Here is a 72,089-nt window from a genome sequence, read left to right as displayed (position 1 = left end):
ACCACTGTTGTAATATTTTTCATTTTATATACATTCCAATTTTAGTCTTTTTCTTGCTGCAGGCAGATACTAATTTCATCTTTACTGCCTGTTTATATCTGGGTTGAAGATAATTTAAAAACAGTGCATTTTAATTGAAGGATAAAAATGGCACAATAGACAATATTTTCTTAAGGGAATGTGCATGTGCTCTAAACTGTATTGTTAGACAGTATGATTCGTTGCAAGGCTCCTGTGGAAATAGCTTGAAAAACAACATAAACCTGAATCCCAGGCGTCAGAGTTTGACTCTGCCACTCGTCCGCTGGTCAACTCGTCTTTAGTCAACCCGTCTCCATTTGGCCTAACTAAGTAAAGGAGCGTGGGAGCCATCTGGTATAGTCGCGTAAAGGAAGACGGATTTTTGAACACTGATTTTTCACTTGGCATGGCGAGAGAGGTCTAAATTAAAGCTGGTTTTATTTAAATTTCATTGTGGGTGTATGTTTGGCATTTTGGTGGAAAAACTGAGAGAGGAGTTTGTAATTGGTGAAGTGAAACTCAATTTTAGTATGAGTAGTACTTTCAGGTCACAGCAGTGTGATTTTGATATGATTTCGCAGTTAACAAATGTGACAAGAGGAATCTCTCTTAGAAGATATATGACCCCTACTTTTTTCTTCATTTTATGTCAGTTTTATCATAACTCTTTAAAAAGAAGTAAGAATTTGTTCTCTAAAATGGGTCTAGCTATGTTTGGTAGCTCATTAAAAATGTCAGTTTTATATAAAATATAAAGGGAATAGTATTTATACTATTGTGACCATTTTGGTCATTTAGTATCCCACGACGATTTCAAAAATGGTCATTTTGCTCCCACACCCCTACTCACTTTTCGGTTCCTTCTTTTTAGTCTTATTTTTGTCAAAGTTCATTAGATTATAATTGATATAGATATGATATAAAATATATGTTCTGTAAAGTATGTTCTACATTCCTTGCTTTTTTGGTACCAGTATTGAAGAGTTTGTTATAAAGTATTTATATATAAATGCCACTTTTTAATGGAGGTGGGGTATAGTTAGTTAATAAGAATATTTGCATATTTCTTATTATTTTAATTTTGTTCGGTTTTTTTATTTGTCAAATTACTACGGCCAGATTTACGAGTTTGGAAATCAGATGCACGGGAATTTATACAAAATTGTGTTAATCCGAATGTTTAAACATCAGGCATCTGAACGACGATGAAAATTCACCAGGCTCATAGAGATGTTATGATCAGTCTTGCATTTATTTGATTCGTCATACATATTGGCCGTCAAATTGAGACACGTTATAGCGATTTCCTATTTAAACTTTGATTTGTTAATTGTTGTTTGTAAAACTTTTGTTGTGCTTTTCATATTTGAGCCGCGCCATGAGAAAACCAACATATTGGGTTTACAACCAGCATGGATCCAGGATCCATGGTGTTCGCTAACGTTTTCTCTAATTGAAATAGGCTTTGAAAGCGAACAGCATGGATCCTGACCAGACTGCACGTATGCGCAGGCAGGTTTGGATCCATGCTGGTCGCAAACCCACTATGCTGGTTTTCTCATTGCACGGCTCATTTGTTAAATTTATCATGTTCATTCAAAATGTCTTGTTAATGATCCAAGATAAAAAAAATGGTAATACTTTCTTTCTTTGAAACCTTATAAAACTGTGATATATTTCTTTCGCAATTAAAACAAAATTATAGATTTAATGAAATGGTTTCAATTTCGTTTCGATTCTAATATGTTCTTTATTGTAAAATTTATATCAAATATGATGGAACTGTTTCTTCGCGCAAGCATGACGCCAATAGTAGGTATTTGTTAAACACACCAGGACCGGAAACGGTAATACATCTTGCGGCAGAATTCAGTTCGAGCGAAAATTTTTGCGAATTATTCAGCAAAGCGAATAACTAATTCAGTATGTGTATAAATTAATCAAAACATTTATGCAATGTGAAATTTCGTTAAAAAAACGTGTTATTAAGTAAAATATTTCATAAAATTTGAAAGCGCTATTTCTTGGTGCGTACATGGCGCTAAATATCACGTTGACGTGACGTCAACATAACATTGTTGTGATGATTAAAGCATTGTTAGCCATATTAGAATTCAGGTTAAGTTCCATTTTCAAGTTTATTTATTTCACTCTGGTCATATAAATGACAGCATGAGGTTATGTCTATTCAGTACAACATATCAAACGAGGTCATAATCTAACATAATGATAAGAATAGTATTTCTACTTTTATGCGTGAGAATATTAAATGATAAGATGGTAGTTTTAACAAAAAAAAAATTCTTATACTCTAATCAACTACAATTCATATTCATTAGCATATCAAATTTTAATACATTTCGTCTGTTATAAAATAGAGGACATCTGTTTCTTTTATAGTGTGAGATCGAAATATATTTCACCGAGTGAACACTATAATGCAATATTTTCAGGAGTGTCGCAGCCACGAGTGAAAATGTAAATTCTGGCGTTCACGAGTGAAATATATTTCGATCTTACACTGAAACAAACAAATTGTCTTTTTATTTTATGCATTTTTAATGTTTTAAACCAAATTATAATCAGTTTGTCCGCGCAACGTCGCGTGCATCGCATCATAACGTCATAATGTCGTGAAGTCAGGATGTCTTTGTAGAAAAAACTATAAATAGTTCTATTATGTTTCCTGATTTGTTTTACATTTCATTATGATAAAATGTAACTATTTATGATACTTTTATTATTTTTATACATCTTTTTACCTTTACTGAAGAATATTTTGCAAAGAAATCCTATCATTTATAGTTAATATCATTTCGCATTCAAATGTAGTTCCGTATCAGTGAAAAATAAAAATGATATTTTCTCTGTTTGAAACAGTGAAAACATCAATTTGATTTCACTGATAAATTTCAGTATTTCACTGAAGAGCATAAAATAAATATTTTCCTAGCATGAGAAAAAGGAAGAACATTCTAATAAATAGCTGTGAGCAAACATCTGTATTATTTAGTAGCAAGGGCTTGTGCCATTCCCTGAAAGACTAACAATGTCTATGTTTTGGGATTTCCTGTTGAATACGTTTCTAAGATGAGCTAGATTATTGTACGACATTCGATGATATAATATTGCCCCATCAATTAATTTTGTTGTAGAAAATGGCATTTGTCACTAAATTTTATTGGGATAGGCCATGCTTAACATTGTATATATGCTGCAATATATGTAGAAGTTATTTGTTTTGTATTACATTATAGTTGTTAGTAGATAGTAGTTATATCTGAGTTTATATTGTGTGAATAATGTTTTAATAGTTGATATAAAATTTTTGTGTTAGGATTAATGAAAGAAGACATGCATGTTTATTTTCAAAAGTTTAAAATTTCTGAACTTAGTGAATAGGATAAACTAGTTTTCTTCTCGAGTCAGAAAATCTGACATTAACCAAGTTTTCTATGAATTACGACTTATTTATTCATTGACAAACGAAAACGAAAACAAGATGAGTAACACCTGAACTTTTTGCTAAAGATACGAATAAGCAATAAATGATATGGTGTGTATATAGCATTGATTCAATAAATACTTTCAATATGTGCTTGTTTTGTTTATTTTTATGTTAACAGGACAATCCCACAGTTTATCGTTTCATCGAAATTTATAAACGAAGGTAAAGTAGCTGATTTGTGCCATTTCTTATGTCATTCTACCGCAGCGACGCAACGACATATATTTGTATGGCGTCCTAAAAAAAGGCGCTTCGACAAACGTTGCCTCGCTAAAAGTCGCTCTGCAAAATGTCGCCCCACAAAACTTCGCCCGTCAAACGTCTTAGAGTGAAATGTCGCACCGCCAAAAGAGATACCTGCTGTTCCGCCAAATATTGTTGTGGCGCTTAGCCGAACATCGTGCCACCAAACGTTCCTCTCTGAATGTCGTCTTTCTCCTTCCGGAAAGACATAAGAACACCAGTTCTATGTGCTCGTCCCTCAATCTGTCAGTCAGTCTGCCAGTCACATAATGTAATATTTTAAGAGTACAAAATATGATTTCATGTAACTTGTATATAGAGAAAATACGAACGCCCTTTATGCCACAGTTAGACGGCTACTGTATAGTACCAAACTAGACCGATGCACCTACTCAAAGGCCAACGATTTCACTCTTATCTCATACGGATGTCACTGAGGGATTGAGTGGGGACGACATAAGTACAGTCAAGATTTGATTATTGCGGAAAGATGACCGACACAAGATAACCCAAATTGCACAAGATAACCCAAATTTAAGGACATTGGCAACAGATACCGCGAAAGTAATTGTTCCAGTTTTATGGCAAGGTTCTTAATTTCGATTAATCCTGCAAGTCCCCTACCTTTGAACACTGGAGGGGACTTTTGGTTTGCCGCTTCCTCTACCCGCACCCCTGGTCAATATATATGATATTTTTTCATGCAAAGATAGAAATATGGAGAATAAACACGCCCGATTGATTTCTTGATGTAGCTAACAGTGTCGTCGTATGTCAACAAATAGTCAAAGAAGAAGACAAAAAGTGGATTCTTCAATAACTTACAGGGTACAAAATATTCATACCCCTAAATATTTATGTCGGGGTCATATAGCGTTGCTGTAGTCCCTACTCTAGGACGTCCGTCCGTCCACAGATTTGATTTGTTTCTGAACACCAAGCATTTCTATGAAATGCTGGAAATATTCCAAGTTTGCTCCCTGTACATGTAAATGGCATTGATCTTTTAAGTTAATCTAACAGATGTCAAATCTAGATTTAATAGATTTTAAGTATCTCCAGGTATTGGTTTACACAGTGATTTCCCTTGGTACCTATTATCAGTTAAGGTATGAAATAGTGTACCTTCCTTTGAAGAGTATTCAATTCCTACAATAAACCTTCTTTGACTGGAATTTTTTCAGGGGGCGTATGTTCAAGTCCCACTGGAACCAGTTCTTTTCCTTATTTTTCTTCTCTTTTTTTTCTAGTAAGTGTTTACTTTTTTCAAGACTAATTATTGGTTTATTGTAAAAGATTGAAAATGTTCTTTTTATAAGTGATTTCCGGCCAGTCAAATGAATTTATCTCTGAAACAAACGGGGGCAGACTTAGACACGTTTAAAAATACCGAGTCACATGCGGTTAAATTTCTTTATTTTGCCTTTACTCTTACGATTACATATTGTGGAAGAAATGTAAGTAGGTTTTAATTTTGCCCCAAGTTTATTTCTGAATGAAGTGAGAAAAATTTGAAACAGTCCCACAGGACTCGAACATAATTTTTCAATGTTGGAGTTAGAATTCTGTTTCTCATTAAATCCTTTTACTTGAGGCACCCTAGTAAAACTTATATTCACAGTTTTGTTTTGTGTTTTATATTTGTTTATCAATAGTTAGAAGTTTCTTTTATCAAAATTGATGGTATAATGAATTCTTGAATTCTCTGCAAACGTTTTTCATCACTTTGAAACTTGTCCCTGCTTGAGCTTGCGGATATATCATGGATTATGCAAAATTAATAAAAAGAAACGACAGGGTAAACGTTGTTTAAATTTTGCATACAAGTCTCTCACTGGATACATATTGCTGTAACATTGTTTTAAACATTTGAAAAAAAAAACACCATTATGTGGGTCATACCTTAAACCTAATGTAAAATGGTAAAAAATGTTATTTCAATGAAAACGATTCTTTTTCGGTTATCAGATCCATATACCAGGCCCCGTGTTCACATAACATTTTCAGCCTCAGCTGAGTTTGTAACGAAAGTTTGTTTGTCATTTATATCTAAATAGCATAATTATTTAAAACTAAATTTTCTGTAAATAACTATTTTCAACGTGTCCTCAGTTGCAATCTAATCTTGAAGTTTTAGAAAAAACTGATATAAAAAATTCTAACTCAAACTGAGCTGAGATCGAAAAATGTTTTGTTTATACATTTCAACTTTACTTTGTGTCAACAGTGTCACTTTATTCTTATTATAGTAATGAACAAGGTTTTACTAGATCAGTTTTGTTTCTGCGATCGCTACTGTACGTTCTATGGAATAAACTCATTAATTTGGTTCCATGGTGAAGCTGAATGAAGAGCAAAGAAAATAGGTCCGAATGTCAGAATAATTTGTATAATTGATGTATTGCTAACGTAACACATAAGCACAGGTAGTGCTCGACTCCCTTTTCATGCTATCTTTGTTATAATTATTGTTGAATTGCTGTTAATAATAGACTTTGGGTCATTTGTGGCTGATTTGGGTTCATTATGTCGATAGCTGGATCCCAGCATCACACATTGAGTCATATACAATAGTTAAAGGAAACCAGACATCTGATAGAGCAGGTACTCGTTGTAAGACGTTATGTTTAAATTTGGACCAATCAGAAACAAGTTCTTAAAATAGCACGTCTGCTGGGGTATAAATATGTAGATGGATGACAGAGAGCTCATTCGGTATCCAGCAGTCGAAGAAGACACATCGAGGATACAACTAATAATTTATCCCAGTACCTTGATAAGGAGACTATTGCAGTTACCCTGTCAGGGCGGATAAATTATTAAAAAAGAAGACGTTTGAAGTTCATAGACTAAAGAAGAGTTGCAGAATTTCAACAAGGTTTCGAGCTATAGGGCCAGCGCATAGGAGTCTTACCTTAAAGGTAATTGAATGCTATAGACGATAGCAAATATAGGCTGAGCATCGGAAAGCTGAGACAGAGACCAAGAGTTTGGTAATCTACTGAGATAGTAGGAGAGTTCTAGATTATAGACGGTTCAGCGTTATTGGCGAAGTACAGCCAAGGCATCGGGGATATATCTTTATGGTAGCTGAATGCTACATGTGATAGCATATAGGCGCTGAGCATCCAGGAGTCAGGGCAATAATATAGAGTTTGAGAGGACAGAGGCCGAGCATCTATGTGACAGGACTCGTATGTTGTTGATTCAAAGACATTGTCTGACGGGAACTTCAACAAAAAGACCAGTCAAGTATAGAGTCTCCAGCCTATAGGAGTTTAATAAGCTAATCATTTTTAATTGAAGATTGTTAGTTTGAAACATTTAGTGATTTGTCTGATCCCTGAAATTGTCTAGCTCATGATAGAAATCATTTACGACTAATTGGTACAGGAATCATTTAGGCAAGGTAGCCAGAGGAAAATTCTATATATGAGATATTTGGTCTCTTAACAAAGGCCATTCTACATCGTTTGTCAGCTAGTCTAAGACATAGTCACCTTAGCGATTGGACCCAAACCATTGTTCAAGATACTAAAGGCGTAGGCACTTCCCTGGGTCATATAATTCGTATCCTGACACCGAATATTTGCATTTTTGAACGAGTTTTAAGTCATTTCTTCCTTCGCTACTAGAATGCATTTTGCACAAAATGAGACTCTTCTCATTTTAGATTCCAACGATTGCAAGTATTGCAGATCGAAACCAGAAGTAGGGTTCAAATATACGGGCAGGAGTAAATATACGTGTTTTTAAGCTTGAAGCAGACCGCCACTGATTGGCATGTTACCAGGTATTATTCATCCACCTTTTTGTCCATTTTTCCGTCAATTTTTTTCCGAACTTTTAGAAAAGCAGGTGTTTTCAAGCATACATATATAACATCTAAGTGGTCGGGGTTTTTTATGTGAACAAAAGAAGGATTTGAAACAGGGACATTTAAAGGCTCAGACTGCCTTTGTTTATAATATGGCTGTATTTGTTATGAATGTATTAATTTCCTGTTATTTCCTGTTTCAATAGGTATTTTCTGCAATAAGTGTCAAATGATTAAATATTGATTATATTGTTAAAAGTATTAATGAATCCATTAGTTTTAAGTACCTATCTTAACGGCTCTTATTGTATTATCTGATATGCTGTACTGAAATTAAAGGCTTTTCTAACCATGTAATAATGTATAACCTTTTAGTCTGTTCCTTATCATAAGATATAAAGCCTTATATATCTATTGCAATACGAAATTTCATCATCACTGCTCCTACCATCTCAATTCCTAGAAAAATGTTCGTATTTGATAATCGTAATTAATTGTTTGTAATTAATTGTTAAAAATGAGATATTTATAACTGATTGTTTATAATCAACAATATAACTTATTATCCCCAGCCAAAATATAACGGAAATGTGAACAACGATGGAGAAATGCCACTATCCAAGTACATGAGTATCTTACACAGAGATCAATGTACTGATTCATTTTGGTTTGCGTAGGTCAAGATTATTGTTACACATATAAAGAGTTTTGAACTCTATAATGTTTTTTCTTATCAAGTGTACTTGTTTATTATTTTACGTGCTTTATTTATTTATTTTATTTTCTTGGGTTTAACGTCGTACCGACACATTTTTAGATCATATGGCGACTTTCCAGCTTTGATAGTGGAGGAAGACCCCAGGTGCCCCTCCGTTCATTATTTCATCACGAGTGGTAGAACCACCGACCTTCCGTAAGCCAGCTGGATAGCTTCATCACATGAAGAATTCAACACCCCGAGTGAGGCTTGAACCCACATCGATGAGGGGCAGGTGATTTGGAGTCAGGAACCTTTACATGCATTATGCTAGAATAGCGTTTGCGCATATTCCCTCGGGCTACGAACGAAGCGGAAAAGATATCCGATTCGTGATAACGTTAATATACAATAAATATTTTCAGTAGCAAGAAACAGTTTATTTCAAAGTTGTTTTATCAGTATTTCACGCACTAATTTATAATAATCATAATAAATACGCTGAATCTACGACTTCCGATGTATTTACTATCTTGACCATTGTATAGTGGACACAACTTGACCCCGATGGTTGATCTTTGTATTATAATACAAAATTAGTCACAACCTGAAAAGGAATGTATGTAAAAGCATGAGATGCACGAGAAAATGGAAATATGAATTTGTGTAAATATAAATTAATGTACTGGAAAGTTTTAACTGATCAAATTTAAGCACCCTTTATTCTTACAATGAAATAATCGATATGAATAACCAGCCTAAGGTCAACCATCGCGGTAAAATTGCGACTACTAAACTACTACATCCAACAGCAAATAATAAATTTGGTGAGGTCGTTTATTGAAGATCGGCCGATATTTCTGAATCATATCAATAATATGAATGGATGAAAATTCGCAGATACGACCATTTTTAATGACCAAATATTATTTTTGCTACAATAAACAGGGTCCTCTACATCTACATCTTTATGATTTACTTTTATAGAAAACATCCCCATCGGAATTCATTTCCTTCGAAAATATTTCCTATGGAAAATACTTCTAATGGCAATAATTAAAAAGTTTTCCAGTCTAGGAAATGGATGCCATGGGAAATACTGCCCATGACCAAAATATGGGTATGGCTTCCCATGGGAAAATATAAAAATGATAACTTACTTTTGTGGTATGTCTGGTGTTAGCATAAGTCAAGCAAATAATTATTTATCATTTTAAGAAATACAAAAAGAATTCACATTTTTAAGGAAAAAATACCACATTTCTTTCACATGCGAAAGTTAAGTTTTCTATTTCGATTTCTGGTTTGTTAGTGGCATTAATAGAGGATATTACATGAGTGTCTTTTCATACTGAATTTATTAAACGAGTTGAATGAAATAATAAAATGCGAGGCTCTGCCGAGCATTTTATCAATTTTATTGAACTCGTTTAATAATTATTTGCCGTTTGATAATTTCATTTATTATAAGATTGATTTTTTTGTTGATTGCGATTGGTTTAAACACGGTCACATGACCTGTGATAAATTATCATACTGACTGGTGTGCTGGGCCTAAAGTACATATTGACCGCACCGAAAACCGTGACGTGCGAAATCGCTTTGGTACGAATAAATGTGACGTCAAACGTAACCAACAATGGTTTGACGTCAAGACAATGCGTACACAATTTATCACGAAAAATTACCAAAGGCTGCATATATTTGTATTTAATTTTTATAGTTATGATTAGGCTGGATTTAATAATAAAACAATTGTTGCCTTTTAGGTTCGGTCGATATGTGGATTTATCGACACGATAAAAGTGATATCGCCCTCGGGCGCATATCGACCTTACTAAAAGGTAACAATTGTATAATATTTCTAGGTCACAGTTTCAAATCATTGACGTCTAGACACTGAAAAGTGTTTCGGTAGCATTTTTTGAGAAGCCTTCAAACTTAGTAGGCTGATTAGCCAAATGGAGTAGAAATACCCTCTTGCTTTTAAGATCAGCATGTTTAGAGTCAAAGATGCAGCAGCCGGAATGATTCAACTCTGACAAAGTATTATTAAGATTAAGTAGAAAATGTGTCCTCTAGAGTTTAAACAAGTTGTTCCTATGTTTTAATCTAATGACCTCGGTTTTCTTCTCGAGTAATCCAGTTTTGAACTTGACCTAAACGGATCTGGTACAACGGTCATGGACATGAGTAAGGAACAAAATGCTCCTTTAGGTATTCTGCCGTTGTGTCTGATTTAATTTTATGCACATTACAGAGAGTTATCCCTTCTACTTTTTTGATACAGGTAACCAGTTAAGAGTCTTGAATTGATCCAACCCAACATTAGACCTTTTATCCATATTCAAGGCAAATCGAAGCAATTGATTCTGGGTTGTCTGAAGCCCATTATTCCAATACTGGGTCAACTAGGGTACCAAAACACAAACATAGTCAAAATGTCCGCTTAAATACTTTGGAAATAGCGGACTTGACATTTTTAGGCAGTAGAAAACAACATACTCGTAGATCTTTTTCAAAATTTTAGTGTTTTTTTTCTTTTTTGTTTTATATTTTGGTACAGAAATAAACTCATCCTTGGTACAAAATGTTTACAACGCCCCAAGGGCGCTTAATCGGGAGGGGGGATAGTGCTTTAGGGTATAACGGATTTTAGGGTATAGAAGATAGGTTGATAAATTTTGTATTTAGACTTGAATTATTGTAAAAAATTTCATATTATTCTTTTACTTGCATGCAGACAGACATTCTGACATACATTTTAAATGTTTGCTTATTGTGTTATTTTTCATGTCATGAAATGAAAATCGAGGTTATCCTTTACTGACTAAATGAGTCTGTATGTAAAAATCATCAGTAAATTAAAAGTCTTTCATAGAAATTTTAAAAAATGAATGTTTTTTGAAAAGAGAATATGTAATATCTTTTGAACAAATGAAAGAAGCCAGCAATCTTATATGGTCACTTTAATAATGTTAAGTAACTATCATCTAACCGTCTGCTGTCAGAGAGACTGCTTCCGTCCGCCAGGAATTCCGTCTAATTGTTTCAGTAAGTGTGCAAGAAATGGATAATGCAACAGCTTGAACCTGTTTGATGAAACTTCATTTATCTAATAAAAACATCAGGTGATAATTCCTGCCATTTTGTTTTTTGCAAATTTTGAGCCTACTTATGTGAATGTAAGAAACTATATCCTGAAATGGCTTACAAAGTATTTGGCAGGTTATTGTAACTTGCTATACTGATAGGGACACGTCTTTTAATTTTTGCAATTTTTTGCCTTGTCGTGAGAAAACTTTGATAAAACAGCTCTTGCAATAAATTGAAAAGCATTTGAGGTAGATCAATTAAGGAACCTTTATTTACAGATGGGTACACACATAAGACATTTGACCATTCTTGTGGGAAAATTATGAAATTTTGATAAAAGATCATGCGATAGTTTTAAAAGTATTTTGGTTGTTTATAGATAGGGGATATTGAGAAGATAGTGTCATTTGACGCTCCACTTTTCAAAAAATAAGGAGAGCTTTCCTACTCATCCGAGCGTCGGCATCGCATATCACTGTTATGTTTTGGTTAAAGTTTTACGTGCAAATTTATATCAAATTTGCACACATAAGAAACATACAAGAGTTTAAATGCATTTCCAACTTTAAGACTTTCCTATCTTCTGCAGAAATATCAATTTTGATGTAAATAAATGTGCCTTCATATATTAACATACAGACTTTTAAAGCTGAAAATTCCTCCAATGAATGTGACACCTGCCCTAGATTCAGAAAAGCCATAGACATTGTTACTAACAACAAAAATTGTACTTTTGTTTCGTTCCACTGTCCTTCATATACACCATTTTAATATGCATTTATTCAGCCCCTGAACCACGACATTCATTAATGCACCAAGAAGTAATACCACTATTACACTGTCATTTTTCGTTCGAGGCTTTAAAACAAAAACCGCAAAGCTAACTTTCCCACTACCAGTTCAGGAAAACGTATCTTTTCTACACCTTTATTTTTCAATTACAATTTAAGTCCTGATGTCCATTTTATGACAAGCCATGGGAAATGTGTATCTTTCAGATTCTATATTCTATTACAGAGAAATGAAACTTATTTCTGATAAAAATTTCAACTCAACTAACCCCTGCAGCTGTGAAATCCCAACTATCAGATGGTCTAAATGAGTTGCATAAACATGTGGCAGTAAACCACCAGGCTGTTGTGATCAGTTTATGACACTGATTGATAACAAAATTTAATGTGATTTTTTTTTTGGTTGTACCAGACTATGATATTGGACATAGGATATAGTCTGGCTCAGTCCACTACATTCAGTCGTAAAAATGTAAAAAGATATATCATAGTCTATGAGCTAGTCTAGGTTTAGAGCCCATTGACATTTGTCTTAAGACCCATTTTATCAATCAAAGTATTATTTAGAGACCACTATTTAGTGACTCCGCGCCAAAACTGACTGCATTACAGAGACTCAACTCCAGTAACTCCACTTTAAAAATGACTCCAAAACTGACTCCAACTTTGACTCCAAAATTGTCTCCAAAACTGACTCCAGCTTTGACTCCAAAATTGACTCCAAAATAGACTCCACTCCAAATTTGACCCCAAAACTGACTCCAAAATTGACTCCAGACTCCACTCCACCATTCCACTCCACGACTCCACTTCATATTTTACACGGTGCCCAAATGGTTGCAAGAGCGGGTCATTAAATTTCTAAATGCTAAACCGAAGAAGACAGAGGCTGCCACAAAAAATTATACAAGCTCTTCGTGTGCCAAAAAAAATCTTTAAACAACCAGTTGTACAAATTACAGCGTGAAGGTCGAGTAATCAAGGCTGAGGAGTCCCCGCCTGTTTGGGCTGTACATCAGTGACTGCATTGGCCGCAAGAACAACCAGATCAAGACGTAAAATTGAAAACGCTGAGAAAAAAATACAGAGGTCACTGTCAAGTTTGTTCATGTGTTTAAGTGTCTACATTGTGGCATTTATGAGTATTTAATCAAAGGCACTTTCTGTTTCACAAATTGCTGCAATATCAGCAAAAAAATCAGGGTATTCTTTGGCTTATAGCGGAAACCTGGTGAAACATGGACATCTGTAAAATACGGACGAATATTTTATGATCATCTCTATACATTTACTCGCGATAGATGGGCTTCCCTACCTAAAACTCTATGTTCAAAGTGTAACAGTATGCCCCTGATGATGTTACCTCCTCAAAATAGCAACTTGCTCATGCTCCGATCAGGGGTCTCGCGGGGGAGCAATTTAGTTGAGCGAAATAGTTACTTCGAAGCTTCAAACTTTTGCTCAAATCTTACCTCAAAGCGAAATTTAAGTCGCCTGATTTTTTATTTCAATCTGCCCTTGCTAATCTGTGGACATTTTGCTCCATGTCAAAATACATGTGCACATACACAAACTCCGATGGCATAATTTGAGCTCTGCCTACTTCAGGTACTTGTCAGACTTACATTTTGATGCAAACGTGATCAGGGGTCGTTTTGTACAAGATTTTACCATTTCTAATAGAAATTCTACAAAAACGGCAGTCCCTCGTCAAACTGTACAGAAGTGTTTACATTAATGACAAAGAATTGCACTGAACAAGTGTTTGTGGCTGGAAGAATACATATGTGGGCTCCTGTCTCACTGGCTGTTTTCTGTCAAACGTGAAACACTCGTTAGAAAAAGTACCGATGAGAGCGTAAATATAGTCAGTCGGCCATATTTCTCCACCGCTTCTGCGACGAATCCTCCACCGCCGCGGCGTTGGAACCACCGCTTCTGCGAAAGCTATGGCCAGTGTGATAGTGCATAACATTGATTTGTGTCTGAAGGATATATGAAAACAACACTAAATAACCATGAAGTTGATGTGTGTCTAAATGATATATTTATAGGTTATTTGCTTTGTATGTGGATATATGCACGGGTTCTGCAGCGGTAATATTGTGCGACTTTAGGAGCGCAATATTATCCGTGAATGAACGAGTGCGTATATCCACGTACAGTATTGATAACCTTTTTATTACATATCCACTATCAAATAATTAATTTATGTCTAAATTATCGTTCTGCAACGAAAGACAGGAAAATTACAAAAAAAAATCTCCGAAAATGTATTAAACAAGTCAAACTGACGCGCATTAATATTTTCCGTGAAAATGACGTCAACTTGTTGTCGCAACGTGCGCGTGGACGCCATGAACGTCACGCGATTCTTTCCATTACAACGTTAAGGTAGTTCTGCACGTTTGGATCGAATTTTTTTCTACAATGTAGAATTTGATTAAACTCTGATTTTTCAAAACTTCAGAATATACCTAGAAAATTCAGCAAATAAAAAGGATAGTGTGCTTGATTTTTTGCTAGACTTATTTGAAAATTTTAGACCTCACGCATTTTTTCATAATGGGAGTCTATGGGAAAATAGCAACTTTCATAACATTTTCGCGAATAGAACTTCTTCCACAATGTAGATTTTAATGAAACTTCTCAAAGTCGTAAATAAACATATGGCCTATAATATAGTGAAATAAAATGAATAGGTCCGTGTGCTTATTTATGAGATATTTGGCCATGATTAAAGTGAACCGCCTATTTGAACCTAATTTAAGACATTATTTTGAACTATTTAACGTATCAGATGTTTTAATATCATATTTTAACTTTAGAAAGATAGAGACTGGAACAATCTGATAAGTTTATTCACAGGTTGCCTTTAATTCATAAACTGATTTTCATTTCCGTACGCCGAATCAAGGCTTTATTCTACGTTTTTCGGATAAATGACGGTACGCCATCACTTCCGGTTCATCAAACGTGCAGAACTACCTTAAGAAAACATTCCGCATCCGATATGAAAGCGTTCCACGTCAATATGGAAAAATATTGCACGATCACGGTCCATTGAAACTCAATGGAAAATGACTTTAGGTACGTAATAAGAAAGTAAATAGTAAATATAGAAAATAAGTTTAAATGTGGACAGAATAAACCACTACATACTTCCAACCGAAAATGAGATGGCCAAGGGAAAAAAGATGACTACTTAAAGGTAAGAACTGAATTCAAAGTAAATACAATTTTATAGATATAAACAACATAGCATTAATAATCTGATAGTGAAATAAGGTAGCATATTCGAGACACAAAGTATGTAAGTTTCTAATGTAAATCAACTGCAAAGACTTAATAACAAAATATGGTAGTACACAACATTTGAAAATTTTATGTAAAATACCGCTGAAATATTGATGATCATTCTAGAGTAACGTCGTCTGATATAATGTATAATTAAAACATTAAACACTATAGATAGCTCACCCCAATGTATTTCAAAATATAATTTCAGTTACAACTATACAATTAGCGGAAAAAAAGGTTAATAATGCACGTATCTGGAAATGTCAAACAGAAAGGTTTCCATTTCACTCGTCTTCATAATACCAAAACAGTTAACGGTCTTATATTTAGAGTACACCTCCCAATGTGGTCACTTTTTTTACAACGTTAATACATCTGAATAAATGTAGACTAAAGCGTGCCTATACAACAAGTGTATAATATTTAAAAGATGCGCATTAACTGGTATATAAAAGTTGCAAATTACAATGACTTTCAGAATGTAGTATACTATACTTCTTTTTCTTACCAACAATAACAGCCCCCGTCACCCTCTCCCATCCCATTTCCTTCCAAATGTGTCAGCTTTAACATTGATGGAATTTGATAAGACTGAAAAGACATTTTTCACACCCACTTGTGAAATGTAAACAGTGCTTACTTATACAGACAAATATGGTCAGCGAATGTATTGACGAAAGGTAGCAGACCTCCAGCGTATTTTCATAACTTTCTCTTTGGTAAAAAAAGCTATTACAATTGCCTGTGTACAGTACAGACCCGGTTTTACACCGCGATAATACTGATAAATTTCTGTTTTTTACTGTAGGGATAATACACGTTTTTTTGTGTATTTACGTCTGCAGAAGCCCGCGGGATTGTTTGTGACCGAGACCGAAGGTCGAGGTCACAAACATATCCCAAGGGCTTCTGCAGACGTTAATACACAAAACAAAAAAAACAAACGTGTATTGTCGCTATTCTTGCATAAAAATATATTGTAAATATATTGTTTTCATATGTGATGACTTGACGATTCCGGTACATTTTTATTTACCATTCCAGTTGTTCTTGGAAACGGTAAACATGTTTTAAATATCCGTATCCAGGGCCCGGAAATAAACAACACTATCAAAAGCACATCCTGAAGGGTTTTAAGCGATTTTTTATCTCTCATTATTACAAACATTAAGTTACCAATAATTGTTCATATCATTTCACAATTTGGTGGACTCGATCACAATTTCAAGAATAATAACTTTACATTCGAGTTATATTGAGTACGGACACGCAGTTGGAGTACGGATGAGTACGAACGTAGTGTCAAGTTTCCAAGCTGTTTATATAAATTCTTCGAGAAATTAGATAAAAACATACTGACAGATACTTACCAAAATCATAAATATGACACCTAAAAACAAAGAATCGCACAGGTAAACACGCGATTCTTTAACATTCACGGTTGTCTACAAAATCTGAATTGACGCAGAGTTCTAAAAGGGGAGTAAACAAGGGAAAAACCAGTACGAACAATGTTGGGGGCAGCGCATTTAGCGTTAGTTACTGATACAGTATAACATTCTATGGTTTAGATTGCATCTTTAATGCTTCAAGAAGAGGTTTTTATGAAAGAAAAAAGACGCAGATACCAGATGTCAATCTGCGCAGAATTACATATACGCCCCTGGGAAAGCATTTCAAAAATAAAAATCGGGTATTAACAGCACGTGAATTGCCTTGTTTGCACACGATTTTTCTCCCGTTAATACATGGGCGGGTCCAGTGAAAAAAGTAGTTTTTATGCAAGAATATTAGTAAATAAATAATAAAATCTGTTAGAAGTTCCTCTAGAAGCACAGAATGCAACCAAGTAAAATAATAGTAATATTTCTGATTTAGTATGTTCATGAGACGTAATGGGAAGTGCAACATCCCGCATGCCCCTAGCAGAACTCTATTACCCAGGTGCTGAATTGGCTTCATGTTTCCAAAGGACCAGAAAATATAACAACGCTGAATCCAAGTACGGAGAGACTTTTACAGCCGCCATGCGGCACTTAAGGATGTGATAGGTAATGAAATCTGTAGCCATTTTTCTAAGTATGTACAACCAAATGCCTTAGACCTCTTGTCATCAGTAAAAAATGTTAATGCACCTTGGACATAAACCGGTCCACAGTGCAAGCATATCGTACTGACTGATAAAAAGTTGAGAAAAGAGCAAGGTCAACTCTTGATTCCTTACATAATTCTATGAAGTTGTCCGAGTTTGAAGACGCTGTTGTTAGGTTGCGCAGTCGTCTCAGAAAGCACCGTCCTGATTTTATGACCCTGCAGGCAAAATCAGTCAGTGTCAGATAATTGACTGAATTCGCATGAGTTATTGTTTCCTTGTACGTTTTAACTTCATGTTTTGACCTTCTCAGGCGGAAGTCGAGCCAGCATCAATGTTGTGTCAATCTTAATACCATGTACGGTGACGCATATTGCAGGCAATATCGTTTTCTCATGTTGACTATTATATTAAGGTCTATGCAGTTTTAGAACTGCATCGGGAGTCAGCTCTACTCTAGTAACAAAAATGAAATCATCAACGACATGAGATATCTTTGAGAGAGACAATGTAAAAGAATGTTTGAACATTTGACCTGAACTAGAAAACACTACTATCAACAAAACCCTGTCAATTTTTTTTTCGAATATAAAGCAAAGTTTATGTGATAGTCTAACGGTGAAATAGGAAATTTCTTAAAATGATTCTTCCAAATCTGCTTTTGCAATCAGGCTGCATTTTCCCGCTTTTACGAAGAGGTTCCGACATGGTCAGACGTTTCTAAAGTTACTGTAGAATTTTTTTTGAACTGACTTACAGATTGACCATACCTATAGAAAGAAAGATCATGTATGATTCCAAAACTACTTGATGATTTATTGGTTATAACTCTAAGCTAGTAAAATGAAAATTATGTAGAGGGAGGGAACCATGTTGTCATTTTACTCGTCCTTTAGTAACCTCCTAACTAATTTTATTTTTCTAGAATTATTGTAGAGATATATTCGGAACATTTTCACCTAACTCGCCTAATGTAAAGCATTGAGCGAAGCCATAAAGTAAGAAGTTTGTTTTAAAATATTGCGGGAGTAATTCAATGTATATGTCAAATCCTTATCAATATCAATTTGAGTTGTTAGCTTTAGATTGTGGTATGCGGCGTTTGGTAGAATGTAATAAATTGAATATGGAGTTTTGTTTAAGTTCTGACAATGGGCGTGTCTAGAAGGAACTTTGTCATTTTTTTTTTGTCCTATATTAACCGTCAAATGCTGATGTGCGACGGTATATGTCTGTTTTAAATACTTTCCATACTGTTGGAAGTCCAAACAGTGCCCCGTCTTGAATAAGATATTTCTCGGATGATCTAATGAGTCGTTGGATTGAAATGACTGTATGGAAGGAAGATAAAGTTCTTTATTCTCGTTTCTATTCCCCGTTAAGTTACACTAGTACCGGAAACGTCAATATTTTTCCATACACTGACGCCTGAATTTCATATCGGGTGCGTGACGTAATTCAGTGTTGTTGTTGCACTTTTTTTTATATTTAGTTCAGTATTGTCAATCATATTCAGGCTATTGAACATATTTATGATATTTACATAATACTTATACGTGTAGATGCGTATGTAATAAAAAGGTTATTATCTTTGTATCGGGAAATATGCACTCGTTCTTCAGCGGAAAAATATTGCGCTCCTAAAGTCGCGCAATATTTCCGCTGAAGACCTCGTGCATATTTCCCGATACAAAGCTAATAACCTATAAATATAGATATGTCTCTGTATGTAGGGATTCACATGGGAGAGGCTATCAATGAACAAAATTTGATATCGTATGATTGCCAACTCTTCATAGAGATAACAAAGGTCTGAATCAAGCCGATGTAAATCATGACTAGGTCCTTTTCAAGATACTTTGAGGTGTAAATGCAAGCATAAAGTAGAAATGCACGATACCAGTATACAATGTTTTCTATGGTACATATATGGAAGAAGCAGTACCTGATTATGTCTTTTGAATGATTGGTGCGTGCACCAACACGCCAAAAAGAAACCTTTGTTAATGCCGTACACGACAACACGATGTAAATTGTTTCATTCTGTTGCTTCAATGTTTCGTTCTGTCGCGTTGTAAGTTTTGTTTTGTCGCATTGGCGCGCACAAAAAAGAACGACACATAAAACTTCGTTATGGTGCGTCGGCGCACGCACCAGTACGACACAACGAACAGTTCTACAAACGCAGTGCACACGCTAAACCACGCAACAGGACAGTATTTTTAAGTTCCATAAAAATCGAGGGAAAAAAGCGCGACATCGCAAATTTAGAAAACGTACATTCAATCTGGCGTTTCGCAGAGACCGAACATTTTTCCGTTTTTGTATTGGTTCTGGGTCAAACCCGATTGTTCCGGGTTAAACTCTAAACTCACCGTATACGACTTAATCTAGAGCTGTCAGAGTCTGCTATTAGTCTTCCTACGCCAACAGGCATCTTACATACAGATACGATATAACTCAAACCTGGCAAACATCGCAATTTAACCAATTATAACAGGTGGACAACATAAGGCCCCTATTAGTCATCAATTGGGACCATTTTAGTGCCCAACAGGGAGGTCAGGTAGAGCCTACATTCAGATAGTTGCACTAGTTAGGTCAATTATTTTCGGTTTATGATCCATGCGGAGCCCTGTAGACAGACTATCCTGCTACGTAGGTATAGGTCCTGACTAGAGATGCGCACTGGAGATGATTTCTGAAGTCAGGAGATGTTATATGTGAAGTCAAATACAGACAAGGACAGATGAATATGACAACGCAAAACATGGAAATGATTGCCTAATACTTACAAAGGTTATATTTGAATTGGTGTGTTCAAGTGTAAACTCAGCTTTGTGTGTATTTTGTGAGGAAAACGTTGCTTTGGACACACTATGTTACAATAACAGCAACAAGCATATCATGTACATTGCTACTGAGTGCAGTAATTAAAACATGCAGACCTTTCTTTTAAATTTAAACAAACCCAATCTGTACTATATATTCTTTGCAGTCATCGGTCTCCTGTACATAACGCCTTCTCTGTCAGATTGTGTCGTTGTTCATCCTGTTATTACGTGAACAAGTTTATCTGGAACATTGATACAAAATCACTTTTTCGTCTTGTACTACAGTAAAAACGCCTATACAACAAACAGACGAAGACATTGATGTCTTCCCACTTTATTAGATCCCGAAATCCACGGTTAAAAGCAAAGACTTTGCGTCAATCGTTGATCAAAATAAATACAACAGAAACAGCGTTAATTCTACTATACTTCTTTCTACAAACGGGTACAGTAGTACTAAGCCCTCTTATTGCATTCGGTCTAACATATGCACGTAAAATCGATGACAATGATAACAATTCACAAACATATTAAGCGGAACGATATAAAAATGACTGAAAACAAAGAACACATCACAAGTGTAAACGCAGACAGACATCTAACGAAAATAATGGGGGTCAACACAAACTGTTCAAAAAAGAAAAGAATTTAGCATAACCACTTTCAAGTCTTTGAAGTTGTCCTGTTAAGACCTTTTACACCATGCTTTCAAGTTTAAATGGTATAGTGGCCTTTTGTAAGCAGAACATATAATGTGTTGTGAAAGATTACATAAAAACATTTATGCAGGCTGTGTCATGTCTGATTAACTTGTCAATAAAAAGATATATGAAAAGTCATCAACTTTGAGATAACGGTCTCTACTGTGCTAAACGTTGCAGATTCTCAGTTTTCGAGCTTCAATTTTTTCATCTCGACTTGCACATCATTTCGTTTGTCAATCAGATTATGCATGAAATCCTCGGTAAAATGCAGCATCTTACGAAGAGCCAACAAAGCTAAAATGTCAATGTTGTCGTCCAACTCAGCCTCGTCCTCGTAATTCTTCACAGGAAGTACGTGAGCTCGTGGAAGACCAAGAATTTGCGATGCTTTCTCTACAGCTTGCTTGACAGTTGGGCTGTGATATACGCAAGATACGTTTTTCTCTACTTCTTTACAGAGCTTGTCTATCTTTGTTAAAAGAATAATCTGTGGTATTCCTGAAAAAGTATATATGTACATATAGAAATATGAGTCCTCATACCTGAACACATCTTGTAAAATTACTTTATTTGAACCAATGATAAACAGCAGAAGTATTCTTGAGACATTAAAATTTCTCCTGAAATTATCCTTCTAATGAATATTTCTCTTAAAAAAGACACTCGTACAAAGTCGATATACTCGATTAAATATACAAGACAATAAAAATGTACATAATTCTTATTTAATTAATAGCTTTACATGAACCATTTGGACCTTCGATTCAAACAATTGCAATTTTAAATTTTTCATACGTTTTTGATTCATTAGTCCACGAAGTCCCTTCATTTTCTCAACAACCTTTGAAGACAGCACTTCGAGCGTTGTTGAATCTAACACGAATACTGCACAATGGACAATGTCATTAGTGCTGGGATCAGACTTGAATCCTGGAGACGCTGGACTGATTGGCGATGTAGGATTAAACTAGAAAGATAAAAATATTTAAACTTAACTTATTACCATTTTCAAAGAGAAAAAGACGCATATCGCTTCTGATTCGAAAATTAACAAACGCAACAAACAAGAGGATCATGATGGCCCTAAATTGCTCAACTAAAATTTCAGAGCTTAAACAAGTTAGAGAGAGTGAAATGTTCCATTGCCAGTGGAAGTCTATTACACAAATTAGTGTTTCAGATGACAAACAGTTCAATCACTATTTGGCTCTTACAATTTGGTGGAAATACCACACACACAAATTTGATTTGTAACAGAGATACCAACGTCCCCCGCCTAGGGATATTTTGACAAAACATATTGCATGCCAATACAACATATTCTAAGTAACAGGGCAAAATACTAACAGTTTACATAAGTCATAACTATATTAAAGGGAGGTAAGTAATAAGCAAATAAAAAGCATGACTCTAATATGGTACTAAAATTAATTGTTTTCAATTGCACATTAGGAAAAAAAGTTAATTCTGCTGTTGATACAGTGTTGCGCTACATATCAGTCTAATGTATTACAACCATAGTAATGCTGCATTTACCTAAATATACCAGTAACTTATTACTTGTGCCTCAGCTTGCATTCTGCAAGTCCGTAGGCTACAATTGTTAACATCTTTTTATATATGTATCAATACCAATCATCTTATTTAAAAAATATTTTCATTTTTGAAACAGAGGAAACACTGATATAAACACATGTATTGTACTTTAACATATAAGGGAGGGGGAATCTCGTGTACATACTAAAACAGAAAGTTAACAAGAGTGCCTGTAACATTGACCTTTTACACACGACAGAATGTCTTGTAATGGTTAAAATATATGCCTAGTTATTTGCACCAGTGCACAAAAAAGTTACAGACCAAACAAAAATATTCTATCTCCACAGGTAACCTTGACCGTGGAGCTAGGGGTCTGAGTCTTGCGCAAGACACATCAGCTCGTTATTGGGAACATTTGTGCCAAGTAATTTCAAAAATCCCTTGATGAATGGTGGCGTTACTGACCGAAAAAGAAACAGACCAATGTTAATCTTTAACTTCTAGATGTGACCTTGACCTTAGAGCTGATATCTTGGTCTTGCGCATGACATGTTGTCTTATTACGGGGAATATTTATTCCAAGTACTTTCAAAATCCTTTGATCAATGGTAGAATTATTGACCGGACACGAAACAGTCCCTCCTAACCTTTGACCTCTACGGTTGACCTTGACCTTGGAGCTATAGGTCTGGGTCTTGCGCACGACAGGTCGCCTTATAATGGGGAACATTTATGCCAAGTTATTTCAAATCCCTTCATGTTTGGCAGAGTTATGTACCGCACACGAAGTTTGACGGACGGAAGGGTGCAGCCTATTTCTGTGTCCCTTCTCTTCTTCCAAAAATGCGGGGGACAATAACTGGAGCAGGCTGAAAGTTTTTTCTTTTTTACCTATAGCAGCCCCTAAAATTGGCAAAGTGTCCAAACTGCACTAAATTTGGAGCCGACCTAACATTATGCTACAGACCAAGTTTGATGAATATGCAATACGAGAAGAAGTTGTTGAAAGGTTTTTCTATGCTTAACTACTGGCCCTTAAAGGAAGGGTTTGGTGTTTCATTTGAACACGTTTGAGAGAGGACCTTACAATGATGCTACAGACCACGTTTGGAGAAGATCTACCGGCCTGTTCATGCGAAGAAATTATTTAAAATATTTATATTTCAAGCTCTAGCGGCCCGGACAAAGGAAGCGGTTGTCCAAATTTTATTTAATTTGACATTGGAACAAAAAGGCTGCAATAACCCCTAATAAGGGCTAATCTTACCTAGTTGAAAAAGGTTTTGTAGAGACCTTAAAATAATTTCAAAGATAAGTCTGATGAAGATGCATCAAGAAGCTTTTTAAAGGAATTTCAATTTTAAGCTCTAACAGGCCCTAAATGGGGCTTCAATTGACCACATGTTAAGTGTGGGAGGGGACTTTAAATTGTTGTTACTGACCAAGTTTGTTGGAGGCCCATCTAGCGGTTTATTAGAAGTTATTTAAAAGTGTTTGTCTGTTTCAAAGAAAGCGGTGATGCTGAAAATTTTGAAAAAAAAAACATGCCAGGATGCTATTGACCAAGTTACTTGTTCAATTCTGACTAGTATTTTCAGTGCAGATGTCATCTGAAGAAAAGTTTGTCCGGACGGACGGACGACAAAAGGACGGCAGGACAGTGCTCCGTGCTCAGCTGAGCTAAACACGTTATAAGCTGTATTTATATTGTATGACTGAAACGCTTAACTTCACCTATTACGGGAGTTTTATTTAGTTGATAACTGTATACGTCTGTAGCATTTTACTGAATACAGTTTTGAGGAAGCAGGGCCCATATCAAATACCTCGTAATAAGCTGGTACGTTTCCATCAAGAAGATAGTTACACTCTAGCACATCGATACCCATGGATTCTTCCAGACCACGTGTATCACATAGACGGAAGTTCAAGGAGGCACCTGACCCTACTTTCACCGTATATGGTATGTACTGCAATTTCATATTTCAACAATCAAATAGGTGATAAATGATACTTAATCATTTTCCGGTGAAACATTAAATCATTATTCCAGTGAAAAAAATAAACAGATCTGTATCCTAATAAAAGGTATCCACTCTTTTTCTAATAGGGGTCCTCCGTGGCCAAGTAGTTACGGTCGCTGACCTCAAATCACTTGCCCCTCATCGATTTGTATTCGAGACTCACGGGACGTTGAATTCTTCATGTGAGGAATAACTTTGTTCAATAATTTAAAAAAAAAGTAGTTTCAGTAATATTTATGACATTGGCAAATAGCAAATGGCGGGTAAGTTGTTTTCTTCATAATATTTATTACTGACTATGTGATAGATTCTCAACAGTTTAGTGGGAACATACAGTATAGTAAAAATACTGTAGTCCAATACCTGAAGCTACTATATGATACAAATTTTATGTCTTTATATAATATTTCTTCAGACCTCTAAAATAAAATGCATAGTATTTATCAAGAAAATTTCAAATTAGAACTAAATTTAACTTACAGCAGTGGAAAGGCTCTGTTCTGCGCTACCACTGCAAGCTCGCTGTGTAATTCGACCACGGTATATTGAATCTATAGTGTTGTAGAAACTGGATTTGCCAGCACCCACCGGACCTAGCATCAAAATTCGGGCCTCGCTGATCTGTAGGTCTTGGACTGGTTTAAATGTAACAATCTCCTCTTTGAGTTCATCTAAGTACTGAAACAATGAACACACGGTCTTCTCTGCAGTAAGAATTTTTTCAACAAACACGAGCTCCTAAACAAACAATATTATGAGGGATATGCATACGTCATTGAAATTACTCAAGCTGCTGCCTCTATGTCGTTTTGCACGAACATGGGTTTTATCTTGCAAGAACACTATCTTTTAAAGGCTTGTGGGGGTAGTAGAAGGAACTTTATGATATATTCATTAATGTAAATTTTACAGCCAAAAATATATTTTTTCGCTGAGTTAGCTCTTTCAAAATTGAACAAATTTGTAAATTTGCGTTTCTGCTAACTACGACATATCCTTTTAAGTCATAAAACAATTTATCAACAGATAAAGTCAAATTTAACTATAAAAAAACTTGTCCAAAATGGCTGAAATTTTTGTATGGAAGATATGCATTTGTAGTAGCAAAAAAACATACTTCAAATTATTTTGACAATTTAAAAAGTTCTTGTTACTACCCATGGAATTCTTAAGAATGATGTGTATTATGGATAGTGTTTTATACAATCTAACGAGAAATCATACGGAAAAGGTAGTCATATTATAATAAAAAAAAAACTCAAAAAGTAAATTTAGAGGGATTCTCCTTGGTATTTTCATTTAACTTCTGCGCTGTAATCAAACCTTTTCGTTCCAGTCTTTAGTTTTTCGCCATGGTGTTTTTTCTTCCTGTAAGGTTTTTCTTCTTTGGCCATCTAAAATTGAAAAGCATTGAACACTACTTAATTGCTTTATGTACAAAGAGATAATGAAGCTATTCTATAGAAATCAGCTTCGAATAACCGTCATGCAACATCACTAGAACTTAATAAATGAATAGCTTTACGTTAATTATGTTAGATGATAAAAAATAAATAATAAATCAAACTTAATTTCATTGTTATATTTTTTTGCCCCATAACGATATGTAGTTAACTTCAATATGAAGAGAATTACTACAATATAAAGAGAAATAAAGTACTAGATACTAAAGACTATTCCCTTTTCTAGGGTAAGCATTTTTGTTTCTAATTCGACGTCATAACTTGTCTTTTGTTGTTGTTTTTTTATTTCAACAGATTCGTTGATGTGTTACAAGTGAAGATGAGTTTAAGATAGGAAGCCATGCACTTGTATCAAAATGACAGGTGTTCTTTGATCAGCATTATTGTATATACAGTATATATCTTTTTGAAGATGTGTGAATTATCCATCGTAAAAGTAAAGACTGATACCTGCTACACTGTATACTTCTAGTTCAGTGACGTCCATCGAACCGTTGTTTACTCGGTCAGGTCTCACTCCGTTGTTGTTGTATACGGTTCCGAAACTGCCCATGGTTCCATTGAGAGGAAAGACAGTACCGGATTTGTTTATCTTAACGTTAAATGTTTGAAGGTCATAAGACGAACCGAATATTGGTGCACACGAGCTACTGTGTATAACAGCTCTATCGGGGATTTTAACATGAAATATATTTTGCCTGTCACTTCCATTATATCTCAGCTGATATAAAAAAGCTTTATCATCTCTGACGTAAATGCCGCTCATTGACTGCCAACTGACGCTTGTATAACCACCGTACACGGAGCCTTGTTGATTATATAGCACTGTTACAGTAGGACCCTGGTTGTCACATTTCTTATGGAAGACTGTAGGATCACATCCATCTCGTGTGATAGCATACCGAAGCGTAAATATTTTAGGACCCGTTCCAATCCATTTTTCCAGCTGATCCATATCTTTCTCCGAGAGTTTTCCTTCCGTCATTGTTCACTGCTTGACCCCTTAAATGAGTAAAAGAAAACCATCACCTCTCTCAAAAGGTAGATTTTATTTAATATTATACTAGTAGAACAGAAACCATCTGTTCAAGAAAGGTGATACATTTTTGTTGTCATTTTCAACTCTTACCATTTGAACTTCTTGGGCGCCAAGCAAGGGAGATACTGGTACCATTTTTCACGTATTTGGTATTATGCAGCCCACTTTTCGGCCCTCCTTTTTCGTGTGTTTTTTTCTTCTTCAAAATTAACTAGATTATGATTAATATAATTGTGATGTAAAATATGTGTTATGAAAAAATGTTCTCCATTAAAATCATAAACATTTTACTTTAAAAAATACATTTAGTTTGCTTCACATGTGAAAGTGCAGAGTGCATGCACGTTTCGTATCTTAAAGATTTGTTTGTTTGTTTGTTTGTTTGGAGTTAAACGCTGTTTTTCAACAGTATTTCAGTTATATAACGGCGGGCAGTTACCTGGATTCTGTACCAGTACAAACCTGTTCTCTGCAAGTAAATGCCAACTTCTCAACATGAATCAGCGGCAAAGAACGAATAATTTCAGACACATTGTCTTTTATCAAATCGTCGAGGAGAACATATGCCCTGCCCGGGGATCGAATTCACGACCCCACGATACGTAGGTCTGCGTTTTCTGTATTGCGCTAAGCGTGTGGGATTTATTAACGGAAGTAAAATTTCGCACCTGCAAACTCTACGTAGGGCAAAAAGGACTGTTTACACCACATAGGAATTTCACAGAGTTAAATGTGAAAAAGTCCAAAATGTAATTGTTTTGATGAAATATGGTATGATTAGCCACATAAAGATGTGGCAGTTATTTGTTTTGGCTTAGTTTCATTGCTTATGATCTCAAGAAAAGATCTAGACTACATTTTGTTCTTTCATTGTGAAGTTCCAGGGTTTAGATTTATTTCTACATACGCGTAACTGATAAACAGCTAAATTCATAGAAGCATTTTCAGAGGGTGATGTTTTCAGAATAGATTATTTTTCCTTGATGTAACATAACATCTCAATATCTTTTCAACCAATTTAGTCAATATCAGTCTGTATTATAACAGATTACCAGTGGAGAACAAGGAAAAATATATGTAATCCTTTGCACATGCGCAACTGCCTTGCTCAAAATGAGGAACTTTGACTAATGCGCTTTATATCTGATAATAAGGGATTCATAATGAACAGTCGATCTTTCATTTCAAGTGAACAAATTTAGGTTAAAGAAAAATGGGAAACCGATATTATTCATCAATTTAAAGATAATGTTCTTATGGACATTTTAAATCACGATGTGTCAGATCTTAACTTGTCGCAATGTAAGTCGAACTTTGGTAAAGGGTCACTCAAGGAACATTTTTTTAATAAGGCCAGCAGTTTCTGGGGAGAAGATTTTTTAAAGTTTTCTTCTTGGTTGCCTTGGAATTCTACATGGATGACTATATTTGAAAGAATCTGAAAGAACATTTCTGTGAAGTTTGGTTGAAATTGGCATTCAATATGTTTAGGAGGTTTTCTTAATTAAGAAATTGTGGACGACGGACGTACATCTAACGATCCTAAAAGCTCACCATGATCACCACTTTGTGCTCTGGTGAGCTTAAACGGATACTCCTTATATACGTATAAGACTAAAGAACCTATAAAAGAGGTATCGGACTATACAACCTAAAAGGGAGCTAGTTACTCTATATACATAGGACTACAAAACATCAAAAGGAGTTAGCTAGTGAATACTGTATTATTAAAAGAGCATGCCTCCATTCTTACTAATAAATAAAATAACGCGAATGACTCCTGTTTGCTTTTCGTGAATTTATTACTGGAGTTTGAAAACGAAAGTAGGTTTGTGATCTAACACAAGCTGACGTATCGAAATATATCTTTTAATTTGCAACAACAAACTGAAACGGTCTACATATTTAAAACGATAAAACTTGAAAAAAATGTATAATAAAGATATGATTGCAATCTAAACGAAGTCAACATACCTTTATTCTCTATTCCGAAAACGAAAGTACCAACCTACAAACGTCCCGCGATATCTGTTGAATATCAAAGGGCACACGTGCGCACTAAAACGTGACCCTGTGAAAGTTAAAGCAACTTACCCCTTCGCGTGAGGAAACAGATGAATAGACATGGATTTGACATTAGCGCCGCCATATTGACGGGAAGCTCACCATGGCCTTAGATCATCTCTTTAGGGCATAAAAATGGTCAACACGTAGGGCTAGTTAGGTTTGAGTATGATCCCTGTTAGGTGCGATTTGAACACCCAGTGCTTCTTACTGGTTTGTGCAGTTTGACAACTTTATTCCATTTTTTACGTGTTTGTTTGACCTCATTTGTTACACAGGTACCTAGTCCAATTGGGACAGCGTGGTAACTTTTGACTGTCACTGTCCCGTTATAGGGATGACAACTATAAAATAACAGATCCCGATCAGCCAAATAAGTATGGCTAACAGGTACCTAAAAAACTTCTCTCTTCTTTAGCATGTGTGCGAGGTGATTATTGTTTAGCAACATAGGTGAAACAACAGCTTACCATTCATTTTACTAAGCAGAGCAGGGCGGAAAAGACTTTTTTGTGGAAGAACTTTGCACTTTACCAGACTCTCGTAGTCCTCTAATTTTTTAAGGTTTTCTGTGATAATTTCATGATGACCTAATGGAATTTTCCCCGTTTCATTTACTCATGGATAGGGCGATGTCACGTCATACTAATGTCTTCATCGACAGAAGCATCAGGCCTCTGTTCGACCTCCGAAAAATGCGCCACGTGGTTCTAAAGGCGTAACCAATTCCAGTTTGCCAACATACGACTTCATAACAGATTGTCATTACACTGTTTGTCAATTTGTTTTGGGTTGAACACCGTATTTTATCAGTATTTCAGTTATGAAACGGCGGACAGTTAAGCTAACCAGTGTTCCTATATTCTGCACCAGTATAACATGTTCTCCGAAAGTAACGGTCAGCTTCCCCACATGAATCAGAGGTCGAGGATGCATGCTTTCAGGCACATTGTCTTTTATCAAATCGTCACGGAGAACATATGGCCCTTCCGGGGATCGGACTTACGACCCTCCAATCCGTATATCAAAACGCCCTAATGAGCTCGGCGGGCGGGTTTTGTTTGTGAATGAAGTCCTTTAGATTGGGCCAAAATTGTGACCTCTAGAGTGTTAACAGTCAGATTGTTGACGACTGACGACGGACGGATGACGGACGGACGACGGACACAGGGCGATCACAAAAGCTCACATTTGAGCACTTCGTGCTCAGATGAGTTAAAAATGCAGACATTTCTTTGCAGTATTAAATTTAAACAAAACCAATCTGCACTACATATTCTTTGCAGACATCGGTCTCCTGTACATGCTTCTCTGTCAAATTGTGTCTTTGTACATCCTGTTATTACGTGAATAAGTTTATCTGGAACATGGATACAAAATCATCTTTTCGCCTTGTACTACAGTTAAAACGACTATACAACAAACAGACGAAGACATTGATTTCTTCCCACTTTACTGAATCCCGAATGCCACGGTTAAAAGCAGAGAATCTGCGTCAATCGTTGACAACAAAAACAGCGTTAATTCTATTATACTTCTTTCTATAAATGGGTACAATGTACCAAGCCCTCTTATTGCATTCTGCCTAACATATTGTATGCGCGTAAAATTGACAATGATAACAGTTCACAAACACATTCAACGGAACGATATAAAATGTCTGAAAACAAAGAATACATCACAAGTGTAAACACAGACAGACATATAACGAAAATAATGGAGTCAACACAAACTGTTCAAAGAAAAGAGTTCAGCATAACAACTGTAAAATTACCACTTTCAAGTCTTTGAAGTTGTCCTGTTAAGACCTTTTACACAATGTTTTCAATTTTAAACGGTATAGTGGCCTTTTGTAAACAGAACATATAATGTGCTGTGAAAGATTACATAATAAAAACATTCATGCATTCTGTGTCATGTCTGATTAATTTGTCAAAAAAGGTACATGAAAATTCATCAAAATCATCAACTTTGAGACAACGGTCTCTATTGTGCTAAACGTTGCAGATTCTCAGTTTTCGAGTTTCATTTTTTTCATCTCGACTTGCACATCATTTCGTTTGTCAATCAGATTATGCATGAAATCCTCAGTAAAATGCAGCATCTTACGAAGAGCCAATAAAGCTAAAATGTCAACGTTGTCGTCCAACTCAGCCTCATTCTCGTAATTCTTAACAGGAAGAATGTTAGCTCGTGGAAGACCAAGAATTTGTGAAGCTTTCTCTACAGCTTGCTTGACAGTTGGGCTGTGATACACAAAAGATACGTTTTTCTCTACTTCTTTACAGAGCTTGTCTATCTTTGTTAAAAGAATAATCTGTGGTATTCCTGAAATTGTGTAAATGAACATATAGAAATATGAATCCTTATATATCTCTGAACATATCTTTAAAAAATCCTTTACTTCTACTAATGACAAAAAGCAGTAATATTCTTGAAATATTAAATTGCTCCTGAAATTATCCTTCTGATGAATATTTCCCATTTAAAAAAAGACACTCTTACAAAGTCGACATACTTGATTAAAGATACAAGACAAGAAAAATGTGCATAATACTTATTTAATTAACAGCTTTTCATAAATTATTTGGACCTTCGATTCAAACAACTGCAATTTTAAATTTATCATACGTTTTTGATTCATTAGTTCACGAAGTCCCTTCATTTTCTCAACAACCTTTGAAGACAGCACTTCAAGCGTTGTTGAATCTAATACGAAGACTGCACAATGGACAATGTCATTAGTGCTGGGATCAGACTTGAATCCTGGAGACTTTGGACTGATTGGCGATGTAGGATTAAACTAGAAAGATAAAAATATTTAATATTAACTTATTATCATTCTCAAAGAGAAAAAGACGCATATCGTTTCTGATTCCAAAATTAACAAACGTAACAAACAAGCAACATGGTAGCCCTAAATTGCACAACTAAATTTCAGAGCTTAAACTGGTTAGACAGGGTGAAACTATGGAAAAGGACTACAATATGCTGCATGTGCCAAATGTTCCATAGCCAGTGGAAGTCTATTACACAAATTAGTGTGACAGATGTCAAACAGTTCAATCACTATATGGCTCTTACAACATTGGAAAAACACATACACACACACACATAAGAATTTGTAACAGAGATACCAACGTCCCCCGCCTAGCGATAGTTTTGACAAAACATATTGCATGCCAATACAACATATTCTAAGAAATAGGGTATACTAACGATGTATATAAGTCATAATTATATTAAAGGGAGGAAATTAATAAGCAAATAAAATGCATGACTCTTATATGGTACTAAAATAAATTATTTTCCATAATACATTAGGAAAAAAATCAATTCTGCTTTTGATGCAGTTCTGCACCACATATCAGTCTAATCACAGGCGCTTGAAGCTCTATCATTAAATATATATGCATTACCATATCCCACCCACCTAATATACTATGAAAGAGATCTAACCTACACATATATTTTATTGATAGAGCTTTAAACACCTGTGGTCTAATGTACTGAAACCATAGTAATGCTGCATTTACCTATATGTACCATTAACTTATTACTTGTGCCTGGGCTTGCATTCTACAAGTCTACAATTGTTAACAGCTTTTTATATCTATCAATACCAATCATCTAAATTAAATTTAAAACATAGTTTCATTTTAAAAATAGTGAATGGTAGAGTTACTGACCGAACAAGAAACAGACTATGTTAACCTTTAACCTCTAAGCGTGACCTTGACCTTAGAGCTAGGGATCTTGGTCTTGCGCTCATTATGGGGAATATTTGTGGCAAAAATCCAAAATCCTTTGATGAATGGTAGAGTTATTGACCGGACACGAAACAGACCCTGCTAACCTTTAGCCACTAAGTGTGACCTTGACCTTGGAGCTATGGGTTTGGATCTTGCGCACGACAGGTCGTCTTATAATGGGGAACATTTCATATCCCTTCATGTTTGGCAGAGTTATGTACATGAAGCCTATTCTGTGCCCTTTTTCTTCTTTTTAAAAAAAGACGGAGGACATTAATTGGAGCAGGCTGGCGGTCTCTTAATAATTCTTCTTTTTTACCTCTAGCTGCCCCTAAAATCTGCAAAGTGTTCCAAATTGCACAAAATTGGGAGACGACCTAAAATGATGCTATAAACCAAGTTTGATGAAAATGCATCCAACGGTTCATGAGAAGAAGTTGTTTAAAGGGTTTTCTATGTTTAACTACTGGCCCTTAAAAGGTTTTAGTGTTCCATTTGAACAAGTTTGAGAGAGGGCCTTACAATGATGCTACAGACCACGTTTGGTGAAGATCTACCGACCTGTCCACGCGAAGAAATTGTTTAAAATATTTCTGTTTTTAGCTCTAGCGACCCGGACAAAGGGTACGGTTGCCCAGATTTGATTAAATTTCGGAGTGGAACAAAGATGCTGCAGACGAAGTTTGATGAAGATCCATCGTGCGGTTCATAAGAAGTCCTTTAAAGATATTTCCATTTTAGCTTTAGTAGCCCCTAATAAGGGTCAATCTCACCCAGTTGAAAAAGGTTTTTTAGAGGACCTTAAAATGATTTTAGAGATCAAGTCTGAAGAAGATACAATAAGCGGTTCATGAGGAGAAGCTGCTTAAAGGTATTTCTATTTTAAGCTCTAACAACCTCTAAAAGGGGCTTCAAGTGACCACATGTTAAGTGTGGGAGAGGACCTTAAATTGATGTTACAGACCAAGTTTGGTGGAGACCCATCTAGCGGTTTATGAAAAGTCATTTAAAGGTTTTTGTCTGTTTTCAAAAACAAGCGGCCATGCTGAAAATTTTGAAGAAAAAAAACCATGCCAGGATGCTATTGACTAAGTTACTTGTTCAATTCTGACTAGTATTTTCAGTGCAGATGTCATCTGAAGAAACGTTTGTCCGGACGGAACAGTGCTGCTCCGTGCTCAGGTGAGCTAAATACGTTATCAGCTGTAATTATATTGTATGACTGAAACTTTTATTATAATAACTTCACCTGGTGCGAGTATTTTATTTAGTTGTTAATTGTATACGTCCTTGGCATTTTACTGAGTTAATTTTTCACTGCGAAGGAAGCTGGGCCAATATCAGTTACCTCGTAATAAGCTGGTACGTTTCCATCAAGAAGATAGTTACACTCTAGCACATCGATACCCATGGATTCTTCTAGACCACGTGTATCACACAGCCGGAAGTTCAAGGAGCTACCTGACCTTACTTTCACCATATATGGTATATACTGCAATTTAAAATTTCAACAATCAAACAAGTGATAAATGGTACTAAATCATTTTCCAGTGAAACATTAAACCATTATTGCAGTGAAACAATAAATAGATACATCTCTGTATCCTAATAAAAGGTATTCACTCTTTTTCTAATAGAGGGCCTCCGTGGCCAAGCGGTTACGGTCGCTGACTTCAAATCACTTGCCCCTCATCGATTTGGGTTCGAGCCTCACACGGGGCGTTGAATTGTGAGGAAGCAATCTAGCTGGCTAACGGAAGGTCGGTGGTTCTACCCAGGTGCCCGCTCGTGATGAAATAATGCACGGAGGGGCATGGAGCAACAAAATAAAATCAATTTTTTTTAATAACTCAACTTTTAGGCGTATTTTTGAAGTGTGGCGATGTAGTAAAATTGATAAAATTATACCTTTCCAAGATTCAATATTTTGAAAATTTTAATATGTTAATACAAACACTTTCAAATTGTTCGATATTTTTTAAATTTCAAAAATGTAGTTTCAGTAATGTTTATGACATTGGCAAATAGCAAATGGCGGGTAAGTTGTTTTCTTCATAATATTTATTACTGACTATGTGATAGAGTCTCAACAGTTTAGTGGGAACATTAAAATATTGTAGTCCAATACGTGGAGATACTATATATGACACAAATTTTATGTCTTTATATAATATTTCTTCAGACCTCTGAAATAAAAAGTTAATTTTACTTACAGCAGTGGAAAGGCTCTGTTCTGCGCTACCACTACAAGCTCGCTGTGTAATGCGACCCCGGTATATTGAATCTATCGTGTTGTAGAAACTGGATTTGCCAGCACCCACTGGCCCTAGCATCAAAATTCGAGCCTCACTAATCTGTAGGTCTTGGACTGGTTTAAATGTAACAATCTCCTCTTTGAGTTCATCTAAGAACTGAAACAATGAACACACGGTCTTCTCTGCAGTAAGAAGTTTTTCAGCTGAAATAATCAACAAACTCGAGCTCCTAAACAAACAATACTATGACGGATATGCATACGTCCTTGAAAGTATTCAAGCTGTTGCTTCTATGTCGTTTTGCAAGAACATCGGTTTTATCTTGCAAGAACGCTATCTTCTAAAGGCTTTTGGGGTAGTAGAAGGAACTTTATGGTATCTTCATTAATGTAAATTTTATAGCCCAAAAATTTATTTTTATTCGCTGTGTAACCTCTTTCAAAATTGAACAAACTTTTACTTGTGTAAATTTGCGTTCGTGCTAACTACGATATATTCATTTAAGTCATAAAACAATTCATCAACAGATAGTCAAATTTGACTATAAAAAAGCTTGTGTCCAAAATAACTGAAATTCATGTATGGAAGAAATGCATTTGTAATTCAAATTATTTTGACAATTTAAAAAGTTCTTGTTACTACCCATGGAATTCTTTAGAGTGATGTGTATTATGAACAGTGTTATATCCAGTTTAATTAACGAGAAACCATAAGGAAAAGGTGGATCATAATAGTAATAAAAAAAATCTAAAAGTAAATTCAGTTTGGCCATGTCCCAAGGGATTCTCCTTGGTGTTTTCATTTAACTTTTTCGCTGCAATCAAACCTTTTCGTTCCAGTCTTTAGTTTTTCGCCATGGTGTATTTCCTTCCTGTAAGGTTTTTCTTCTTTGGCCATCTATAATTGAAAAGCATTGAACGCTACATGCCTTTAATATGTAAACGATATGCAGTTAACTTCAATATGAAGATAATTAAAGTAATAGGTACTACAAACTATTCCCTTTACTAGGGTAAACATTTTTGTGTCCTACTCGACGTCGTAACTTGTTGTTGTTTTTTTCAACAGATTGGTTGATAGGTTACAAATGAAGATGAGTTTAAGATAGGAAGCCATGCACTTGTATCAAAATGCCAGGTGTTTTTTTATTCGCAAAATTACTGTATATACAGTACATATCTTTTTGAAGATGCGTGAATTATCCATCGTAAAAGTAAAGACTGATACCTGCTACACTGTATACTTCTAGTTCAGTGACGTCCATCGAACCATTGTTTACTTGGTCATTACTCACTCCGTTGTTGTTGTATGTGGTTCCGAAAGTGCTCATGCTTCCATTGAGAGGAAAGACAGAACCGAATTTGTTTATCTTAGCGTTAAATGTTAGAAGATCATCATAGAATACTGGTGCATACGAGCTATTGTGTGTAACAGCTTGACCGGGGATTTTAACATGAAATATATTTTGCCTGTCACTTCCATTATATCTCAGCTGATATAAAAACGCTTTATCATCTCTGACGTAAATGCCGTTCGCTGACCGCCAACTGACGCTTGTATAACCACCATACACGGATCCGTGTTGATTATACAGCACTGTTACAGTAGGACCCTGGTTGTCACATTTCTGGTGGAAGACTGTAGCATCACATCCATCTCGTGTGATAGCATACCGAAGTGTAAATATTTTAGGACCTGTTCCAATCCATTTTTCAAGCTGATCCATACCTTTCTCCGAGAGTTTGCCTTCCATTATTGGTCACTGCTTGACCCCTGAAAGAGCGAAAGAAAACCATCACTTCTCTCAAATGGTAGATTTTATTTTGAATAGCTGGAAAGGACGCATCACTTAAGAAGAAATTGCCTGTGCTGATAATTGATAAAAGAATTTCATGTGTGTATGTAACATCACGAACTTAAACCTATGTTCATATTGCTTAATAGATAAGGCGTCCCCGTCTCGTGACTACTAGTGGGGTGGGGTGGGGGTGGGGGGACTAAAAAAACACGTTTGTTTACACCTCAGGCACTGGTCCAATGTATGTCTTTCCAAAAAATCCCGTTTTTTTTTCACATTTATGTACTGTTTAAATGTATATAACACTGACCGGATTTCTAGTCTCTTTTTTTCATTTGACTAACGTATAAACAGTACATTGGTGTGAAAAAAAAAGGATTTTTTTTTGGAAATAGGGTGTTTGTAAAGGATGAAGAGGAGGTAGTCCCCGGCATTGTGGCACTCAGAATTGTTTTATAAGTCTCGATCATTGCTCACACTAGGGGAAGATCAAAACAGGGAGATTCAATGTGGTGCATGTCTCCATTTGTCATACTTAAAATGCTTTAGACTCGTGACAGATGGGCTTTTACAACTAGCCATTATTATTTCTAATTTTAAAGTCCATTGTAAGTAATTCTTACAACCTGCGCGCTTCTGGCGAACTGGCCAGAAAATGAGACATATCTAGATTTTTGAGGAAAAAATACACTGGACTCACTGGTTTAAACTGCTTTGTCAGCAGTTAGCTTATTTTATTGTATTTATTTTGCTGTTTTACCGCGCATTTCATGGAAAGATAATATACTTATTTACTTGGTTTTTACGCGTTTTATGGTAGAATAACCAATCAATTTAACCATCGGGTTTTGCAGATGTTATTAGTTAAACATGAAAAAAAAAAACATGCGTTATCCCTACAGTGTTACATGTGGCAGTTATATGTTTTGGCTGAGTTTAATAGCTTAATATGGTATTGATTAAAGATCTAGACCACTTTCATTGTGAAGTTCCAGGTTTTAGCTTTATTAGTTTAGAAAATGTCTTAATACGCTTAACTGATAAACTGCTAAATTCATGGAGGCATTTTCAGAATAGATCATTTTTCCATTATGTAACATAACATCTTTTTTTTTTTTTTTTTTGGTAAGGAGGCATGTCATTCTAACAGCCAATGTACTGCTTTCATATCATGGAAAATGCTCTAAAGTACTGAAAATAAGGTCTCAATATTTAATTGTTTATATGAAATAAAAAAGGAACTAAATTAGTATGGTGTAACTAAACGACATGACCGCAGAATGTAAATTGTGTTAGTTATATCACTTTTCAATCAATTTGGTCAATATGATTCTGTATTACAGTAGATTACCAGTGAAGAACAAGGAAAATATATGCAGTCCTTTGCACATCCGCAACTGTCTTGCTCAAAATGAGAAACTTTGACTAATGCGCTTTATATCTGATAATAAGGGATTCACAATGAACAGGCAAGCCAAACTGATCTTTCATTTGAACAAATTTAGGTTAAAGAAAAATGGGAAGTCAATATTATCCATCAATTTAAAGCTAATGTTCTTAAGAACATTTTAAATCACGATATGTCAGAACTTAACTTAATCTGTCGCAATATAGGTCGAACTTTGGTAAAGGGTCACTCAAGGAACTTTTTTTTAATCAGGCCAGCAGTTTCTGGGGAGAAGATTTTTGAAAATTTTCTTTTTGGTTGCCGTGGAATTCTACAAGAATGACCTAGATTTGAAAGAATATGAAAGGGTCCAATTAAGGAACATTCCTGTGAAGTTTGGTTGAAATTGGCATTGTGGTTTAGGAGGTTTTCTTAATTAAGAAATTGTGGACGACGGACGGACGGATATCTAACGATCCTAAAAGCTCACCATAATTACCATGAACACTTTGTCCTCTGGTGGGCTAAAATGGATGTCATTTACTCCTTATATACATATAAGACTAAAGAACCTATAAAAGTACCACGCGATATCTATGGAAGATCAAAGAGCACATGTGCATACTAAAACATGTCTCTGTGACAGTTAAAGAAACTTACTCCCTCGCGCGTGTAAAAACAGATAAATACCGATGGACATGGATTTTGACATTAGCGTCGCCATATTGACAAGAAGCACATCCTCGAAGTACTTAAGGTAATCTCTTTGGGGTATAAAAAATGGTCAACACGTAGGGCTTGTTAGGTTCGAGTTTGAACCCTATTAGGGGCGTTTTGAACAGCAAGTGCTTCTTAGTGGTTTGTGCTGAGTTTGACAGCTTTATATTCCTTTTTTACGGGTTTGTTTCACCTCATTTGTTACACAGGTACCTAGTCCAATTGGGACAGCGTGGTAACTTTTGACTGTCGCTGTCCCGTTAGAGGGATGACAACTATAAAATAACAGATCATAAAATAAGTCATTCCGATCAGCCAAATATATATGGCTAACAGGTACCTAAAAAATTTCTCTCTTCTTTAGTATGTGTGCAAGGTGATTGTTGTTTAGCAACATAGTTAAAACAACAGCTTACTATTCATTTTACTAAGCAGAGCAGGGCGGAAAAGACTTTTTTGGTGGAAGAACTTTGCACTTTACAAGACTCTCGTAGTCTTCTAATATTTTAAGGTTTTCTTGATAATTTCGTGACCTAATGGAATTTTCCCCGTTTTATTTACTCATGGATAGGGCGATGTAACGTCATAATACTGTCTTCATCGACAGAAGCACCAGGCCTCTGTACGACCTCCGAAAAATGCGCCACGTGGTTCTAAAGGCGTATCCAATTCCAGTTTGTCAACATATGACTTCGTAACAGATTGTTATTACACTGTTTGTCAATTTGTTTTGGGTTTAACGCCGTTTTTCAACAGTATTTCATTTATGTAACGGCGGGCAGTTAAGCCAACCAATGTCCCTGGATTCTGTACCAGGATAAACTTGTTCTCCGAAAGTAACTGCCAGCTTCCCCACATGAATCAGAGGTCGAGGACGAATGTTTTCAGACACATCGTCTTTTATCAAATCGTCACGGAGAACAAACGGTCCGCCCGGGGATCGGACTTACGGTCGACCCTCCAATCCGTAGATATATACGCGCTCTCCCTAATAAGCTAAGCGGGCGGGTTTTGTTTGTGAATGAAGTCCCCCATATACACTTACATGTGTACTCGAGGTCCTCTCAACACTTTCTTTTCTTAAGCGTCCTTTCATAGAAGCCTCCCATGGTCATTTCTGTCACCGATCAATAGTAGAACTCAATTATCTAGCTGGGTTTGCGTGCCACTGAGAAATCAATTAAATTCTAAAACTAATTTCTCTCTGTTTTCACTTTCATAGCAAGCATTCACTAGATAAGATCCAATACGTTTCTCACCACCATTTCTAGGTTGTTGTATGTCACCCCTTTATTTTAGTCATTGTACAGCTTTTCTTGCCTACTTTTGTTCTGGATTGTAGCCATGGTGGGGAATCAAGGCAATGGTTTCGGCTGGTAGAAAATTGGTTGCACGCGGTGGCGATGGTATTAACGCACGGTGCAAAAGAGCCAATGTCTGTGATATCCATAAAGTCGTTACGAAACTCCAGAGCGCAATCTCTTAAAATGTCAACAATAACCATCAGTTCCATCTGAAAACTTAACTCTTTGTCCTTGTGTTCATCATACCATTTCATAAATGTATGTCATCATCTAAATAAAAAGTCAGTCTTTATATACTGTTTACTCACTACAAATATACATTTGAAGCGTAAAAATGCCGATTTTGGGTAATTCAAGGGCCATAATTCCGAAGTGCTTCTGGCGTTTTGGCTTGTTATCGAACTTGGCCGAGGACTTACGGTCAAACAAACACATTTTGTTCAAGTTTCGTGAAGATCGGGTGAGAAATGTTCGACTTAGAGCGCGGACGAGAGTTAAAAGGCCGATTTTCGGTAATGCGAGGCCATAATTCCAAAGTGCCTATACTGATTTGACTAGTTATCGAATTGGCCGAGGACTTATGGTCAAACACATTCTGTTCAAGTTTAGTGAAGATCGGATAAGAAATATTCGACTTAGAGCGCGGACAAGAGTAAAAAGGCCGGTTTTGGGAAAATATGGGCCATAATTCCAAAGTGCCTGGGCCGATTCGGCTAACTGACAAAAATCAAGATACCTAGTTAACGTAAGTGAATATATAACGAAGTGCTCAAAGGTGAGCTTTTGTGACCGCCCTGTGTCCGTCGTCCGTCGTCGTTCGTCGTCAACAATTTGACTGTTAACACCCTAGAGGTCACAATTTTGACCCAATCTTAATGAAACTTGGTCAGAATGTTACCCTCAATAACATCTTGGACAAGGTCGATATTACTAGTAGGTCATCTGGGTTTAAAAACTAGGTCACCAGGACAAATCAAAGGAAAAGCTTGTTAACACTCTAGAGGTCATCATGAGACGATGTGTCGCGCACAAGACACAGTTCCCTAGCTCCAATGTCAAGATCACACTAGAGGTCAAATGTCAAAAATAGAGTCGGACCATTTTTGTGTCCGGGCCATTATGCAACATCTTCTATCTACATCTACATCTACATGTTACTCCCGAGCAATCGTTCACGATTATGATTGGGAGGCGCGAGTCTTGGTTTACAATTGTGCAAAGTTAAAACAATTAGGTTTAAAAGATGCAGAACAGTATAAAGTGTGCTAAAAGAAGGATAAAAACAAGGGGAGACTGAGCTCTAGTATGTGACCGCCGCCAGCCTGTCAGAGAAGACATTTAGGCTGGGGCTTGACTGAATATATATATATATGGGAAGAGCATTCCAGTATCTGGGAAGAGCATTCCAGTATCTGATGGTTCTGGGGAAGAAAGAATTTGAGTGATACTGGGTGCGTGACTGGGGTATGCGAAAGTTTAGGTTTCTAGTTGGTATCAGGTGATTCAACTCACTGTGGTCAACAAAGACAAGATTGTACTGAATTTTATATAAAAAGATATGAGAGTTTTGAATTCTACGATGTTCTAGAGATTTCCAATGGAGTTCTTGAATTATTTTAGTTACGCTATCAGAAAAGTCATAGTGCATATAGACGCATATCTAGCAGCAGCTCTCTGGACACTCTCGGCAATTTTACTGGTAAGGTGTTGTTGTTTTTTTCAGTGGTGCCAGACAATGGAGCAATATTCTAACTGGGATCTTGCATAGGTGTTATAAGCTGCTTGTTTGACCTGTTTATTGTTCGTTTTGACATTTCTTTTTATGAATCTTAATGAGTTATTTGCCTTTGCTGTTATATTGTTTATATGTTGGGTACAGTCTAAATTCTCTTATTTACATTTATGGAGTAGGCTATGCAAACAACTGCAAATAAATTTGACATGCACTATTCACCAAATGAAATTCCATGCAAGAAGTGTGATCAGTATATAGACATTTTGTCAGCATTTTGCAAACATTACTTGACTGTTTTATCTGTTATATCACCACATACACATCCATGTACAGCAAAATAATTAATTTGAAGACGATTCCTTACCTTCGGCCTTTCATCGGTTGCAACAGGAATGAGGGGGAGTACAGTCGTTTATGGGGGTGCTGCCTAGCCTACGCTTTAATACCATGCAATATGTTTCACGATTCAATGGCTAGATATCTATACCATTTCCGAAAAATCATAGCTTTCTATTTTCGGTTTGAAAATCTACTTTCGATTTCGACCTTCAGACTGGTTCGAAAATTTCTTCAGCAAAAAAGATACCTTTCATATTTATATGTAAACTCAGTCTTAATTTACAAAATGGCCGACAAAGAGTTGCAAGAGCGAATTTTAAGATTTCTAAATGGAAAACCAAAGAAGACAGAGGCTGCTGCAAAAATTATACAAGCTCTTCGTGTGCCAAAAAAATCTTTAAACAATCAGTTGTACAAATTACAGCGTGATGGTCGAGTAATCAAAGTTGAGGAGTCCCCACCTGTTTGGGCTGTACAATCGGGAACGTCAGTGACTGCACTGGCCCCAAGAACAACCAGATCAAGACGTAAATCTGAAAACGCCGAGAAAAATACAGAGGTTACTGTCAAGTTTGTTCATGTGATTAAGTATCTACATTGTGGCATGTATGAGTATTTTACCAAAGGCACTTTCTGTTTCACAGATTGCTAGTCAGCAAAAAATTTGGGTAGTCACAAGTCTATAACACAGTCTACTTCAGTAGTGGCTAGTCAGTGATTTTTTTTATAAAAATTGTGAATGGGTACAGCCAGAAAAAATTGTGAAAATTAGCATTGTTTTTCTCGAAATTGTGAATTTATTCCCCCTTAATTGTGAATTGTTTAATACTAAATGTGAATCAAAATGTTTGATGATTTTAACGATTCGTACCCAAAGGCACTATAGCTTATGAATTAACATTCAAGAGTCGATAATGTAGGGTGACGAATGTAACAAATCCTGATTAATAGGGCGCAAATCTTCGCAAAAGTCGCTAACAAACTTCTTTAAAGCTTTTCAATGCTTTTTTTTACGTTTTTCTACTATTTTTAGAGATTTTCACTCCAATTAATCATTTAAATGTAAATGACCCATTTTGAAAACTGTGAAAGACCGTTTGCAATTGTGAACAGGTCTGATATTCGATACCACTTTAAGTATAAAGGAAAAAAATCGCTGTTAGTGCACATATCCGTAAGTGGGTCTGTGTAGCAGCTCCTATTAAAATTCCAGAGCGCTTTTGGCACTGTAATATTTCTAAAATTCGTCAAAATATGTTTGGAACTTCCTTGTGAAAAACAATTACAAGGAAATTTGAGAACTAAATTTCAGTCTCACAGTGATGGTGTTAAACAGGCGCATGAAAATTGCTTTGTTAAGACCAGTCCTAGATTAACTTATCCATTTATTGATTGCATTTTTACAACATATACATGATATAAGTATGCCAGTCTGGATATAAAGGTATTTTATCCCCATATGTGATATAATATAAGTATTGATATATATTCACCGAATTATTTCCCATACTGTGCAGTCAAATCAAATGGATATCTTTAGTTTTCATTCTTCATGAAAGAGTATGTTTTTTAGCCCACAATCATCAGATGGTGGGCTATTCAAATCATTCTGCGTCCGTGGACCGTCGTCCTTCCGTTAACAATTTCTCGTTATTCTCAGAAACTACTGGGGGGATTTTGACCAAACTTTGTCAGAATGATGTATTGATACCCTAGTTGTGTCCCCCTGAAAATCAGACTGGTTCAACAATTTTTTAGTGAGTTATGGCCCTTTGTTTTTTTTTTATAATTTACATAGATTTATATAGGGAAAAACTTTGAAAATCTTCTTGTCCAAAACCACAAGGCCTAGGACTTTGATATTTGGTATGTAGCATCATCTAGCGGTCCTATACCAAGATTGTCCAAATTATTTCTCTAGGGTCAAATATGGCCCCGTCCGGGTGGTCACATGGTTTATATAGACTTATATAGGGAAAAACTTGTCATAACCTACAACATTCAAATTTGGACCTTTAATATGTATAGTTTTGAGTGGCCAGATGAACCTTGACATGAGCTGATCTTGATCTTGACCTAGTGACATACTTTCACATTTCTGTAGCTACAGCCTTCAAATTTGGACCTGCATAGGTTTGTGTACCGAAATAAACTTTGACCTTGACATTGACCTAGTGAACTATTTTCACATTTAATTTGGACCACATGCATAGTATTGTGTTCCGAAATGAAATTTGACCTTGACTTTGACCTAATGACCTACTTTCACATTTCTCAAGCTACAGCCTTCAAATTTTGACCATGTGCACAGGGATAGCTCTGGAAATTTTTTAGCTGTTGCCAACACTTTCGCCATTTGGCAAAAGTTGGAGCCAAGGAGGAGCCACTAGAGCCAACATTGGTGCCAAAGGAAGATGGGAAATGAAAGTTCATTTTACCTGCGTTATAAACTACAAGAACAAAAACAAATACTAAAATTCAACTTCATTTATTTTCAGTTCTATTTTCAAGACTACAAAACAAATACAAAAATAACAAGCACAGATTAAAGAATATTTTGTAAAATGAGTGTTTTACAAGACTTAGTTCTCTTAACCATATCTGAAAGGTACTGGTACATATCAGCTGTTTTACACAACACTTCACAAAGCACATTTAAAGACACTTGTACATGTAGGCTGTTGTTAAAGTGTATAGTTTTGTGTATCGAAATAAACTTTGACCTTGAGATTGACCTAGTGACCTACTTTCACATTTCTGTTGGTACAGCCTTCAAATTTGGACCACATGCATAGGTTTGTGTACAGAAATAATTTTTGACCTTGACATTGACCTAGTGACCTTTCACATTTTAGAAGGTACAGGCTTCAAATTTGGACCACATGCATAGCTTTGTGTTCTGAAATGAAATTTGACCTTGATTTTGACCAAGTGACCTACTTTTACAATTCTTAAGCTACAACCTTCAAATTTGGACCACATGCATAGCTTTGTATACCGAAATGAACTTTGACCTTGAGATTGACCTAGTGACCTACTTTGACATTTCTCAAGCTACAGGCTTACATAGTTTTGTGTTCTGAATTGAAATTTGACCTTGATTTTTATCTAGTTCCTACTTTCACATTTCTCAAGGTACAGCCTTCAAATTTGAAGCACTTGCATAGTTTTGTGTACAGAAATGAACTTTGACCTTGAAATTGATCTAGTGACCAACTTTCACATTTCTGACGCTACAGCTTCAAATTTGGACCACATGCATGGACCACATGCACAGTTTTGTGTACCAAAATGAACTTTCACCTTGATATTGACCTTGATCTAGTCTTGAAATTTGGAACATTCAAAAATTGCTCAATGGTGGGCGCCAAGATCACTCTGTGATCTCTTGTTAGCTCACCTGTCACATAGTGACAGGGTGAGCTTTTGTGATCGCCCTTCATCCGTCGTCCGTCCATCCACACTTTCTTGTGAACAAGATAGAGACCACATTTTGCAAGCAATTTTAATCAAACTTGTACAAAACTTGTATTGGCATGATTTCTCAATTCCTTTCGAAAACTGGCCACATCCCATCATGGGTTCTAGAGTTATTGCCCCTTAAAGGGCCAGAATTTGCTATTTTTGTGCGTCAACAATTTCTTGTCTGCACGATAGCAGCTTCATTTATGATTTGAATTTAACCAAACTTGCACATAACTTGTATCACCATAAGATCTTGGTTCCTTTTTTGAACTGGCCTGATCCCATTATGGGTTCCAGAGTTATGGCCCCTGAAGAACCAAAATGAGCTATTTTGACCTTGTCTGCACAATAGCAGTTTTATTTATGACTTGATTTTTTCCAAACTTGCACACAACTTGTATCACCATAAGATCTTAGTTCCTTTCTTGAACTGGCCAGATTCCAGTACGGGTTCCAGAGTTATGGCCCCTGAAAGGGCCAGAATTAGCTATTTTGACCTTGTCTGCACAATAGCAGCTTCATTTATGATTTGAATTTAATCAAACTTGCACAAAACTTGTGTCACCATAAAATCTTGATTCATTAGTTGAACCGGCCAGATCCCTTAATGGGTTCCAGAGTTATGGCCCCTGAAAGGGCCAAAATTAGCTATTTTGACCTTGTCTGCACAATAGCAGCTTCATTTATGATTCGATTTTAACCAAACTTGCACACAACTTGTATCACCACAGGATCTTGGTTCCTTTCTTGAACTGGCCAGATTTCATCATGGGTTCCAGAGTTATGGCCCCTTAAAGGACCAAAATTGGCTAATTTGGCTTTTGCAGCCATATAGAGACTTCATTTATGGTTTTATTTGATACAAACTTCCAAAATAACTTTAACAACAATAATTTTTGGATTCCATGACAAATCAGATCCAAGCGTAGGTTCAGAGTTATTTTTAAATTATATGTGATTACCTCCCCTGATTGTAATCAAAATGGATTTATATCAGTAAGTACTTATAGGACCAATTCGAAATTTCATTATTGTCATTAGTTGGACTGAGCCAATGAGGGTAGATAACTATGGACTGATTTTATGTCAAATTACCTCCCTTTATTTCAAATTAAAATGGGTATATCTCCGTAAGTTAACTAATGAAGATACTGATCTGAAATTTCATTTATTTCAACAGATTTATTTGGCAGATCCTTCTTTTGTTCACTTACAATAATTTTTTTTTAATTACTTTCCTTTTATGTTACTATAAATAGCTTATATTTCGTAACTTTTTTATTATTGGCCGTAGGGAAAAACCGAGACCACTTTTCTGTGGTACAACATGGATGGTACCTCCAATTTTTACGTGTATTTTGACATATCTATACCTTGTAAGAATTTTTTTTCTTTTTGGTTAAATTTCTTCCCTTTGTTGTTACTGTCCTTAGGACTTAGATATTTTTTCTGAGGACCTTCTTGTCCTCAAGTGCAATGATATCAGGTGAGCGATATAGGGCCATCATGGCCCTCTTGTTTTAATATAAATGACGAAATGTGGAAAAAAGACAAGGACTTTAATTATTATGCAATGGAATTGAAACCCCTTTGCAAATGGAAGCTGCCACCTTAAATCAAGACTACAAGCTATTTTTATGCCCCCCTTCGAAGAAGGAGGGGTATATTGTTTTGCAGATGTCAGTCAGTCGGAATGTAGACCAATCCGTTTCCGGATGATAACTCAAGAATGCTTGGGCCTAGGATCATGAAAGTTGATAGGGAGGTTGGTCATCACCAGCAGATGACCCCTATTGATTTTGAGGTCTGTATGTCAAAGGTCAAGGTCACAGTGACCCTGAATAGTAAAACAGTTTCCGGATGATAACTCAAGAACACTTGGGCCTAGGATCATGAAAGTTGATAGGGAGGTTGGTAATGACCAGCAGATGACCCCTATTGATTTTGAGGTCAGTATTTTAAAGGTCAAGGTCACAGTGACCCTGAACAGTAAAACAGTTTCCGGATGATAACTCAAAAACGCTTAGGCCTAGGGTCACGAAAGTTGATAGGGAGGTTGGTCATGACCAGCAGATGACCCCTATTGATATTGAGGTCAGTATGTTAAAGGTCAAGGTCACAGTGACCAGGAACAGTAAAATGGTTTCCAGGCAATAACTCAAGAACGCTTGGGCCTAGTGTCAGGAAAATTGATAGTTAGGTTAGCCATGACCAGCAGATGACCCTATTGATTTTGAGGTCAAAGGTCAAGGTCACATTGGCCAGGAACAGTTGAACGGTTTCTGATCTTCTTGTCCAATACCATAGGGCCTAGGGCTTTGATATTTGGTATGTAGCAAAATCTAGCGGTCCTCTACCAAGATTGTTCAGATTATTTCCCTGGGGTCAAATATGGCCCCGCCCCGGGGGTCACATGGTTTATATAGACTTATATAGGGAAAAACTTTGAAAAACCTCTTGTCCAAAACCACAGGGCCTAGGGCTTTGATATTTTGTATGTGACATCATCTAGTGGTCTTCTACTAAGATTGTTCAAATTATTCCCCTAGGGTCAAATATGGCCCCGCCCTGGGGGTCACATGGTTTACATAGACTTATATAGGGAAAAATTTGAAAATCTTCTTGTCCAAACCACAAAGACTATGGCTTTGATATTTTGTAATGTAGCATCATTTAGTGGTTCTCTACCAAGTTTGTTCAAATTATCCCTCTAGGGTCAAATATGGCCCCGACCCAGGGGTCATATGGTTCATATAGACTTATATAGGGAAAAACTTAGAATCTTCATGTCCATAACTTATATCATTCAAATTTGGACCACATGTATAGTTTTGAGTGGCAAGATGAACCTTGACATGTGTTGACCTTGATCTTGACTTAGTGACCTACTTTCACATTTCTGTAGCTACAGTCTTCAAATTTGGACCACATGCATAGGTTTGTGTAACGAAAAAAACTTTGACCTTGTTATTGACCTAGTGACCTACTTTCACATTTTTGAAGGTACAGGCTTCAAATTTGGACCACATGCATAGTTTTTTGTTCCAAAATAAAATTTGACCTTGATTTTGACCTAGTGACCTACTTTCACATTTCTCAAGCTGCAGCCTTCAAATTTGAACCAAAGCATAGTTTTGTATACTGAAATGAACTTTGATCTTGAGATTGACCTAGTGACCTACTTTCACATTTCTGAAGGTACAGGCTTCAAATTTGGACCGCATGCATATTTTTGTGTTCTGAATTGAAATTTGACATTGATTTTTATCTATTACCTACTTTCACATTTCTCAAGCTACAGCCTCCAAATTTGAAGCACATGCATAGTTTTGTCTACCGAAATGAACTTTGACCTTGAAATTGATCTAGTGACCTGCTTTCACATTTCTCAAGCCACAGCTATCAAATTTGGACCACATACACATTGTTTTGTACCGAAATGAAATTTGACTTTGATTTTGACCTTGAGCTAGTCTTGAAATTTGGAACATACAAAAATGGCTCAGTGGATGGTGCCAAGATCACTCTGTAATCTCTTGTTAGGTTAATAGGTTAAAGGTCAAGGTCAGATTAAACCAGAATGGTAGAACTTTTGTTACAGTGAGCATATAATTTCTGTTCCTTGTGCAATTACTGAATGCATCAAGGGGGGCATTTCGTGTTCGACGAGCTCTTGTTATCACAGAAAATACATAAATTATGCAAGCAGGGAATCAAGGGTTTTTATTTTTATGTCAGTAACTTAAATGACATAACCACCTCGATAGCCTAGTGGTAGAGCGTCTGCTTCGAGTGCAGGAGGTCGTGGGTTCGATCCTCGTCTGCATCATACCAAAGACTTGAAAAATGGTACTAGTAGCTCCCTTGCTTGGTGCTCAGCATTAAAGGGAAACTGGCCTCTTCTCTAATACCCTCATGGCAACAGATTCCATCAGGAATGAGGTGTCGAGGGTGATTAATATAAGTTGTAGAACTTGCTCCACAATCAACCTAAGATAAATTGAGCCGCACCATGAGAAAACCCACATAATGGCTTAGCGACCAGCATGGATCCAGACCAGCCTGCGCATCCGCGCAGTCTGGTCAGAATACATGCTGTTGGCCTTCAAAGCCTATTGCAGTTAGAGAAATCGTTAGCGAACAAAATGGATCCAGACCAGAGTGCGCGAATGCGCAGGCTGGTCTAGATCCATGCTGGTCGCAAAGCCACTATGTTGATTTTCTCATGGTGTGGCTCAATTAGTATAAACTAATGACATTTGTTTTTAGTGGATAATTATACACACAGGTCATAGCTTTATGTTAAGGTGTATGTTTATACAAAATATAAACAACATTGGAACCGCCTGATCTGATAAAGCTATTGCCAATGTGATATTATATAAATATCATATGGCAGCGTGTGTGACATTGATATTGTCAACCCGAGGGCAGAATGTCACCCGAGGCAAAAGCCAAGTGGTGACATTCTGTTTCGAGGGTTGACAATATCAGTGTCACGCATGCTGTCATGTGATATTTATTTTATTATACCAAACAAAGTTAAGTATATAAAAAAGTTAAAATATGTTTTTTATTCATTTAAATCATCAGTTTCATCTTTTTAACATCCTCATGAGCAAGTTCAACAAAGTAAACGAAATATAATATAATACTATATGTATACAAGGGAGGCAATCATTTCATGATTTGGCTAAAATATAGAAGCAGTTATTTGCCCTTATATGACATTCAAAATGTCAGCCCGGTGGCATGACCTGACAATCACTTTCGCTTGGTCATGTGTCAAAAAGTTTGATAATGTTTTTGATACAAGTCAAAATATCTCTTGCTCGGGTAATGGGATTTTATCATTGTAGACAAAAGTGAGGTATAATAAACTTAAAATATTTTAACACAGTCCCCTAGAAGAGTTAGGATCAATAACAATCATGTAAATTGTCTGGTGCTTTTATAATTTACAGATTATCTTTTTGTGTTAAAGAGAAGTAACATGTATATTACTGTTAACGTCATAGCAAGGTATAATTCAGTATAAAGTAATCTTTGAAATTCAGTATAAGGTTAGTGCCTGGCAGGGTTTCTTTTCGGCCATTTTTATAGCCGTTATTCGGCTATATTCCTAATGCCAAAAAGTATATGTATTTTTCCTAAAATGAGTGCAAAAATTCCCAATCTACATTCTGAAAAAAATTTCATCAAAATTGCACAAACATTGACCAAATTATGGACAATTTTGTTCTGGAAGTATGTTTAAGAGGTTGTGCAATGTGAAACAAGTGTATGAGAAGTGCTTAAACACATCCTTACTGTATCCTATGGGACTAAATATTTCCCAATATTACCCACATTTATGCGTCAAAATTCCCAATTTTAGGGGTATAGGCTATGTTCCCAAATTAGCTGGAAAAAACCCTGCCTGGTAATAAGTTGATTATATCCTATCGTGTAGAAATAATGGAACACGTAATTTTTGCAGGGAGATGAGGAACTTGAAAGAAAGATTCTAGAATTTTTAAGAGGGAGGTCAAAGCCAAGCAAGTCACTTGACATCGCCAAGGGAACAGGTCACTCTAGAGCCAGTGATGTGAACACGACTCTGTACAAAATGCTGGAGAAGGGTTTGATTGACAAAGTATCGGAGAAACCACCAACATGGATAGCTACATCAGGAGGGGCAGGTAAAGCTGAATATAGAGATGAAATCGGGAGGTTGGAGACGTTTTGCCTACTGTGAAATCATCTTTAAAATTTTGTGGGCATAAAATTTTGTGATTTTGAACAAAATGGCTATTTTGAGGGGATCTGAATTCATGGTTTTCAATTTTTGAAGATAAACTAAATGGACGATATTACTTTCAGGAGTGTCTTTTCATATTGAATTTATTAAACAAGTTGAATAAAATAATAAAATGCGAGGCCCTGCCGAGTATTATATCAATGTTATTCAACGCGTTTATTTAATTTAATTTGGAAGGTCACAAATGTAATATTCATTTTATCGCATGTTAGCTTTTTCTGCCAAAACATAAAAATCTACTTTCTTTAACTATTATAAACAAGTCAGTTTGACTAACATCTCCGGTACATTAAACGACGTTGACCTTGAAGCTTTATTACACTAGCATATTATCGAATGTATGTAACGGCTTTATATCACTCCCGTGATGTCAAACATGTGATACTGTAAAATCATTTAATTTTGTGGGCATGAAATTTCATGGTTTTGGTCAAAATGGCTATTTCTTGGGTATATGAATTTGTGCATTTCAACTTCTGAACATAAAATGAATGGGAATTTACTTGTTCGTTGGAATTAAATTTTGTTAATTGACTCGTTCATGAAATCCACGAAAATTAGTCCCCCACAAATATTAATGATTTCACAGTAAATGGAAGTTTGTTGTTTGTTGGGATTTAATTTTGTCGATTGACACTACCACAGTACTCATGAAAGTTTGAATATTATAATTTACATGAATATTGATGGTTTTACAGTATTTGAATTGTGCAGGTCATAAAAAGTTACTGTGGAATTTTTGAAGTCAGTGTTTTAACATTCCATAAAAAAATTAAAGCATTTGGAACACATTTATAACTGTATCTTTTTTTCAGTTGTTTATTACCTATGTATTCCTAAAATATAGTAACAATTTGAAAAGGTGGAGTCAATACAAATTAGTGCTTGAATGAATTATTAACATGACCCAAATGAACAAGATTGTAGTTTCTCCTGTTCAAAAATTTTCATTTACGATTTCAGGTGCAAGAGCCATTGAATTCAAACCATCAGCAAACAGTTACCCTGAGGACAGTTACCCTACAGACAGTTACATTGTGGACAGTTACCCTGCAGACAATTATCTTCCCGGAGGTCAAGGTATTCCGGTCTTTCAGGATACTGAACTGTTCAAGACCGAGCCACAGTTTGAATCTGAGGCATCTGAAGTATATACAACTGTGCAAGAAAAAAACGAAGATGATGATAGTGAAAGTGAGAATAAAAAGAGCAGTCAGAGATTTATAGAAAATGAAGATGAAAAAGATTTTGAAACTGAACATCCTGAAAGAAATATAGATGGAGATAATTCATCTGTCACTCCAGGTTATAGAGAGGAGGATATTTCAACACAAGGATCATATAAAATGTTTGAAGGATATGGAGATTCTAGTGTGTCTAGAAATTGTGCTGATTGGAATGAAGCCATTGAAGATGATTCTCTTGAATGTGATGGCGAAGATCACATTAAACAAGAACAAGGAACTGGAGAAAGTATGGAAATGTCAAGTTCAGGGGCAAACTCAGTGAACAGGGAAGGTGATCAAAGTGGTACAGTGATAGGTCGCACAGATAATTTAGCAGAAGAAAGTAATGAGCTTGTTTCCATGGAAGAAGATAATGGGAGTACAAGAAACCAACTTGTACATGAAGCTCCTGAGTTTGATAGAGAGTATGTGAAGAAACCAAAAACATTCAGAGATGTGTTTAGATTAGATGATCCAATGTCTGATGACACTAGTAGCTCTTTTGATAGTGCAAAAGAAATTGATGCTGAACTAAGAACAGAAGATGATAGTAATGACAGTCGGAATGTTAAAGATTTTGCAATGTGTTGCAGTGAAACTGATACTTCATCTGAAAATAAAGATGAGAAAAGCACTCCGGAAATTTCTGCTGTTTCAGTAGAAAGGGTTACACCAGAGCAGACTAAAGTATCAAGGGAATGGAATACTCCTCAGATACTAGATGAAGTGCTTGATTTACAAGAAGATTTGACAGGTTCAGCTGCAGAAACAGAAAATCCTGCATTAGGTGAAGGTGAAGATACTGAATATGGTGATTCAGAAGCAGTTGAGAATTCTCAGTTACCTGAATCTTCTGCAGTAACTGAACATGCATTAGAAGCAAAGGATGAAATTAGTCAGGTAGAGATGAATGATAGTTTTGGAAAACAAGTGGAAGAGAACGAAGAAATGGCTGATGAGAATGATCAGGATATGAAATCAAATGACATTGACATGGAAGACTGTGATAAAGTTCTAAAAGTTCTTCAAGAACTTAAAGGTATTGCACAATTTGTGCTTAAAAGAAAGACAGATATACCTCCAGAACATTTAGATGAGGTTTTACAGAAATGTTTGTCCTTGAACTATGTGTCGGGCAGTTCCAAATTGTGGAAAATTACAGATGAAGGACTTGATTACATTAGTAAGAAAATGGGAGACAATAACATTGTAAAAGAAACTGAAATGTATACTCTACCTGAAAGAAAAGTTAAGCCTACATTTAAAGGCCCCCCGCCATCACCAATGGCACTGTTGAAAAAAGATGAAAGAAATGTCAGTGGAAATAGTGGTATGGGCGATAGTGTGAGTAAACAGACTGTTAGATCATCACTTTCAGTTTTTACATCTCATAGTCCAAATTCTTTGTTCAAGCCACCACCAGCAAAAATTAGTAAAACTACATCGGCAAGTGTCATTTCAGCTAAATCTAACAGTGGACCACAGTCATTAATGTCAATTCAGTTTGATTCAAACACAGCTAAATTTGCACAGAAGCCAGGAGGTATAAACCAAGGTTCAGTTCTAGGTACACCGCAGCCTTTAATGTCAGTAAAATTTGATTCAAGTCCAATGAATAAAACGAGAAATATACCACCTCAAAGTGGTTCAAATACAAACAAAGTTACTGATAATCAGGAAAAAGTTACAATGGTGCCAATGGAAACAAATATTCAGAAATTGGAGTTGAATTCAAATTTATGGGGAACTGGAGCAAACTCAAACACTATGAGTTCAAATGTTTACAATGTTAACACAAAATCACAAGTTTCAAATTCAGATTTTTCTGCGAACAAATTGTTTCCAAGTTCAATACAAAGGTCGTCACCTAAAGAAGCACTTGGATTTCAAAATTCAGTTAACCAGCGGTTGTCTTCTCCGCAGAATGCTAGAAAGACTGCGCTTGTGACACAAGAAGTACAAAAACGAGAAATACCCAGTAAATATGCGGATTATCCAAACCAGTCTACAAGTCTTCAGTGTTTAAAAAGCAAAACACAACCTAAATCTGTAAATAAATCAGTCCCCAGTTCTCAAAGTAAAAGTGCATTCAATAAAGGCCCACCACCATCACCTTTAGATATTTTATCAAAGGGGTTGAAGAAAACAGAAATTTCACCCCCAAGTAGCTATAAAGATAAAATATCAACAAGTCATCCTAGTGGTACATTTTCTACAATGTCTCAAACATTGTCAAACAGAAGTTCAGGAAGTTCAAGTCAGTCAGCAGAGAACAAGTCTGTTTTTTCATCTGGACAATTTTCTCAGTCTGGTTCTCAAAATTACTTTTCTGGAAATAAACTTGAACAGACTGTAACTGTCAACCAGTCTAGTTTTACACAGTCAGGTTCAGTGTTTGCAAATCAGAGTAGACAGACTAGTTTTCAAAGACCAGATTTAACTATGAACCAGGCTACTGTACAAAGTTCAGCTGTGAGGCCTGCAACTAGAGGCCCACCACCACCACCAGCTGTGAAGTTAGGTCTTCAGGCACCACAGTCTGCTCCAGTACCTATATCAATATCAAAACCAGCTCAAAATACTCCAAGACCAAACCTTGGTCTCGCGCTCAATACTGAAAGTTTTAACGCTTTGAACAAGAATCCTGTCAGTGCCCTGATGGAGTATGCTCAGTCACGAAAGTTAGTAGCGCGAGTGGAAGTCATAAGTCAGAGGGGATCTTCTCATAAACCAACGTAAGTAGATAAATCTTGTCTTTTAATCTTTTATCATTCTGGGCATGCTCCTGCACGAGATAATTCCTGGAGGGACAGCTGGGTTCTTCCGCCACCATCAGAAACTGGAAAGTTGCCATATGACCTATACTCACCTTGATCTGACATTAAACACAACAGAAGCAAAAAAATATAACATATAAATTTACTTATGAAAGATACTTCATAGAGGGGTTAAAAGAAATTTAGTTAACATAAGTATAATAATAAGTAACAGCCCTTTCATATTGACATACATGTACTGTTATTTCTAACTTACCGTGTCAAGATGACAACTTTTTATTCGTTACTTGCAGAACTTATATTGCGTGTTTCAGTTAATATTAGATAAATTGTTTGATGATGATTTTTATTGTCTTGTTTCACTTTAGATTTGAGATGGCAGCTTTTGTAGGTAACCGGAAGTTCCCATCTGTGAGCTGCCACAATAAGAAAGATGGTAGAAAAGAGGCATGTGATATTGCAATGAGACAGGTTGTAGCTGAAGGACAGTTCCAGGCAGAGAATGCTTCAGCACAAAATAATACAGTAAGACTTCTTGCTGAATTTTTAACCTTTACCCTGTTTAATTTCTCAAATGAACTGGTCCGTCATTCAATTTGGGCAACACCAATTATTACTCAAAGAGGTGTTCACTGAAAATTTACTGACTGAATAGTGAACTGTGCAGACCGTGATCAGCCTGCGTTGACTTGCAGGCTGATCTTGGTCTGCCCAGGTTGCAAAGGCAAAATCACTTGTCGCCAGCAGGCTAAAGGTTAAATGCAAGCAGGCTTTGTAGCGTGACACGAAAATAAGATTCACTGGTTGTAGGTACAGATAGGAATATCTGGCTTGAGAGTCACTATTTGGTGGAGACGAGGCTCTGCTGAATTATTGCACTGTTACCCAAGAACCATGGGCACCTTAAATCAGTGATAAAATCTATTTCTTGTACGCCATATTCAGCAAAAAATTTTGAAAATAAAATCAAAGGAATAACTCTATTTACAGCACTCTTACAGTAGCATATACAGGGTGTTTCATAATATCTGTTACCATTTCGCTGTATTAAATTTTTCAAAATATAGAATGTACTTTTAAATGAAAGTCACTAAGCGGTAGGAGATACAGTAAAGTTTTATTTGATACATAACATCTGCAGGTTTACTTAAAATGCTCACCTCAGTGTCCCATCACAGAAAAGGTTCAGTTTTACAACATGTGCTCAAGATGACGCCCTCTCTGAAGACCTGACTGCTTTCGGTCGGCCGTTGTTACCATGTTGTCTGTCAATAACTGACCCTGACTGTTCAAACCTTTTAACTATTCTGTGCACTTGCATCTTGCTAAGTTTCTCATCCTCAGGATATCGTTTCTGTATTGATCTAATGACTGTGATAGGTGAATAACTCTCATAATACAGCTTAACTACTTCTTTGACTTTTCTATGGGCAACGCCATCTTGAAAATACGACTTGTTTTGATGTTGTCGTTTATGACATGACGTAAATGTTTTTCCGTTATTTTTTACGTTACGTAAAACTTCATTCTGTCTCCTTTAGAATACTATATAACATGAATGCGTTAGTGTTACATGTACTTTTTATATTAGATTGTAATGGTAACAAATATTATGAAACACCCTGTATAAATAAAAGTGTGGAAAATTTACGTCCTTAACCAGGAATTATGTCGTGATGTTTCAAGAGCAAATAATTTCTAGTTCTGGTTTTATTTTTAGCCCACCATCATCAGATGGTGGGCTATTAAAATCACTCTGCGTCCGTGGTCCGTCCGTCCGTCATTCCGAGCTCACATTTGCATACTTAGGTGGCTATAGGAACAATAGGTAACTGTACTTTTTCTTTGATGTCATTCATTCGGTAAGGCTTTTATGTGGCTATTTTTTTCTTACGTAGCTGAAAGAACAATAGAGAGAACAAAAGAGTAGCCACATAAGTATCCATATGTAGGAACGTCCGTCCGTCCGTTAACAGTTTCTCGTTATCGCATCTCCTCAGAAACTACTGGGGGGATTTTGACCAAAATTTGTCAGAATGATGTATTGGTACCCTAGTTGTGTCCCCCTGAAAATCAGACTGGTTCAACAATTTATGAGTGAGTTATGGCCCTTTGTTTATTTCTATAATTTACATAGATTTATATAGGGAAAAACTTTGAAAACCTTTCTGTCCAAAACCACAAAGCCTAGGGCTTTGACTTTTGGTATGAAGCATCATCTAGTGGTCCTCTACCAAGATGGTTCAAATTATTTCTCTGGGGTCAAATATGGCCCCGCCCTGGGGGTCACATGGTTTATATAGACTTACATAGGGAAAAACTTTGAAAAACCTCTTGTCCAAAACCACAGGGCCTAGGGCTTTGATATTTTGTATGTGACATCATCTAGTGGTCTTCAACTAAGATTGTTAAAATTATACCCCTAGGGTCAAATATGGCCCTGCCCTGGGGGTCATATGGTTTACATAGACTTATATTGGGAAAAACTTTGAAATTCTTCTTGTCCAAACCACAAAGCCTAGGGCTTTGATATTTGTAATGTAACATCATCTAGTGGTTCTCTACCAAGTTTGTTCAAATTATCCCCCTAGGATCAAATATGGCCACGCCCCGGGGGTCACATGGTTCATATAGACTTATATAGGGAAAAGCTTTTAAAATCTTCTTGTCAATAACTACAACATTCAAATTTGGACCACTTGTATATTTTTGAGTGGCAAGATGAACCTTGACATGAGTTGACCTTGATTTTGACCTAGTGACCTACTTTCACATTTCTGTAGCTACAGCCTTCAAATTTGGACCACATGCATAGTTTTGTGCACCGGAAAAAACTTTGACCTTGATTTTGACCTAGTGACCTACTTTCACATTTTTGAAGGTACAGGCGTCAAATTTGGACCATATGCATAGTTCCGTGTTTCAAAATGAAATTTGACATTGATTTTGACCTAGTGACCTACTTTCACATTTCTCAAGCTACAGCCTTCAAATTTGGACCACATGCATAGTTTTGTGTACCGAAAAAAACTTTGACCTTGACATTGACCTAGTGACCTACTTTCACATTTTTGAAGTTACAGTCTTCAAATTTGGACCACATGCATAATTTTGTGTTTCGAAATGAATGTGACCTTGATTTTGACCTAGTGACCTACTTTCACATTTTCTCAAGCTATACAGCCTTCAGATTTGGACCACATGCATAGTTTTGTGCACCAGAAAACACTTTGACCTTGATTTTGACCTAGTGACCTACTTTCACATTTTTTGAAGGTACAGGCTTCAAATTTGGACCACATGCATAGTTTCAAGTTCGGAAATGAAATTTGACCTTGATTTTGACCTAGTGACCTACTTCCACATTTCTCAAGCTACAGCCTTCAAATTTTGACCACATGCATAGTTTTGTATATCGAAAAAAACTTTGACTTTGACATTGACCTAGTGACTTACTTTCACATTTTTGAAGGTACAGGCTTCAAATTTGGACCACATGCATAGTTTTGTGTTCCGAAATGACCTTGATTTTGACCCAATGACCTACTTTCACATTTCTCAAGCTGCAGCCTTCAAATTTGGACCAAATGCATGGTTTTATGTACCGAAATAAACTTTGACCTTTACATTGACCTAGTGACCTACTTTCACATTTTTGAAGGTACAAGCTTCAAATTTGGACCACATGCATAGTACTGTATTCTGAAATAAAATTTTACCTTGATTTTGACCTAGTGACCTACTTTCTTACTAGTGACTTACTTACACGTTTCTCAAGCTACAGCCTTCAAATTTGGACAACTTGCATAGTTTTGTGTACCGAATTAAACTTTGACCTTAAGATTGACCTAGTGACCTACTTTCAAATTTCTCAAGCAACAGCCTTCAAACTTGATGCACATGCATAGTTTTGTGTACAAAGAACTTTGTCCTTGAAATTGATCTAGTGACCTACTTACACATTTCTCAAGCTACAGCTTTCGAATTTGGACCACATGCACAGTGTTGTGTACGGAAATGAAATTTGACCTTGAGCTAGTCAGTAAGTCTTGAAATTTGGAACACTCAAAAATGGCACATTGGTGGGCGCCAAGATCACTCTGTGATCTCTTGTTTAATCTGCAAGGTAACCTTATGTATTTTTAGCTCACCTGTCACAAATTGACAAGGTGAGCTTTTGTGATCGTGCGGTGTCCGTCTTCCGTGCGTGCGTCCGTAAACTTTTGCTTTTGATCACTCTAGAGGTCACAATTTTCATGGGATCTTTATGAAAAGTGGTCAGAATGTTCACCTTGATGATATCTAGGTCAGATTCGAAACTGGGTCACGTGCCTTCAAAAACTAGGTCAGTAGGTCTAAAAATAGAAAAACCTTGTGACCTCTCTAGAGGCCAAATTTTTCATGGGATCTGTATGAAACTTGATGATATCTAGGTCAGGTTTGAAACTGGGTCACGTGCAGTCAAAAACTAGGTCAGTAGGTCTAAAAAAAGAAAAACCTTGTGTCCTCTCTAGAGGCCATATATTTCATGAGATCTTCATGAAAATTGGTCAGAATGTTCACCTTGATGATATCTAGTAAAAATTTGAAAGTGGGTCACATGCCATCAAAAACTAGGTCAGTAGGTCAAATAATAGAAAAACCTTGTGACCTCTCTAGAGGCCATACTTGTGAACGGATCTCCATAAAAATTGGTCAGAATATTCACCTTGATGATATCTAGGTCAAGTTTGAAACTGGGTCACGTGCCTTAAAAAACTAAGTCAGTAGGTCAAATAATAAAAAACCTGTGACCTCTCTAGAGGCCATACTTTTCATGGGATCAGTATGAAAGTTGGTCTGAATGTTCATCTTGATAATATCTAGATCAAATTTGAAACTGGGTCAACTGCGGTCAAAAACTAGGTCAGTAGGTCTAAAATTATTAAAATCTTTTGACCTCTCTAGAGTCCATATTTTTCAATGGATCTTCATGAAAATTGATCTGAATGTTCACCTTGATGATATCTAGGTCAGTTTCGAAACTGGGTCACGTGCGGTTAAAAACTAGGCCAGTAGGTATAAAAATAGAAAAACCTTGTGACCTCTCTAGAGGCCATATTTTTCATGAGATCTTCATGAAAATTAGTGAGAATGTTCACCTTGATGATATCTAGATAAAGTTCAAAACAGGGTCACGTACCTTCGAAAACTAGGTCAATAGGTTAAATAATAGAAAAACCTTGTGACCTCTCTAGAGACCATATTTTTCAACGGATCTTCATGAAAATTGGTTAGAATTTTTATCTTGATAATATCTAGGTCAAGTTCAAAACTGGGTCACATGAGCTCAAAAACTAGGTCACTATGTCAAATAATAGAAAAAACGACGTCATACTCAAAACTGGGTCATGTGGGAAGAGGTGAGCGATTCAGGACCATCATGGTCCTCTTGTTCATAAAATGACATGATATGAATTGACCAATATAGGTGGGCCGCTTGACTGTCAATCCAGAGGTCCAGGGTTCGAATCCCAGTCCAGACACTGGAAATTTCTGAGATGCTCTTGAGTGTCTCCCACCTAACTTAGAGGCCTGTACTGGTTCTTCCCAGGAAAGAGGGCTTCACGTGTATCGGTGCATCACGTTAAGAACCAGACTGTCTATTCGCAAAGAGCTAGGCTAAGTTAGCCGGACAAGTCTGTATCTAAAAAAGATTTCTCTCTATCTGTTCTTGGGGCTTTATCTCACTCTGTCCCTCTGGTCAGATCGCTCTGTGTCTGTACTAGTAGAGGATGAATTTCGTGCCCTTCTATATGTAAAGCGCCTTTGAACGTGTTCATCATGAAAAGGGCGCTATATAAAACTGGTATAATAATAATAATAATAATACTAAAAGAAAGGAACTATCAAGGTATTTAATTTTTATCAAGTTTATACATTAAAAAAAAAACTTCATTCTACATGTTTTACATAAATGTAATTTGTTATACCTCATTAAAAGCACAAGAATTATCTTACACCTCTGATGTAAGTTGGAGTTTCCAGCAGGGATGAAAACACTTTTTAAAAAGCACGTTCTGTACGTAAGTAAATTTTGTTAACCTGTAGGAAATTTTCTTTTTTGAGGCGGTTTTGATCTCAATATTTTGTTGTAGTTAGGCTTAACTGAACAATGCTCATTTCAATAAATTATGTTCTATCTAAGTCAGCGTTGGAAGAGCTAGGCATATTCCTGTGTGCTGTGGCAAACAATTTATTTTGAAAACCAATAAAGAAAGAATTTCGGGCCCTCTATGGCCAGATGGTAAAAGACATTGACCTTGAATCACATGACCCTCCGTGTTGTTTGTATGAAACCTTGCATAGGGTGTAGAATTCTTCATGTGAGGAAGTTGTCCAGCAGGCTTACAGGAGGTCTGTTGTTCTACCCGTTTGCCCACTCAAATTATGCCTGGAGGGACACCTGAGATCTTCCTCTTCCATCAAGTGCTGAAAAAAGGTTGTCGTATGACCTCAGTTGTGTTGACGTGACCTCACCCCATCCTAAAAAAATAAACGTTTTTTTCAGACTACCATCTCTCCGGTGCCATCGGCCAATATGACTCACTTTGATACCATAGCTGCACTGACCCATCGAGGTTTTACAGCCCTCGTGTCACAGATTACAGCCGAATCTTTCGCTGGCCGTAAAGTCATTGCTGGGCTTGTCATGAAGAGGTCAGCTGAAGACACCGGAGTTCTTATCAGTTTGGGAACAGGTAAGTCAAACTATTTCTGAAAAGAGAACCAGTCAATCTAGAAATTGTGTAGAAAAATGGAAATAAGCCAATACGATTGTATTCAGTTATTCAGTAAAGTCACGATATTAAGTGAACATAATATTATGCAAATGAAATGAAACTTGTTCTCGTAAGACTTTTTAAAAGGTTTGTTAAACCTAATAGCATACATGATACTTTGACATCATTAATATTCGTGTGGAACTACTTTTCTTGGAGTCTATGGTTGTGTCGATCTATAAAAATTAAACCCAAACAAACATTCATTTTATATAATTCACAAATTCGTATCCCCGCACAATTGCAGTTTTGGTAAAAACCATGAAATTTCATGCTTATGAAATTAACTGATTCCACAGCATATACCGGTAATTTCCATTGCTGTTTTGTAAGAGAGAAAATATGGCAGACATTTAACACAAAAGATCAATATGCGAAGTATAAACCTTATCTAAATTTTCCTTGGCATCTGTGGTGGAACGGTCAAGGCTGCTGACTCATAGTGATTTCCTTTTCACCACTGATGGTTGTGTCGTTACCATTGATTGGCTGCTGTTTACTTTGGAATGCAAAATGAAGTTTTCCATATGTGCCCACCCTTGCCCATAGAAATATCTTGAGGGGCACAGGAGCCTTCTTTCACCATGAGAAATAGGAAAGAATGTATTCATGTACAGTTTAACCTGTGTTAAAAAGCCAGGGATTAGCACAGTAAGGATGTTGAAGGCAGGTGACTGCTAAATGCAGGTGGCTATAAGAACAAAAAGTAAGTTTTGAGTTAGCTTACTGACTGTTTTAGGCAAGTGCTTGCTTAATACAGGTGACTGTTAAAGCAGGTTCATCTGTATCTTCAAAAATGTTACTTCAGGGATCATATATAGCATTCCTGTAGTCCTACTATGATAAGAAAAGAAAACTTGAACGTCGTGATGACAGGAAGTTGGCATCATAACAGTAATAATGACCTTATGCTTTTGATCGACCTGATCAAGTTGAAATAACAACAACGTTCTTACTTATATACAGTCGTGTACTCCTTTCACTGTTGTTACAGGTAACCGTTGTATCACTGGTCAACAGTTGAGTCTCCAAGGAAACACGGTGAATGACTCGCATGCTGAAATTATTACCAGGCGTGGTTTTATAAGGTAAAATAGGTTACCGTATTTACCCATCTATTAGACAATCCTTCTATGAGACAGGTTCCTTTAATTACTTCAGAATCAGTTAATTACGTATGAATCACCATTTCTTGCTACTTTATTGTTGGTAAGAATAACCATAAAAATAATTAAATCGTAAGGTTGGTACCCATATACCTTAGCAAATCTGTGGCCAGCTTGACTTTAAAGTTTTTACGAAAAAAAGAAAGAAAAAAGTTATGATTTCCACAGCAAAGTTGCCATTTTCAGACTGACAATAGATTAGTCACTAGATATTCTCATAATAGTTTTTACCCTTAACCCTGCTATTTTTTCTAAAATGCACCAGTTGATCTTTCAATTTTGGTAGTACTATTCATTATTTGAAGGGATGTTCACTGAAAATTTACTGACTGAATAGGGAACAGTACAGACTATGATCAGCCTGCACAGACATGCAGGCTGATCTTGGTCTGCACTGGTCGCAAAGGCAGACTCACTTGCTGCCAGCAGGCTAAAGGTTAAGCAGAAATGAAGTATTTATTAGCATTAGATATTATTGAAATACTGTAAGCAGAATAAGTTTGTTGAAAGATTTCATATTGTTGTTTGAAATTTAGGTTCCTGTACAAACGGCTAATGGAGTTTGACCCTAGTCGTCCTCATCCAATGTTTGAGACGTCGCCTAGAGGGAAACTGCAAGTACGACCAAATATCACATTCCATTTGTATATTTCAACAGCACCCTGTGGAGACGGAGCTCTTTTCTCTCCAAGGTGAGTTTATTTTGTAGTATACTACAAGTAGGACCATATTTTACATTCCATTTATTCATCTTGACAGCACCATATAGTGATATAGCAATTTTCTGTCCAAGGTGAGTATAGTTTGTAGTAAACTAGAAGTAGAACCATAGTTTTCATTGTACATTTCAACAGCACCCTGTGGTGACAGAGCTCTTTTCTCTCCAAGGTGAGTTTATTTTGTTGTAAACTAGAAGTTCGACCAAATGTCACATTCCATTTGTACATTTCGACAGCACCCTGTGGTGACAAAGCTGTTTTTTCAAAGGTAAGTTTATTCTATAGTAAACTACAGGTACAACCTGATATTACATTCTGTTTGTACATCTGGACAGCATTCTGTGGCGATAGAGCTCTTTTCTCTCCAAGAGATATTTGTTTTCTAATAAACTACAAGTATGACCAAATATCACAATGCACAGCACCCTGTGGTGACGTAGCTCTGTTTTGTCTGAGGTAAAGTTTATTCTATAGTAACCTGCAATTATGATCAACTATGTGTAAAAAAGTTGAAATACACAAATCAGTACCCTTACACAATAGCTGTCATGCCAAAACCACAAAATTAAATGATTTGTGTTTTAATTTAAAAGTATAATATTGTTGTTGCCTGAAGCTTCTCAATAATTTCTGAAGTTTTGAAACAGAGGAGTCAAAATAAAGTTCAGGGTTTTAGAAAATAAATTGTTCCAAACATGCTAAAGCACCTTAATATATCAGAAAGTTGTCATGGTGACACAGGATGCGATCATATTCTATTTGTAGAGATGCTGAGTCGTCAAAAGCTCCCATAGATTCTCGTGTACGACCCCCGCATGAACCTACGTTCTCGAGCAATGTACAGGGACTTCTTAGAACTAAAGTTGAAGGAGGTGAGAATTTTTCTCCTAATTGTGAAAACAAATTATGATCTAAAAATAATATGACAATACAGCCATGATATACTTGTATCCCTCACTTTGTACAAGTTAATTACTGAAGACTTTAATGTTTACACACAATAAAAAAGTGAAATATTACTGAATTAAGAGCCATAATATAATATTTTGTGAAGTGGTGTGGGAGACATATTGATTTACTCCAGTCTGTCTGTCTGTCTGTCTGTCACAAAGCTTGTCCGCACTCTAAATCGAACATATCTCATCCAATCTTCACCAAACTTCAACAAAATGTGTCTGCCAATAAGTGCTCGGCCAAGTTCGATAACTAGCCAAATCGGCCTAGACACTTCAGAATTATGGCACTTCATTTACCAAAAGCACTCAGATTTCTTGTGCAGTTTTACCCCTAAACCTGCGCCTATACTACTAGTAGTATAGGCGTCCTTTTAGTGTCAAGAAAGCACAATTGGTTTGAATTAAGTAAAAACAGTTTATAAAGACTGACTTACTGTTTAGATGATTAGGCAGTTGTGGGAGACTTGCGCTTTTCTCAAAAGCATCTCTAGTTTTCATAGATTTCCTGGTTGAGTAAATACATTAAATTTAGTCCCTACAAACAAGTAAAATTTCTATTCATTTTATTTTGAAAATTTGAAATTCACGTGTTCATATCCACATGAAATATAGCCATTTTTGTCCAAACTGAAATTTCACGCCAGTGAAATTGAATTTCTTAATTTACAATTAAGTGTTTAAGAGCAAAGTTGTCAGATCTTGAGGCAGTATATACTTTTATGTAAGTTTCTAAGATCTTACTAGAGTGACCTCTTATCCTGTATGGTGTCAGACCCAGATCTTGTGACCACATAGATTAATGCTATATATGGAAATTACAAAAGAAATGAATTTTCAATAAAATTGATGACAGGCAAAGGCAGAACTAACAGCAGTATTTATTTATGATTAAAAATGTTGTCACATATTTCTGTTGGACTTTGTTTCATGAATGTAGTTCATTACCCAATGAAGAACATTTAGACAGTTCAAACACGGATACATAATCATGGAAATGTTTGTGAGGTTTAGACGGTGTATTTGCATGTGTACATCAGTGCCCCAGAAATGTATCCAAAATCACATAATATGCAGTCATAGAAGGTTGCAAGTGGCAGATACGTCCAGTATGATAGATTTTCAGTAAATATTTCTAAAACTGACCAAACTATTGGGCCGTAAATAACAAATACAACCATAAATTACTAACAAAATGTCATTTTGGGCTGAACAAACATGGTCACACAACTATAATTTCATGGTCAGGTTATGGCCCTTTTGATGCATTTTCAGGTTTTAACACACTTTAATTTTGTGGTGGTGAAGTTTCACAGTATTGTATAGAAAACCACGACACATTTTTGTACACGAGCAAAGTTAAGTTAGAAGAACTTAAATTGAAAAAAAATATAATTCTTTATATATTCCAGTATAATCCATATTTTTGATTTCAGGTGAGGGTACTATCCCTATTGAGCCAGGGTTCAAAGCACAAACATTTGATGGTATACAGAGAGGAGAAAGGTTACGAACCATGTCATGTACAGATAAAATCTGCCGCTGGAATGTTGTCGGCATGCAAGGGGCATTACTCAGTCACTTCCTGGAACCTATCTATCTCGACTCTCTTACATTAGGTATGGTTTATTTGGTATAAATCACACTATATGAATTCTTATGCGGATTGCAAATGTGATTTATACTCGTATTAAAGCACAAAAAATTACAATGTTTTCATTACATACTCATTTAAAAAACTCTGTTACGTTTCAACGTCAATATTGTTCCATATTGAAGTTCAAATTTCATTTCGGGGTTTTTGACGTCATTTGTCAATTTCATGTAAGCTGTCATGTTTAAAAGTTCATTTATGATAATATTTTCAATTTCACACAAGCTTAATAACAAATTTGAATCATTTATATAACAATATTAAGTGTAGATGTGTATGTATTAAAAAAAGATTATTAGATTTTATATTATTAAATATGCACTAGTTTATTCGTGGAATAATATTTGGCTTCTAAAGTTGCGCAGTATTTCCGCTGCAGAACTCTGCATATTTCTCGATACAGATCTAATAACATATAAATATTTACTATTTACATTTAATTTAGCTTGCTGCAAAAATATATGGTTTCTTTCCATGAGAATCAGAAAATCATAATTGTACAACTATCAATCTTTAAAACTTCTAGTTAGGCAACCAAAAAGACCCACCCATGTTAAATTGAAATATTTTTGAATCCAATAAGAAAATACATATGTTTGGTGATTCAGTTTTGATCTTTACCATCAGAAAAATACTTCTTAGCTATTTTAGTTATATTTGAATGCTCTTTTTGAAATTTTGGTTGTCAGTTTGGTAATATTTTTTTCAAGTACATGTAATGCTGTTTTTGTGAATGATGTCAGGTGGCTTACAATATTGTGGAAAGAGTCCTCCTTGATGTAATTGTACCATTGTTGTTGATAAGAACATTTGAGCCATACCATGAGAAAACCAACATATGGGCTTTGCGACCAGTATGGATCCAGCATTGTGCATCCACGCAGTCTGGTCAGGATCCATGCTGTTTGCTAACAGTTTCTCTAATTGCGATAGGCTTTGAAAGCAAAAAGCATGGATCCTGACAAGACTGCACGGATGCACAAACTGGATCCATGCTGGTCGCAAAGCCACTATATTGGTTTTCTCATGGTGCGGCTCATTTATATACAAAGTACATAGTGAATGTAAATACCAAAGAATATTAAGAAGTTAGTTGGTCGTTAGGTAGTAATGCATGTTTCTGACTGGAAATTATGGCTAAATGCAGTGTAACATAGAAAATAATCTGTGTCCTGAGTTTTGAAATTTAAATATTGTCACAGATGAAAAGGAACTTCCAACTTTTTAAGATTTTGTTATACATTTGTCTATATGGCAGTAAACAAAAATGTTACAATATTAAGGATACAGTTTGTTCAGACAAGTTAATTTGGACATTTCTATACCTGAATCTGGTTGCATATTACTACATTATTCAAGGGAATCAATCTTTTCTGCGAAAAACTGTTAAAAATCAACCAGTAGTTAATTGGTTCAATATAACTTTAATGTATTTTGAAAGTTTATGAACAAGTATAACATTTAGCTCATGTCTTTTCCTTTTAACAGGACTATTGTATGATCATGGGCATTTATGTCGGGCAGTGTGCTGTAGAGTTGGGCGTGGTGCAGTCGATGTAAACAGTGAGCTACCCCAAGGGTACAGACTTAACCACCCATGGCTGGGCCGGGTCACTGTGTGTGATCCTCCCAGAGAAGTACAGAAAACCAAAGCTCTAAGTATCAACTGGTGTTTTGGAGACAAAGGACCCGAGGTCACCGACGGTACACAGGGTCTCTGCTACACAAGGTTGGTCGAATTGACATCTGGATGTTATGTTATATAAACAAATGGGATTTTTTTCTGTTTCAGGCTCTAAGATTATACTTATTCAGAGTTCAGGCACTTAATTCAACAATTCTGAAACGATTATAAGGCGTGCGAAATAATTCACTAAACGCAGTCCTACTTTCCTCTACTGGACGAGCCGTGACATATAAACAGAATAATGTACAATAGAATCATATTTTGATATATTTAAACACGGCGAAGAGTTTATATGCCGCATATGATAATTCACTCGAGCTATGTCCTCGTGAAATTATTTCGTCTCAGGAAAATTGATACATGGCTGGCACATATATCTGAGCTTATCTTCAAATTTTACAGTGTAACTGGAGTAAGAAACCGTGTTGCAGTCGGTGCTATCATTTGCAGGGAATTAAAAATTGGCAATTTCAGCTTTTTTCGTCAACAGATTTCGCGACAGGGAGAGCATAAAATTCAGGGCTTATAAACTGAAAACTGGATGTTAGACATATACTGCTGATGTTTGTAATGAGACACATACAGTCATATTAACATTGCAATATTTCAGGTGTGTCGTTACAGATTTTGTGTGAGGTTTAGAAAGTCAAATAGGCAAAGGTAGGCCGAGAAGCTCTGAAGACTGTCTACGTCCTCCTAATCGTAATTCCTCTATAGATCTACTTAATGAAATAAAACCTGTTCTTAAATTTATTGTAACCTATTTTGAAGACCATTTTGTGCGGCCGAATGGGCACAGGCATATGATCAAGACTAAATATAAACTGTTTATCGTATGTTATTAATGGGAAGAAAATTTTGCACAAACCTGGTGAAATTCGTTATATCGTTGCATATGGCACACTTTTTGTTCTGGAAAATAACTTTATATTGTTCATTATATACTGCTACAATATCGTCAAAGGATACGCTGTCTTCCGTCTCCGTATGATTAACTTTGCATTCTTGCCCGTCTGGACACTTTGATACCATTTCGTAACTTCGTTCTGGTACCTCGTTTTGTTTCTTCACAAACTGTGAATTCTTATAATACACCGACTGACAGGAATGTTTGAACCGGAAGTTAGCATTAGCAATATCTGGACAACATCCTGCCTTTTCGTAGCAGCTGTCCCAACAAGAGCATTGTGAACAACAAGACCTGTGGTTTTCACTTTTGTTGCCGATTGTACAGAAGTTGATTTGTTCATTACAGGCATCCAGCCCTCGTTGTAAGAAACTAGAACTATCAGTGGGTGTTGAAATACTCGACCCTAATAAAGAGCTGATTATCACAGCAACAAGAACACAAACGGCTACAGCAGATGGAGGCCGCATTTTGGCGAATTTTCAAACTTGAAGTTGAAAATTAACGAGTTAGTTCATTGGGGATATTCTGCCATTTTTGAACAATAGTTACATTCCACGTTAAAACTTTCAGCTGCAAAATAAGAAAAATACCTCATTGAAAAGAATTTCGGACAATCTCGCTATTTCGTCTTGTACTATACGAATAGATCATACAGATAAATGATTATTACTTAGTATTTTCTGTGACTATTTTGAAGCAAAGCCAATTAGCCTGAATGCATGCACGTACCATTTGGCATGGTTGCTTTATAACCATTATCATCAACTTTGTTCGAGTACGTTTAAACTGGTAAAACAACTTGCCTTTTAAATTGAAGAAAAAAGAACAGTTCCAGAACTATATAAAGACACTGTTCTTTTCGGCATACTAATCATACTTTTCAACAAAACCATATCTCACTCTTTAAAAATCCGAGCATTGTATGTCATTGCAGAATACCTAAAAATCTTCTTGTTTGTCCATCCACAGGAATCAGATCTGTAATAGCAAGCGAGGATAGTAGAAGTTTACACTATAAATATAAGAAGATCCGAGTAAGGCGTGGAATATACAAGTAAACATGATTGATCTTTCTTGTAACTCGCCTGATAATTCTAGAGGCGTGGCTTACAGCATTGATTGAAAACCAAGAATTCTGGTATATAACGGCTAACTTGCCATAGGCTGGTTCGTTGACATTATCTTGAAATTACTGAGAATGCTTTTATGAAATTGAGCGTATGCTCTAGGCAATATTGTTGAAATTTGGAACTTTCAACAAAGTCAAATTATGCCATTATGTGAACTTACTCATTTTGAATCTAAAACATATAAACTAGCGAAAAACGTTATGAGGGGAGAAAAGGCCAAGGACAGTCCTTGTCGAGCCCCGTTGAAAGAGCATTTATTAAGGTGATAGTAAACTAATCAAAATATATATCGTTGTATTCTTATGAATGTCGTTTATTCTTTTTCTAAAAACACAAGTTTTTTGGTGGATCTTTGTGACATTTTGATATTAGGATATTGCAGTAAACTGCATGAAAATATATCTTTGCATCGTTTGATATTTGAGCCGCACCATGAGAAAACCAACATAGTGCATTTGCGACCAGCATGGATCCAGACCAGCCTGCGCATCCGCGTAGTCTGGTAAGGATCAATGCTGTTCGCTAACGGTTTCTCTAATTACAATAGGCTTTGAACGCGAACAGCATGGATCCTGACCAGACTGCGCGGATGTGCAGGCTGGTCTGGATCCATGTGGTCGCAAATGCACTGTGTTGGTTTTCTCATGGTGTAGCTCATTTTTGGAATCTTGATATCTTACTAACAACAATGCCATGTAGATCTTATAGTGTGCGTAATTTCAGGAACGTGCTTTAGGTAATTGTAAAGATATTGGCAGAATAGCAAATGGCGCGTTAATTGTTTGGTTCAACCAGGTTTTACGTAAAAAACATACGAGGGTAAGTAAGTTAAGTTAAGTTAAGTTAAGTAAAGTTAAAATAAGAAGTTAAGTTAAGTTAGGTTAGGTTAGGTTCATTTAAAGTGGATAACACATACCGCTTACATTTACATGGATACATTTTTCAAAACCGATTAACAATATGGTCCACAGTTTGCAATGGATAACCACAACTTGTCAAGCTGTGGCAAGATGTAAGTATTACTGGGTACTGTCGTAACTAGTAATATTTCCATTTGCAACTGTAATTTTTAAAAAAGCACAGAGCAAAACTAGAGGCTATTTAATAACCATAGGAGCGCGTTTGCGGCCTAGTCGACGTTTTGACGTCCATCAATAACTGTAAATAAAGTACATACCTTTTTTTTCAAAAAGTGAATGACGTCAACATCGTGAATATATATTTTATAATAGTTAACTTAAGTCTCCTTAAAATTTAAAGTC

At 36.1% G+C, this 72,089-nt stretch overlaps 2 protein-coding genes across 7 annotated transcripts; one reads left to right on the top strand and one right to left on the bottom strand.

Annotated features, from left to right (window-relative positions):
- Window positions 1-20,808: 20,808 nt before the first annotated feature.
- On the bottom strand, window positions 20,809-42,684 carry LOC128549889 (interferon-induced protein 44-like). Of its 6 annotated transcripts, XM_053527625.1 has the most exons (8): window positions 42,545-42,684; window positions 40,187-40,715; window positions 36,467-37,012; window positions 36,066-36,136; window positions 35,198-35,395; window positions 34,333-34,476; window positions 31,864-32,035; window positions 30,669-31,560 (listed from the first exon to the last, which is right to left on the bottom strand). In XM_053527625.1, exons 3-8 carry the CDS (start codon window positions 36,990-36,992, stop codon window positions 31,244-31,246), a joined length of 1,428 nt encoding a protein of 475 aa, XP_053383600.1. In that variant the 5' UTR covers window positions 36,993-37,012; window positions 40,187-40,715; window positions 42,545-42,684; the 3' UTR covers window positions 30,669-31,243. The 6 variants fall into 6 exon arrangements, with proteins under 6 accessions (XP_053383596.1, XP_053383597.1, XP_053383598.1 ...); XM_053527621.1 differs by lacking the exons at window positions 30,669-31,560; window positions 31,864-32,035; window positions 34,333-34,476; ... (2 more) ...; window positions 36,467-37,012; window positions 40,187-40,715 and adding exons at window positions 20,809-21,601; window positions 21,899-22,070; window positions 24,469-24,612; ... (1 more) ...; window positions 25,990-26,060; window positions 26,580-27,131 and having other exon boundaries at window positions 42,545-42,681; XM_053527622.1 differs by lacking the exons at window positions 31,864-32,035; window positions 34,333-34,476; window positions 35,198-35,395; ... (2 more) ...; window positions 40,187-40,715; window positions 42,545-42,684 and adding exons at window positions 20,809-21,601; window positions 21,899-22,070; window positions 24,469-24,612; ... (1 more) ...; window positions 25,990-26,060; window positions 26,580-27,131 and having other exon boundaries at window positions 29,143-31,247.
- LOC123535826 (uncharacterized) lies at window positions 42,635-69,422 on the top strand. The gene is made up of 11 exons (XM_053527757.1): window positions 42,635-43,078; window positions 51,464-51,665; window positions 52,748-55,745; window positions 56,156-56,312; window positions 62,338-62,527; window positions 63,603-63,696; window positions 64,311-64,466; window positions 65,259-65,365; window positions 66,883-67,065; window positions 68,589-68,829; window positions 69,398-69,422. The coding sequence occupies exons 1-11, from the start codon at window positions 42,635-42,637 to the stop codon at window positions 69,420-69,422; spliced, it is 4,797 nt and encodes a 1,598-aa protein (XP_053383732.1).
- Window positions 69,423-72,089: the final 2,667 nt, after the last annotated feature.

Source organism: Mercenaria mercenaria, chromosome 17 (assembly GCF_021730395.1).
Source record: "Mercenaria mercenaria strain notata chromosome 17, MADL_Memer_1, whole genome shotgun sequence".
Taxonomy (NCBI): domain Eukaryota; kingdom Metazoa; phylum Mollusca; class Bivalvia; order Venerida; family Veneridae; genus Mercenaria; species Mercenaria mercenaria.
This window is presented reverse-complemented; position numbering and strand designations above follow the sequence as displayed.

Excerpts from the sequence above, each read along its gene's own strand:
- LOC128549889 (XM_053527621.1), bottom strand. The coding sequence starts at position 27,114 with ATGACGGAAGGAAAACTCTCGGAGAAAGATATGGATCAGCTGGAAAAA. Across the intron at positions 25,345-25,989 it reads CTAAAGACTGGAACGAAAAG|TACTTAGATGAACTCAAAGA; the intron begins GTTTGATTACAG and ends TCATTGTTTCAG. Across the intron at positions 21,602-21,898 it reads TGGACTAATGAATCAAAAAC|GAATACCACAGATTATTCTT; the intron begins GTATGAAAAATT and ends ATACTTTTTCAG.
- LOC123535826 (XM_053527757.1), top strand. The coding sequence starts at position 42,635 with ATGTTTCACGATTCAATGGCTAGATATCTATACCATTTCCGAAAAATC. Across the intron at positions 56,313-62,337 it reads CTTCAGCACAAAATAATACA|ACTACCATCTCTCCGGTGCC; the intron begins GTAAGACTTCTT and ends CGTTTTTTTCAG. Across the intron at positions 68,830-69,397 it reads CAGGGTCTCTGCTACACAAG|GTGTGTCGTTACAGATTTTG; the intron begins GTTGGTCGAATT and ends GCAATATTTCAG.